Consider the following 72,089-nt stretch of genomic DNA (forward strand, 5'->3'; position numbering starts at 1 on the left):
TTTGATACGGTCGACCATGACATATTACTAGTCCGATTGGAAAACTGGGTTGGCATTTCTGGCTCAGTACTAAAGTGGTTTGAGTCTTATTTAAAGAATATGGACTATAGGGAATTATACATCTGAGCATACAAATATGACATGCGGAGTTCCCCAAGGCTCCGTTCTGGGGCATCTCCTGTTTAACTGGCTCAAATTATGGAAAACAATAAAATAAGTTACCATAGTTATGCGGATGACACACAAATTTATATAACCTTATCGCCAGGGGACTATAGTCCAATACAACAACTGACTAAGTGCATTGAACAAATTAACAACTGGATGTGCCAGAACTTTCTTAAATTAAATGATGAAAAAACTGAGGTGGTTGTTTTTGGAGCAAAGGAGGAACGATTAAAAGTCAGCACTCAGCTTCAAACGATAATGTTAAAAACAACAAAGCCAGAAATCTTGGTGTAGTCATGGACTCAGACCTGAATTTTAACAGCCACATTAAGACAATTACAAAGTCAGCCTATTACCACCTTAAAAATATATCAAGGGTCAAAGGACTTATGTCTCAGCAGGATTTGGAAAAACTTGTCCATGCTTTTTTTTCAGTAGACTTGACTACTGTAACGGTATCTTTACAGGTCTCCCTAAAAAAATCAATCAGACAGCTGCAGCTGATTTAGAACGCTGCTGCTCGAGTCCTCACTAAGACCAAGAGAGTGGATCACATCACTCCAGTTCTGAAGTCTCTACACTGGCTTCCAGTGCCTCAAAGAATTGATTTCAAAATACTTTTGCTGGTTTATAAATCACTAAACGGTTTAGGGCCAAAATACATTTCTGATCTGCTACTACGCTATGAACCACCCAGACCTCTCAGGTCGTCTGGGACAGGCCTGCTTGTTGTCCCCAGAGTCAGAACTAAACAGGGGGAAGCAGCGTTTAGTTTTTATGCTCCACATATCTGGAACAAACTACCAGAAAACTGCAGGTCTGCTGCTACTCTCAGTTCTTTTAAGGCTGAAGACCTATCTTTTTGATGTTGCCTTTCTTTAAATAACTGTTCATTTCTTATACTGAAGCTGCATTGTTGACACTGTATAACAATCTATACAAGCATATAAAGAGAAATTCCTAAAAGAAATAATAGAATTGAATTTATGATTATTCCGGTGACATTCTTTTGCAGAAACGGACATATCTCTGATTATTTCTCTGATGCAGGCATGGCAATAGAGTGACAGAAGAGACAGACGTTGGGCTGGTCAAAAAGTTAGTCGAAGTAACTAACTAATTTAGGCAGAAGGCCTAAAAAGAAAAAAAATAGTCTATCAACACTCTGAGCGAGTTCTTGACTATTTAGAGACAGACTGCAGAAGAAATAAAATAGTTTAAGAATACGTTCTTGGCTATTAAAAGATTTTTGTCTGCAGGGCTGTACCGGGTTTTACAAGGTTTGCCCAAGAAAAGAACTAAGCTTTGCGGTGACGACCACATCGAAAAAGAGTATACTCAAGAAAAGCTTCTGTAAATATGGGGAATGAAACCTCAAAGCCGTGCGACGCATCTGAACCCATAGTGGGTGAGATGGTTGAAAATATGGACCGGACTGCTTGAGATATCTGTCATATTGGTCAAAAAGCTTTGGCTTTCCAAAAAATGGAAAAATGGAGTCCAGGAAAGTTATTTTATCTGCTTTTATATATTTAACTGTTTTAACTGCTCTTCAATGTTTAATTTCTTATACTGCACTGTAACTTTTTTTTTTTTCTCGTATTTTATCTGTTTTTAGTTTTTAAATCTGTTTTCATGTGAAACTGTTTTTAATTTTTGTATCTGTTTTCATGTAAAGCACTTTGAATTGCCGTGTTGCTGAAATGTGCTATACAAATAAAGCTGCCTTGCCTAAGTTAAGTGAGTCTACGATAAACGCACTGCAGGGGCTCAATTTTTAAAGTTTTGCAGGGGGCGCTAGCGAGTCATTTTTGTGCGCCTATTCCTGAAACCCTTAAAATACGTAAATTTTCACCAGACTTGATGCGGCCGCCAATTTTGGTATGTTTTTGAATATGTTAAGCCCCTCAAAAAGCCAATTCATTTGCAGAAAATAATAATAATAACAACAACTAGAACTGTAAGCAGTTATGACGGGGCCCAAGCCACCCACGCCAGTCGGCCCCGGCGCCCCGGGGAACGCGCAAAAGCAGAACCCGAAGACCGGCGGCGGGGAGGCAAACGGCGGTAAATATCGAGAGGCGTGAGCCGCAACGTCTGTGGTACGTCGCCATTGCAAACGTAGCGGTCAACAGTTCACCTCCACGCATCTACAGACTACCTTTAACAATTCTCTACAATAAACAAACTGTGAGAGTGACTGAGAGGGTGGAGGGGGGGGAGGCAGGTGTGGTGGTTGATGGAGCAGGGGAGGTGGTCAAGTTGTTGCAAATGGCGTCATAGGCGCCGATTTATGTTTTCCTCTGTGGGTGCTTCGTGGGAAATTAAGAATCAATGACACAGACATAACCATTCACACTATGACGCTCCACTTAGCACCAACTGCAATGTTTAATTGCACGGTATCGGCGCCTATGAATGGTGTTGATTTTGGATTGAAAAAGTGAGAGAAAAGAGTTGCATTTGTCCACTGTGAAGGTTGTAGAAACTTTGTCAGGTGGCTTAAGAAGTTTGTTTATTGTAAAAAACCAAAGGAGCACGCAAAAGTTTAAACCAAACCTAACGGTAGGAGGCAAACATCAGTAAATATTGAGAAGTGTGAGCTGCAAGGTCTGTGGTACATTCCCATTGCAAATATGTCATTAACATTGAGTAAAAGGGCCAAAACACATCTACGTTGATTATAGCGCCCCCTAATGGCCGATCTTTGCCAAATTTAGTAGAGAGGCTCAGAGCGGCATGCTGAACTAGCATCACAAGTTTCGTGTTGATTGCATTTACTGTGGCAGAGATAATGCAATTGCAAATTTCCCATTTAAATGCATTGCGTTATTGGCCAAAACAAATAAACATTGCTTATAGTGCCCCCTAAAGGCCGATCTTTGCCAAATTTGGTACAGAGCATCGTAGTGGGATGTTGAACAACGATCTCAAGTTCCTTGCTGATAACATTTAATTTGGGCGAGATATGATATGATACGTGTGTGGTAGCTAGCTAGGAAAATTTGTTTGGTCGTCAAACGCGCATACTTTAATGTAGCAAAATTCCATGGGTAACTTTTGGTCACGTCCATCTGGAGATGCCACGTACCAGGTTTCGTGCTGATCCGTCGCGTAATGTGCGATGTGTAATGTGGGAGTTAAATTCTTTTTATTAACTTTTTGTCCGGCCCATCTGGAGATGCTATCTGCCAAATTTCATGCCGATCGGTCGCACGGTCTAGGAGGAGTTCCAAAAAGTAGGTTTTTCATAAATCGCAATTTTTCACGCATAAAAGTTTAGGCAGAAATGGGCGTGGCCTATATCACGTGATTCAGTTGGATCCAGGGAACACGTGGATGTATGGTTTTTGAATGTATGGTGTACAGTGTGGGAGTTATAGGGCCAAACGCATTATAGCGCCACCTAGTGGTGGAAGTGGGTCAATTGTTGCGCCTGAGGTCCTTGCGGAGTTCTGGACCATTCCTGAAAATGCCAAACCCCCACCATGTACGGTTTAGGCTGTAGTCTGAGTTTTAGGCGGAGAAGAATAATAAAAATCAGTAGAAAAACAATAGGGTTCTACAGCCCTGCCGTAAGAACGGCATAGCTTTGCTATTGCCCGTTCAAAGCTGCAAGCAGCGTTGGACGGGCCCCCGCGCGTCGGGGTTACTGACGGATGCCGCTCCTTGCGACCGTGCATTTGCGCGGCACTCAGACACTGCAAATCGTCAGCAATGAAAAGGGAACTCCCTGCATTGCCCTTCAATGATACCTCACACAAGACTCTACGTCTATAAGTGTCCTCAGGCCTGGACCCTTGTCAATCGCTTTTGCTTTTAATAACCTTTCATCGTTAAGGTCTTACGATGACACAGACTGAATTTGAAGTTGATCTGATGAAATCTCTAGGAGGAGTTCGCTAAAGTATAGCACCTTGACTTTTAGGCCTACTTCCTGTTGCCACTAGGGGGCGCTATGACTTTGAGTAAATATCGGCCTTTGCTTGTCCTCAGGGTTGGACTCTTAGAAACTCTTAAAAGTTTTGAGCCAACTGGACAATGCACACTGAAGTTACACCCACTTCCTGTTTCGATGGCGAGACGCACAAAATGGCCGCCCCGCCACGGCCATGCCCTATAACGAAAAGTTTTTCTTTTAATAACTTTTCATCTCTAAGGTTTTAAGATGGCACAGACCAAATTTGAAGTTGATCGGATGAAATCTCTAGGAGGAGTTCGTTAAAGTACGACGTGGAAATGGCAAAAATCGCACTAATTTCGAACTTTCAATTAAAAATGGCGGACTTCCTGTTGGGTTTAGGGTTTGGCTCCAACGAGCTTTTTTTGTACATCTTGACATAATACATATGTGTACCACGTTTCGTTAGTCTACATTAAAGGTACTGCAGGGGCTGACATTTTTTAACGTTGTAGGAGGCGCTAGAGAGCCATGTTTGTGCGCCTATTCCCGAAACCCTTAAAATATGAAAATCTTCACCAGGCGTGATGTGACCGCAAATTTTTGAGTATGTTAAGCCCCTCAAAAAGGCGATTCATTTGCTGGAAGAAAGAAAGGAGGAATTAAAGCTGCAAGCAGCGTTGGACGGGCCCTCGCTCCTCTGTGCGCGTCGGGGTTACTGGCGGACACCAGTTTCATGTAAATCGGATGATGTTTGTCATATAAGGCTGATTTCCTGTTGCCAGCGGGGGGTGCTATGACCAAAAGTCAATATTGGCCTGTATATGTCCTCAGGCCTGGACTCTTGTTGATTGTGGGAAATTTCAAGCAGATATGACAATGTACACTGTAGTTACAGCCACTTTCTTGTTCATCGCTAAACAGTCAAAATGGCCGCCACACACACACACACAGTTTGACGAAAAGTTTTTCTTTTAATAACTTTTCATCTTTAAGGTGTTGAGATGGTACAGACCAAATTTGAAGTCCATCGGATTGAAATCTCTAGGAGTTCGTTTAAGTATAGCACATTGACTTTTAGGTCTACTAGGCGCTACGACTTTGAGCCAAAATCGGCGTGTATACGTCATTAGGGTTGGACTCTTATTAATCCTTTAAAGTTTCGAGCCAACTGGACAATGTACACTCAAGTTATACCCACTTCCTGTTTCGATGGCGAAACACAATTGGCCGAATGAAGTCGATCGGATGTAAACTCTAGGAGGAGTTCGTTAAAGTATGACACGTGGAAATGGCCAAAATCACACTAATTTCAAATTTTGGTGAGTTTTTGAGTATGTTAAGCCCCTTAAAAAGTTGATTAATTTGCCGTAATAATTCCTTCAGCTTCAATAGGGCCTTCACCGCTGTCGGCGCTCGGGCCCTAAAAAATAAAGTATCACCAAATACTAAAGCAAGATGAGATCATGGCTGTTGTTCACAATGTTGGTCCACTGGTCAGGGAAACAGACTGCAGCCTGTAGGGACCCTGTATTCAATGAATACACAAACAGTATGAATAGGCCACTGGTGTTTGATATTAGTCTGTGAGCACCCTCCGTTTGTATAGGGTTTGGTATTGTTTTTGTTTTTTTTTTCCTTTCTGATACCAGTGCTAAAACGATACTTTTAAAACGGTGCCTAAACAATACTTGAAAAAAAAGAAGAGCACAAAACAACAGTTAGTGACAAAGAACGGCTTGCTTATTGCTAAAGCCATGTGGTAAAATTGAAATGATTTATTTGAAATGCAACAATGACTTATTTCACCAGTCAATTGCTGTTAAACAACAAAAAGAACCACTAGATAGCAGAAAGGGTACTTTACAACAACATTGAATGCAGCATAAGCTTACGAGTTGCAATTGGAAGCGGCATAGCGTCCCATCGGTGGTGTTTCTCCGGCAGTGTCCATGGTGTCTCAAAGGTCTCTAGTCTCCTCCGTGTCTTTAGCTGCAAATACGTTGGACGTCCCGGTTAAAAGCTGTCCGCATTTTAACCGGGTTTAAGCTAGCTACTAGCTAACGGTAAGCTAACGTTACCTGCTGCCAAGAGTAATGTTAATAAGCGTTATGCGCAGTGATGCTTCCGTTGCCTGTAATGTTTCGGAACACCAGAGGGCAGCACAGGCATTTAAGTGGCACCGAAATGAGGCACCGAAATCTGTGTTGTCATTTGGTCCGGTAAAAAAAATGGTCGTTTAGGAACTGGTGCCAGGTTTCGGATCCCAACCCTAGGTCTCTATAGGTCCACACAGAATTAATGTAATGTTGCCTGCAGCCTGAGTCAGTTCTTCATATGCCACACTAACCAACCTCTGCTTCTACAACTAGTCTGACCAATAAAAGGGGAAAAGGCTGATTTGTGCAAAACATTTGGCACCAGTTTATTCATCATTTAACTGAACACAAACTAGATCACATTTTGCCAAGAATTTCAGTGCAGATATATTAAAAAAAAAAAAAATCATGCATACTAAATACACTGTAACAAAAGTCTCTCCTCTGTGGATGGTGGGTCTGATTCTCCACATAAAAGAGCAGAACAGCATCATGTGAATGCGGTGGTCAGTCGATAGGCTTAAAGTAAAAACAGATTTTTTACACTGACGATAAATGTTACCTCCTCATAACATCACTCAAATGGAAACTCCCAAAGATGAAGCCTTAGCTAGCCTAATTACTAATATCTAACAACATGTGATCACTAAAAGTGTTTCTAATTCAGGACACACACACACACACACACACACACACACACACACACACACACACACACACAAGCTGCTTACACACAAAAAACACAACACCACCAGAGGACAGGGGCACTGGGAGGACTGCTCCACAACACAGGAGATGCAAACTAAGGGAAAGGTCAGACTTGTGTCAAACTGATTTCGCAAAAATCCACTGGTTATGTAAGTCAGTTCTAGAAAAATAGATTCTGTAACGTGTAATGTAACTTTCCAACATGTTCAGGGGCAGTCTTTCTAGTGCCCCTGTTGCAGCACAGAGGACGTATGGGAAACAACAAAACAAAACCTCTCGGTAATCAATGCGAAACATAAGGTCAATGGTGAAATTGGAAGCATCAGAGAAGCGCAGAAGACAAGGACTGGACGATGAACTGTGATGCCACATCAACATGCTAGGGCAAACAGGAAGAGATCTAGAAAACAAAACAAAAAGAAAAACACAACAGGGAGACAAACCTAGGTTAAACTGCAATGGAACACGCACAGGAGAGAGTAGAGAAACCAAGAATGATCATCTGTGTGTTACTGTCTAAACAGTCAGGGACAGAGTGAGGACGAGCCACATGCTACCAGGAACTGAGCTGGATGACAACAAAAGCAACACACATATAGCAGCCTGAACAAAATGGCAGCAGCACAGTCAGTGACAACATGCAGGACACACAGAGGTCTGGAACAGCAGCTCTACACACATCATGGAGTTGTGACTTTGTTGTACTGATCTGTTCTTATCAATTATCAAGTGTTAATTGGCACTTGAATTATGCAATTAAAAAACTAAGTATAAAAGTAAAATGTTCCATACTGTCAATGGATTTGGAAAATTCTTTTCAAAAAGGTATTTAAAGTACCATACCAGTATAGTTTTGTATTGAATGGATAAGTCTGCATTGCTTAACTGCACAACGGAAATGCAACTTTGACAACAAAGAGGAATGCACACCTGATGTACAAACTGAGGGATTAGAGCATTTGAGCAGGTTTCAAGAAATAAATGAAAACCAATGGCTGCCTAGAACAGAAGGGTAACATCCCTGAAACTACACATCATGCATTTGAAAATGGTCAGTAAAATCTAAAGTATATATGATTTTAAGTTAAGAATTACTTTGTTTTGTCTCTTGTTTTCCCTACAAATGAAAGGATGAGTCTGGTGATATTCTCTATACTTTATAGTCAACAAATCCCATGTGCAGATTCAAACCAACAATGACCAGATCCTCCTAACAAGTATTGTGTGTATCATAGCCTGGTACAGCATATCATAAAACACATCAATGAGCCCCACTGTTGCTGGGTGACATGTTCCTTCATCACCATGACACACAGTACTTTATTATTTACACAAACCATCTTGCTGCAACAAATACTCACTACTGTAGAGCACCAAATGTGGATTAATCCGCCACTGAAAATAGTCCCTGACAAATGCACATTTCCTCCTGTTTTTTTTTAAATAAAAAACTACAGTGGTCAGTTGTTTAAGGAAATGGTAGACCTATTTTAAATAAAACTGAATGTTTGGGGTGCCATTTTTTTCATGACGTACATCTTCAGTAGGAACCGTTGGGCTGAGAGCCACAATCAGACAGAGTAGGGAAGTCAAGAGTATTAAGAGACAGACTAACACATTGTTGGTTTTGGTCTTTTCATAGATTTTTTTTTAATTTCTTGACTTGGGCCTTTAAAACATGTCGTTTATTTTCAAGACATGCAGCCAGTGTGCCACAGTAAAAATGAAACAAGGTCCAGCCCACAGAGAAGAAACAGGAACTGTCCCTGGCCAACTGGTAACCTATGGAGTGAGTGAAAGGACATGTCCTATGAAGAGGTAGGTTCCTAGGTAAAACTACAAAAACTGCAGTTTAGGTGATCTTCATTAACTTTTAAAAGGTACCAACAGGAAGGTGGCCTCAAATGGCTGCTGTTTGATGTATTACGTCAACACATAACAAACTTCAAATGTTACATTAACAAATGTAATGATGCATTTGTCAATGTAACAGCCATTATAACACTGTGTGTGGTGATTAACAGCAGAACCTGTTCAGGCCAGTATGGAAAGCCACTTTAACATTTAATCAAAACACACTCCTATCTGTAATTACATTTTAGATATCCATAATAGCATTTGTCTCAGTTCAAATTATATTTTCACCAGTCAGAACAGTAATGAAAGATATCCACAATAACATTCTTACTAGTAGCACTTTTAGTAGAAATTGTGTATTAAGATATCTACAACTTTGATTGATCCAATCTAGATAATAAACGTTAAAATGGCTTGCCATAGCCAGGAATGATTTACAAGCAACTCATTATAACCTTACCACTAGTAATTCAATTCAATTTTATTTATAGTGTCAAATCACAACAAAGGTTATCTCAGGACTCTTTACAGATAGATTAGGTCTAGACCGCACTCTATAATTTAAGATAAGAGCAACAACACTTGTTTCATTTTTACTTCAGGCATTACTTATATCTGTCCCCACACACACACACACACACACACACACACACACTCTCACTCTCTCACACACACACACACACACACACACACACACACACACACACACACACACACTCTCACTCTCTCACACACACACACAGTCCCTGATACATAATTTTCATTTTTGTGCAATAGCAAACATGCTTTGGTATACAACATACCAAGACCCTTCCAGTGCTGACATAAAAGTGAGTGAATGGGACAATACTACACACAACAGGGTGATTTTGGTGTAAATGCCCCTGGAGTAACAATACTACACACAACCGGGTGATTTTTGTGTAAATGCCCCTCGAGCGACAATACTACACACAACAGGGTTATTTTGGTGTAAATGCCCCTGGAGCAGTGATAGATTCATACCTGCATCACACATGGTTGTACTCTGACTCAATCTTTGGACTTGGACCTGGGATCAGTTTTAAAACTAGTTGTACTACTAGAAATATGCCCAGGACAACACATAAGGTCACTATTTATTCACATAGAAAGACAGGACAAACGGACACATTTTGAAATTGACTTCTAGAATAAACTATGCTCCCTGTGTTTTTGGAAAATGAGTGATTTATTCAGATGAAGGCATGTATGACAGGGAGGGGTTCTATGATGGATCCTACACACACAGCCATGCCACACAGACACGTAGTACACATCACCAAAACAGGCAAGGAGAGGACACACATCAGGAGATCAAATGGAGTTGTTGGACTTTACATTTGTCTTTCAAAATAATTTCAATTCAGATAAATAATTTAGGCAATAAATAGTTCCCCAACACACAGGGGAAGTATAAAACCTATATAAAAATAGAAAAGGCATAATAGTTTAAATATACATCTAGTTCTATAAAAAAAAAAAAACATGATTTCTTGCAAGTCTAAGCAACTGACAGGTTTGCCTTGAGCAATTGACACGTATATGAATTGTCCAATCACAGAAGAGATTCAGTGAGAGACACAGTGGTGTAGCCCTCAAGAGATCAGCTAGCCGCTAGCTAGCAGGACAGTAGCTGAGGGATGTTGATGAATTTTTACCAAACACCTGGATTCAAGGTAGAAACCAGCTAAAACCATAACATGTATTATACAAAGCATTCTATCTGCATCAGGCAGATGAGTGAAACGAGCCTGTGGTGTTTGGTTTGTATTGATGCTTCTTACAGCTGAAACATGCTGTGTTTAGTTCTCTAAAAATGCCTATACTTAATGCAATTTGAACTGCATTAGAAACATGTCGTACTAATCTCCACATAGAGAAAAATACAATAAATGACAGACGTATTATATTCATGTCATACAGAAATCAATTCCAGACAATGTTTGTATACAACACAATTCATACCCAAATGTGCAGCCATCCACCTGAGGCCACTTGATAAGTGTAAGCCATGCAACAGCTGCAGCAGACAGACAAGTCCCATTTAAACAAGCATTAATGTGTCATCTTTAGATGTAGCTCAGAAACAGGTGGCAGACTCCTTTCTCCCTCTAGCAACAGGGAGGTTAAACCTGACTTCAGTGACTTTAGCTCAGAGTGGAAACACCAAGATGTTCACACAGTCGCTGATCTAGACTCTGCCCTCACAACACGCATTCACGCTCGCACAAACACACACACACTTTACAAATGCAGAATGAGGACAAATAGTCTAGATGCAATGTGCATGTTTTAAGTGGAGCTCCTCCTGGTGGACAATAGAAGCATCTGTACCTACAACTCATTTAGGTGTATATCACATGCATTGACTCCATTTCAAGAGTTAATACAGATATTTAATACGAAAGTAGGGACAACCACCTATTTGATTTGTGAAAATGTAAAATAAAACCTGGTAATAATTTCTGCTGCCTAATCATATGTGGCTCTGTCTTTTCCAGCTGCTGCCTGATGGATGTGAGTGGTGGAGGGGAAAGGGGAACAAGAAGGATTTGGCACCTATGTGATCTGACTGTCAACATATCCTAACAATTAACTCATATGTGTATTATGTACCACAGCAAACATTTCAACTTAAATTAAAAGACACCTGTTTTCTTGTTTGTTCAAAGGAAAACAAAGTGCATAAACCACAACATAACATAGGAAGAACCCAGTCTAGCCTGGAAAATCTGGCATGTAGCTTTAAGCTCATGTGTTAAAATGAGCAGAAGAGGCAGAGCAGCAGACATCACCCTGTAATGCATAAACTAGTTTCTGAGTGGACCAGTCTTGGTTAATCATACTCCACTTACCATAACACCACCCTGCCTAACTAAGTCTGCAGTGCCTCAGCACCTTCAGTAAGGCTTGCTGTCATTCTTTGAGCGCTTCAGCTGCACCTTCAGCCTCTTCATCCCGATCTGGAAACCATTCATTGACTGGATGGCTGCCTGTGATGACACAGGGTTGTCATAGCTCACAAAGCCTGAAGGAGAAAAACAAACACTTTGAATGGCAATAGAAGACAGGTTTAATCGGAATCGTGATGATATCGTATAGTGAGACCCCTGGTGATTCCCACCCCTAGCTGCTTTTCCTTCATCCTCCACCGCATTAATCCCTCCTTTTGTCAACTTGTTTATGAACGGCATCACAATTATTCTTTTTCTAATCTATGCTTTTTAAAGAAACTTCCAGACACTGCCATGACATTTTGCAAAGGTATGTAGGCGCACCACTGCTGCAGAATTATGAGCTTGATTCACACAATCATAAATATCCTCTGCTCTCGTGTTTCACCATAAAACATATAAATAGAAGACTGTTTGTAGAGCGGACCTCCGTGGTGTATACGCACCAGTAAGGCGCTGCTCTCACACCTGGTGTGGCCAGTTTCATTGATTCACAACTTACACTGACCTCAGTTAGTCAGTGAGACAGAGAAGACAGACATAGAGGCAGACATGCAGCGAGAGTGCACAACAGTTTCAGGCAGTAAGGCGCCTGAATATAAATTAATTCATATAAATTTTGATTCCGATAACATCATTACAGTAACTCTTTCCAAACGTAGTGTGGCTGCAGTAAAAGGCGCTTTGGTTGCGCTGGGTATGATGCTCCAAAATCGAAACAAGGTCGTAGTAGGCTACGTGGCTCATAACACTTTTGGTACGTGTTCAGCCATTTAAAACAATAGGTGTACTTCAAAACGCACGCATCAGACACTTCTAGTGCGTTTGGTACTTTAGTTCAAAGTTACAGTTAGATGTGTAGAGTTGGTTTGGACACGGGTGTAAATAAACACAGAGACACCCTTATTGAATTTCTGAAGGATTGTAAAAGCTGAGTTAAACCCAGAAAATTCTATTCTATAATCTATTTCTAAACAGGGAAAAGCTGCTGTGTCATACCACATGTTGATCTAAAAGCATGTCTTGAATTGAACATTTACACACCCTCTGATCCTGTCGACATTGTCAGATATGAAGGTATTAAGTTGTTGACAATCGTGGAAGACAATCCTGATGTGGAAAGATTGTGGAGCTCTACTTCTGTAATTTGAACATTTTGCAATTAGGTAAGAGAAAACTAGCTAGCAAGCAAGAAGTTAGTTAACAGATAGCTAAATAGTTCAAATGATAAGTCATAAGTAATGTACTGGATACAGGTTAGTTAGCTAAAAGAAACGTTAGTAGATAAATGGTTGAAATATTCAACTTCACTCTAAGTAGTAGTAGCCTAGTAGGCTAGTAGTAGTATTGCTGACCAAACCAACCTTATTATTGACAGTTACATTTTATGAAAACTTGTTTTATATAATGAATAGTGTTATACATTTGGAATACACATTGGGAGTCGATGAAGGAGTACGTGAGTTCATCTGAAAGGGCTGTGGGGGTACCTCGGACCAAAAAGGGTGAGAAGCACTGGTGTAGACTATTGGCAGCCCACCAAGAGCCTGGTTCTATCTGAGGTTTCTGCCTGTTTAAAGGAAGTTTTTTCTTGCCACTATCACACCATATGCTTGCTCTTGGAGGAATTGTTGGGTCTTTGTAAATTATAGAGCGTGGTCTAAACCTACTTTATCTGTAAAGTGTAATAACTTATGTTATGATATGACACTATAAATAAAATTAAAATTTAATTGAATAAAATTACATTTACAGACATGGCAACAATCCCAGTTTGTTCAGTTGAGAACTGGCACCTTGCCACTGAGGTAGGCAGATTCAAAGGAATTCCCGAAGAGCAGCGTTTATGTGCTTTCTGTGATCTTGGTGTTGTTGAGGATGCATTTCATTTTGTGTGTACATGTACACTGACTGGAGAAATTATTTACTTGAACAAAATGCAGTCGAGACACCCTGATTAGTTTTAGTTGTCTGAAGGTAATATGTTTAGTTGGCTCCTTTAATTAAAGGTTTTTGCATGAAAGCAATACTGTATGCAACATAATAAGGCCTTCTTGTTATGTAAACTAAACGTTTTGACATGTTTCTCCTTTTGAATTTGTAGAACTGTATGTTATGATCGGTCATGTGGCCATCCTGGTTGTTGTTGCTGTCCAGTGACTCATCACACATATGGGCTGGGCACCACATGGTGCAGGACACTCAAATAAAAAGATCAATTGTACAGCCTTTTAGTTCCAAATTCCCTCTTTGTGGTTCTGTCCCTCCACCACAGCTCAGCACAGAAACATTGTCAGAAAAAAAAAAAGATTTGTCTTGGACTGCTGATGCCTCATATTAGCTTCAGATATACTTTGGAATATACTTGTACGTATTGAACCAGGACAGAAAGAATGACATTTTCACATATACTATACACAGTCCATATACTGTGAGCACCTGACTATTGTTGAAAGATAGACATTGTGAACCTTTAATAATAAAACTATGAATATCAAACCATCTTCCTTAAAAAAACATTGGCACTTGAAGTGAACCTTGAAGTCATTTTCTCAGTTTTTACTCCCAGGCTTAATGATACATATGTCAATGTAACACCGACGTGTCAAATGTGAGCAAACCTTCCTCAGCAACATGTCTAACTTTAACTAAACATTAGATGTATGCTTGTTGGGAGCAAATAACTTTACTAGCTTACTAAAAGGTAATAACTTCTTTTGTCCGGATTAACATAACTTAAAGCGTGCACCCTTCTACCAGTCACACAGACACAGAGGAGCCACAGCAGGGGAGAAAACTTTTAACACAATGTTAAAGACCCATTTTCCACCAAGATGCCAACAACTGGCTTTGCGCTGCCTAATCTGAATGAACCTCCCACCTGTTTGCATCTCTGTCGTGTGCTGCCACACAGACAAGCAAAGATAATTTCAAGGACAGGAAAACTAGGGCTGCTTGTGCTGGTTGTTCAGTCTTTAAACGTTTTGAAGCTGTAGCAGAGTCAACTAAAATAGTTTCAACACAGCACTGGAAGGTTATGGGGACTGATTAAAATATTTTCTTGATCATAAGAAGGCCTATATGAACTCACCAAAACACTTGCTGAGGTTTGTCTGTTTGTCAATGAAGACTTTAGCAGAGATGACATTTCCAAAGGGCATAAACATCTGAAGCAGGTCCTGGTCTCCAAACTCCTGGGGCAGGTGGTAAATGAACAAGTTGGCACCTTCTGGACCTGCCAATCAGTTAGTCCGTTTTACTGATCATACAAACATGAAACACACAAATCAATAAATTCAACTAACCCTCCTAGGGCTCGTGTGAAAAACTGTGACAACAGATCAAACTGAAGGTCTGTAGTATCTTATAAGACATCAACTATCACAAATATTTAAATGAAAATAAGTCAGAGTATTAAAATGAACACACAAACAAGGACAAGCCTCCTGTTACGGAGGACGACATGATTATCTGAGGCCGTGTTAGAGAGAAGGTGGTGACATCTTACCGGAGCTGCGACTGTCGCTGGCTGACGCAGCAGATTTAAAACAAGACAGAATCCTTAGCAGAAGGTGAGATCAACACACAGCAAACACACCTCTACCAACCCGCCCACTACAGCACTTCAAATCAAGTTAGGAGGCAAGCATAGAGTATGCTTGCACACAGTTAGCTTTCTTTCTTTTATCTGCAAAGGGAGCCTATGGCAGCCTATTGAACAGGTCACTTTATATGAAAATAGGCATATTAGGAAAAGTACTCTAAACTCCAACTCAGATTTTAGCCTGGAGGTATTGACGTTTTTGTTTCCCTGAGTGTTTGGTCAATTTGATGAAACATGCTCATACAGAAGTTATATAGTAAAAAGCCCCCAGCTCCAGTCATTTCATCTGTACTGCCCCACGTCATCTCTTTTTTTTTTTTTACTCTCAGCCCAGAGAACCCACCTTCCTTTTGGCTGCCTGCAGCTGAGACATTCTGCTGGGAGAGCAGGCTCTGGTTGTACAGGCTGGGGAGGGTGGCAGCAGCATACTGCTGGATGCCTGAGTAGGCCTGGCTCAGTGCCTCCATGGTGTTTCCTGAGCCATTAGACAGGCCTCCAGAGCCAAGGCTGCCATTCAGTGCCGCCATGCCTGCATCACAGTTGGGGTGAAAAGGTAAAATCTTATCGTTCAACTTAACATAAAAATAGTCAGAGGAAAATCCAGTAAGTACCAAGAGCCATTGCCAGGGTCACTGTTCATTCATATACAGACAAGGTGAACCAAGCCTTTGTCTGGAAGAAGTTAAATAACAATAATAAACTTGCTTTATTAAGCACTGTTCAAGATACTCAAAGATGCTTTACATGACAATTTTTTTTTTTATAAAATAACCTAATATACTGTAATACATAATAACTGGGATTTAATTTCAGTACATCAGTATTGAAATCAGTTCTCACAGCGTATAAATTAATAAACAGTCCGTGCCACTAAGCAGCAGACAGTGTAAAGAACAGTCAAATCAAATTCAGTAGGAGCAGTGGTGTTCCCCCGAAATCTAAGTATCTGAGCCAAAATAACATCTCTTACAACTATCATGTTACTTTTACTTTTATAATTATAAACAGCTATAGACGTTTGAGTGAGGCAATATTTCGGCTCTGTATGATTTCTTGCTGTTGAACTGGCAGCATAAAACTAAGTGTGCCTCAACATCAACACACATTAGATTACATTCACAAGACAACCTTGTCTGCTCTAAAAATCTTTAAGACAATGATTTACATCTACATACTCAGTGGAAATGTACAGGTCCAGCTTTAAGTAAGTACCTGCCAGGGAGCCCATGTTGAGGCCTGCTCCAGCACCAGCAGCCAGAGACTGCAGGGCCCCGAGAGAAGCCATGGGGTTCACTGATGAGCTGCTGCTGGAGGTGGGAGATGAGCCTGCTCGGGAAACATTTACTGTTAATGTTAATGTAAACACAACTGGGAAAATATTAGACAAAGCTGTGTTACAGTGCTACAGTCTGTGTTAGAGCTCAGCAATGTCAACATTTTCACTTCATTTTGACCTCACAATTTGCAATTTATGATAGTGTGTCTATGTCTATCTAAAGAAATCATAAAATAGGCAATCTGAAGAAAGTAAAGTTTGGAGAATTAATGTGTAAGTAATTGTTGTGGAATCTTGGCAGCTTTTTAAATAGTTTATTTATATATTATATAATAATAATAAATCTTATTTAAAGGCGCCTTTCTTGGCACTCAAGGACACCGTACTATATATATATATATATATATAAATATATATATATATAGTTATATAGTGGTAAATAACTGTACAGATAACAGTGAGAGTAGGATCTGTTAGAGGTGGACTCACATGGATGTCATAAGGGGTGTCACATTTCTCAAAATGTACGGTTCGATTTGACTTTCGGTTTTAAGGTCACAATTCGATTAGATTTAAACTTTTCTTTTTAAGCAGTGACAGCAATGCCACAATAAGAGTCACTAGATGGCAGTAGTGTACTTTACAACAACAGTTTGCGTTTTTCAAAATTACTGAAGCGCAATTGGAAGCACCTGTTGGAGCCCACATGCTTTACCATTATTGTTTATTTCCATAACTCACTCAGTGTAAAAGGCAAAATGTTGCCACACGATGACTTCAGGGAAACAGGAAGATTTTCCAGTTCCGTTGTTTTTTCATTATCTCCGACTCCAGCATTGGCCATGCCTGGAAAAAAGCAGTTGCAGGCTACTGCTAAGCTAACGTTACCCTTGCTGTGTCTCAAATCGCACACTTCTGTACGTACATTTGCTTTTTTTGGGTACATTGTGCGTTCACACTGATGAAGTTTGGTCAAATGCAGTGCATTACTAGTACCCGGATGCTGCACTTAAAGCAGTCAAACTGCTGAGTGTGGACGCTGGACACTACTCGCACACAACGGTCACCTTCTTTGCTACGGAGCGGAAGCTGCAGGACCACCAACGTATTTTCAAACTTGTGAATATAGCGGGTGAAGGAGCTGCAGCGGTTACTTTGGAACGGCAAAAACTGTACTATACAAATGTAATTTATACATGTGTTTTTTCGATACAACTATTATACTGCAGTCAGATAGTGAGAAAACAAGCTGGTATATGTTTTAGTGGGCGACATTTGGTGGCGGTAATGTTCAGCCTGGCTGCAATTTGCCGTTAAACAGAAGAAGATGAAGGGTAATTTTCTGTCAGTGCATTACAGCCGTTCGCGATTTGAAACACTACCCTGTCAAAATGTAAGCACTACACAAGTGAGTACATAGTGTACACAGTTTACTACATGTAGGTATCTGAATTAAGAAACACTGCCTGTGTCTTTAGCTGTATAATACCAGCCGTTAAGCTGCGCTGTGTCTCTTGTTTTTTCCTCGGACATGTACAAGTAGAGAGGCGAGAGAAAGGAGAGAAAAAGGAAAGAAAAATACTTGGGGAAATTGCAGATCCTGCTTTGGATGTTGATAGTCGAAATCGAAAGCTCAGTTCGATCAATTCGATAATCATAATCGTGACACCCCTAGATTACCATACCACTAAGCCCTACTGCTTGTACCTTCCCTATAAAACAGTACTGTAGTTGTAATTTTTTTTACCTGAGCTTGTTAGTGCACTTAGTGGGCTACTAGATGTTGTCATGGCGCTGGAGCCTGTGGGAGTGGCCTGTGTGGCAGTTGCAGCTGCTGCTAAAGCAGCCAGGTTCTGCATGGCATTAAGACCTGACAGACACACACACGGTTAAGTTCAATACTCCACCCACCCCTTCCTCTGAGCACGATTGTAAATAGAAACACTATATAGGGACGTGTCTCTCCTGAAGCTGAACAGGTTTAAGACCGGACATTGAAAACTTCCTCAGCATCTAGAGGGATGACATGAGCCTCTTCCAAACACAGAAGCCACGAGTGAGATGACTATTTAGCCAACAATATATATTTACATCATCAAATCTAATTCTAATATGACTGCATGATATTGTACAATGTCTGTTAAGGCATGAGTGTGAGTGTGTACCTGAAACAGGGTGCAAGTTGTTGAGTGCATTACCCGTGGAGGCTGACTGCTGCAGCAACTGTAAGTATAGCTAAAGCCAGGAGATATGAGAAATAATATGATAAAGTGGAAGTGACAGGAAAGTCTGAAATGGGGAATTGCTTTGTGAACAGTTTACTCATTACATTTTGCATAAACAAACACTCACTGCTAGGTACTGTGGCCCCAGGCTGTTGAGCCCAGTGAGATTTCCCCACATGGAAGCAGCACTGAGTTGCTGCATTTGCTGCTGCAGTTGTTGGGCCATGCGTTTCTGCTCCTTGTCCTTCTGAGTGTCTGCAAACTTTACCACAATAGGCGATGAACAGCCCTAAACACGGACAAAGGAAATGTTTTTTACTGTGGCAGCTTGATGTACTGATACTGATTAAAACATCATTAAATTGCAACTGAAGAGCTGGTCAAATAATTGAGACTATCTGAAAAAGCTCTGCTGCTTTGAATGCTTTTTCTTCGTAATATTTCAATAGTGGAGAAACTATAATCCACCAGTTTTGAAATCAGGGACACAATTTTACAACATTACAAGTTGAAGTTCACCTCCATGGTCTGGGACTGGTGCATGGACTTGATGGCTGACTGGGCCATTTGTCTAGCTGTGAATGTCACAAATGCACAACCTGAAAGAGAGAAACAACGTAACATGACTCATCACAAAATTCTATTTTGTCAACATCCCAGTGCCTTTATCCAACAGTGTTATTCAACTGTGCTTGTCCCTGTATTAGCCTGATGCTATTGTATACTGTGGACTTTTACTACTCCTTTTTTATTTTTGGTCTCTTTTTTCTCAGCTGAGACACAACCCTGGCCCATACTAGTGCCTTTGGAACGAATTCCGAAAGTCGAATATAATTTGAATAGTAAAAAAATCAATTCTAGTCGAATGCTGAAATCGAGCTTTCGCTGGAAATCAGAAGGAGGATGGGAAATTGTTTTAACATGACTTTAAAATCGACATCCACCGAGCCAAAATGCTTATGTTATCATTAGTTAGCTCGTTCTTGTTTCTAACTAAGTTGCGACTTATAGGAGCTTAGCTGAGAGCTTCATGAAGCTAAAGTTTATGTTAGCTGCCCTACAGCTGTCAGAGTTAGCGTTGACTTCATATATTACCTTTTAATAGCTGTATTCTCAGTAACGTGACAATCTGCAAGAAAAAGAGTCGTCTTTTATCCCGCTCCGGTCCCACTCACACCATGAGTTACAAGCATGCCCAAGGCTGTCCTCTGTGTTACTGCAGCACAGTAGGCTTACATGCAGATTACAGGGCCTGCCCTCCCTCCATGCTGCCAGTGCCTGTCATCAGGTGGACATTTTGATCTGGGCATGAAGGGAAGGTATATCCAAATAAATACAATACAGCTTTGTTTTCTTCTTCTTTTTTGTTAAAGCTAAGGGGAGCTGCAAATTCAGCTGATAATTCTCTGAAAGTTCGTGACTATGATTGACCCCTTTAACATTGTCATATTGTTTTTTTACATTGTCATTTGATACATTGTTATTTAACAACATATCAATTACAGCCGCTCAAGTCTGGTGTACACGTGGCCGGTTAGTTCAGTTGGTAGAGCGGGCGCATGTATGCAGAGGTTTATTCCTCAACGCAGAAGGACCAGGGTTCGAGTCCAACCTGTGACGGTTTTCCTGCATGTCTTCCCCCCTCTCTATATCTATAGCTCAGCTTTCCTATCCAATAAAGGCAGAAATGCCCAGAAATAATAAAAAGAAAAAGTCTGGTGTACCCTATTAACATAGACTTGACATGACAGTGCTGCTATTACCACTATCACACCACTTTCACTTTACCTTGTAATTTTTGTCTCCAAATGCTCTTTTTTTCATTCTATGCTTTTCAAGTTTTATATACCTCATTATTTATTTCTTTTACTTTCTCTATTCATCTGTATTGCTGTCTTGTGCTGCTGCAACAACCACATAAGTTATCTCAGGACACTTGAGGATTAGAGTAGGTCTAGAACACACTATAATTTATAGAGACCCAATAATTACCCCAAGAGCTTGCATTTGTGAGTGTAAGAACAGAATATGCCTTACCACGGCTGAGTCCATCAGGGCCTCGAAGTATCCGGCACTCCTCTATCTGTCCGTATGGTGAGAACATCAGTCGGATGTCATTCTCGTTACACTTTTTGGAGATCATTCCAATAAACAGCTTCCTGTCCTCCACTGCTGTATTCAACAAACCACAACATCAAACACACCTGCTTTGTGTCAAGGTAAATTGTGAAATATAACATCAACATACACATGTTTAATTGTGGCTCTTTTGCAACTTATGCTATCCTTCAATGTTCATGTAGGCACTTCACTATTGTTTTTACTTGACTGAAATTGTGTGACGCTATACTTACACCAACAAGGCACTTAACTTGTTTTCTCAGCAGTATGAATATGTTTACAGTCATGCCCACACGATAGCGTATCATTTGGATAATGCAGCTCTTTAGAGTGGATACATTTGAAAAGGGCAGTCTTATATTGATAAGAACAAATTATATTTAAGATAAAAAGAAAATGGAACTACAGCATGTAGAAGAAAGCCCATTTGAAAGATATGTTTTCTGATGTATCCATAGTATGGACACAGCTCAAATCTACTAAAGAAGAACAAATGAAAAAACATGCAATAACTAAAAGACATTTTTAAAAGAGAAAGATTATTCCCTGTCAATTTCAGCACAAGATAACCTTGAACTGCATCATACTCAGCTACAAACTCAGCTACAAGCACAGCTGAATGCACAGAAGCCATTTGTCCTATCTAGAGACAGAAATAGTATTTAATGTTTTCCCACTTGTCCAACAACCACCCACAGCCTCTGTCCCATTCAGATTACCAAATATGCCTGCTGTAAATTACTCAATTGTGGGTTGAACAAGGAAATTATCTCAATGCAATGAAATAAAATACTGGCTGGTACAGACCAAGGTTATAATCGTTAACGAAAACGAACGAAATATCGAAAACTAGGTGGGAAAAAAACATTGTCGTTAACTGAAATAAAAATAAAAACGAGGCATTACAAAAAAAACGATAACTAAACTAAAACTGTAATGTCTGTTTGCAAAACTAACTAAAATAAAATAAAATTATCGAGTAAATGTCCTTAGTTTTCGTCTTTGTTGATGTCTTCCATAGAGCAAATACTGTTATATCTTTCCGACCATGACATTTCCCGTAGACATGTATAGTTTCCGACTGGGAACCCAGAAATTCCGACATTCCACGTCAAATTGAACACAACATAGTCCATGCCCCTCGCCTGGCATCATAGCGGTACCGAAAGTCAGAAGAAAGCGGCAGGGTCCTGTTTGATTATGACTGTGTCAGATAAAAGCAAGTGCCTTGCAGTGGAAGGTGGTAAAATATGTGGTAAAATATGTGGACAATTTATTACAGGGAAAAATCCCACAAATTTGAAAGTACATTTGAGAAGTGCACACAAGCTAGGAGGCTAACCTAGCTTACCTTAACAAGGTAAAGGAGAAAGCAAAGTCCCCTTTCCCCGAAACAGAAGCTAACCCCGGTAACGTTACGGACATGGATGTATGGGTACAGGGCATGGATGTATGGATACAGGGCCAGGCAGCATGACGGAGAAAACAGCAGGACCGAGAACACTAGAGGAGGGCTTTCACCGGCGACCCGATAGCTGCTGGTTAGTACATAAGCAGGAACACCAAAAGTGAGAGGAAGCGTGGGTTAATATTAGGGGTGGTACGGTTCATGAAAAAACATCCGAACTGCTCAGTCCGCTTGTCTCGGTTCGGAGCGTGTGTGTGCCGCACGGTTCGACGCATGCGCAATGTAGCCTTGTGCCTGTCAGGTGCCCGTATGTGACCTCAGACACTGTGTTTCCCTTTCGCGCGAAAAAAGAGGTGTGGACAAGTTACCAACAAAACGTACAGCTAAAGACCGTGCAAAACATTTCAGACCGTCCTGCCAACCTGTGAACATTTTAACATCAATGTACTGTAACGTTTTTTCACGTTAAAGTCACTGAAGCGGCTGCAGTTTAGATCCTGTCAGGTCTCTGCAGCGGGCGGGGCTGCTCCGTTCTCCCCGCGACTGACGCGCGCACACACACAAACACACACACGGTGGATGCAGGAAAAAACGGAGATGAGACGTATACAGGAGGACCTGACAGCTACGCTCGTTATTGTAAGTGCAATGATAAGTCCAATAAGTACTGACTGTGTGTCCCAGCCCAGGCCAGGATAGGAAATTAACTAACAATGTACACTGTTTTTATGTTTAACGTATTCTGACTTATTCAAAAGACGGCGCTTTAAGAGTTCCTCTCTTTTTCTTTTAAAGGATACATTTTTGTAAGAGCTACACTGAAGTTGACAGTTTGATAAATGCAAGTTATTTCAATTGATATTCTGTAATATTTCAATCCTCATGTGCTAAAAAGGCACAAGTTCCTGTAGATGGCAATACACATTCTCCTTTTTTTGCCAAATAAATGAAAATCATGTTGAATCATCAATGTCTTCCCTCTTGCTGTATCAACATCTCACCTAGCTTTCCTCAGAGATGGTCCCAATAATGTGCTTAAAGTCAAGTCAAATTCAGTTTGTGCATGATTACATGATATAACTATATAATTATTTAATACTGTATCCTACATTGTGGATAATTAAGCTATATATCATATGCTGAAGTTTTTCTGGAGTGTTAAAGATTAAAAGAAAAAATAACAAGAACCGTACAGAACCGAAAACTGTGACCCTAAAACCGTGATACGAACCGAACCGTGGGTTTTGTGAACCGTACCACCCCTAGTTAATATGTGGATTGATACTGGGATGTCTACACAACTGTGTGAAAAAAGGTTCGCCACTTTACTTGAACCAAAGTTCAAAACACCTGTTCATGTAGGCCTATATCTTCTTTAGTCTGTTGGCTATTTAGGTTTTTTCCTGGCAACGTCACTTATACATTCTGCTCTTAATACAGCGTCTTGTGTAGACTGTTTACATATTTATGACCATGGTTCAAAATTAGCAGCGCATTAAAACTAAACTGAATTTGAAAACAAAAATTCAAAACGAAATAAAAATAAAAACTAATGAAAAATGCAACCTTGGTACAGACAACCTGTGGTGTCACAAACAAAAGGGATAGTAACTTAAGCCTATAGTGCGTAGTTTCTGTCGCCCCCATGAGGAATTTTAAGTAATGACAACAATTCTGTCGATGCATCCACATGGCGCAAGCCTTCCGTGATCGCACTTCACCCCCACCCCTCCTTCACACAGTTGCTAGTAGCCAAGGACACGGAGGATTAAAAGAACATGATGAACTCTTCAGAAGAGGTAATTATCTTTACTCGAGTTTCTGCACGCGAAAGTCGGCGGACAACAGCAATTTCTAAACACAGCCATACTGAGAAATACAGAGAGTTGTGTGGAGCTGATAGTCTGAATTAACTTTGTATCAACTCATTTGGCAATGGCTTGAATGTAACAAACGTTACGCACTAAAGCTTTAAGTATGATGAGTTTTCATCTACCTGCCTACTTTGTCACAACTGTTCCCCAAACCTATAGTCATTAAAGGGATAGTTCCGATTTTTATAAGCTGTATGAGGTAATTCTCCATAGTTAGTTTATTTGCTGGAGCTGCTACCCCCGCGACCCGACCCCGGATAAGCGGATGAAGATGGATGGATGGATAGTTTATTTGCTACAGTAGATGGCTGTAGACAGGGGCAGCCGCTAAACGGATTTTAGAGACCTAAAAAAAAATATATGTTGCAGCTAAAATACGTTTAGCTACTGCCCCGTCCACAGCAGGACATTGCATAGCTTCCGTGTCGGTACTCTTGCCTGCTTCTCCAAACTGGGGGTGTGCCGACCACCATCTATTGTAGCTAACACACTAACTATGGAGAAGTAGCTCATACAATTCCAATTCAACAGATCTGGGGCATCATTTATGAAACTGTGCGGCGAATTTGCGTCAAAAGTGGCGTACAGACGAAACATAGGACGTGCATATGCATGGAAATATTCTGATTTATAAAACCGTGCGTACCCACGTCCTACCCCAGTTTCACTTTAAAAAAAAATCACAATCCACTCTAAATATGGCGCAGCTATTGTGGCTTCATATCATGCCCATAGTTGCATATAAACAGTCACGCCCCCGATTAATATTCATTCATACCGACATGAGCAGAGAGGAAAATGAAAAATACAGAATTTCACTCAAAGTTCTTGTTGGAGAGGTGGAAAAGAGGTGCATGCTGCAGACGCAGTTAATGCCACAACTTTAGAAGGTCAGACAGTGGCTGAAATTAAAAAGAAATTGTCCAATATTAAAGTTGATGTAAAAAAGTGCCTAGCGCTACATCGAGAAGATGTTGCCACGGGAAGTGGGACTTGCACAGCGGGGATTCTCCGAGTGCTCCTCTCTGTAACGCTGTGCCTAAAACAGCACGGGTCTCCAACAGGACAGCTCGAGGAAGTCAGAACCGCCTCATAAGCCACTCGTCCTCGTTTGCCAGCAAGTGTTCTTGCTGTCTGAAGATTCGGTACCTCCAAATCCTTCCATTTGCCACATCTTACAACAGTGCAAAATCAGCCATTGTGCGTCATTACGCATTGTGATGGCATACCTTTTTATACCCATCTACTTGATTGTATCTAAAAAGCTACACGTGATCGGAATTAATCTAAATGTAAATGACAAATAGTTCTGCACATGGAGCACGTAGGCCATACAGTAATTAGTAAAATTGTATTTCTGTTGCACCTTTCAAAATTGTTAAAACATGCTTACAATAAAAACAAATATTTAAAACAAAAATAAAACAATCTTAAGCCATAAAAATAAACAATGTATAAAACACTATGATACAGTATATAATGCCCATATTAAAACGATGTGCTTCACCAGACGGAGGCCTCGAACACAGCATCAGTGTAAACATTATTTGTCCCGTTTACTGTATTATTTATGGTAAGAGAAGACAGATGAAACTGCTAGAAAATCCTTACCATTGTTTTTCTCACTGTCAGCTGGCTTCATCTGGATTGGGTGGTGCATCTGAGAACGAGGCAACAAATAACATTAACACTCATAATGCTGAAATATGCACATCTGATTTTTTTTAGTAATATTGGCAGAGATTCCACGTCCGTGGTAATAGTTTCATAAGCTAGAATCATGGTTGGGGAATAGAGTCATAGCAGAAGAGGACCACTTACAATATGTTGTATGCAGCCTTGTTTGGCTTTCTTCCAATTACTAACTTAGGTATTATGAGTTTGTTTTTTTTATTATATCAGTGCTTTCAATACATGGAAGCTATAGCCAGTAGCAAATTATAGGAACAAGTTCCTGTATTTTTATAATTGGATGTTAAGACTTAACACGGTTTTGAGTTTGTCATTTAATGCATAAACTGACCTGGGCCATAAGTAGGGCTTTACAGTTTTGGTCAAAAAGAGAATGTCAACTTACTAGCCTACTATCCTTTCTTCTATTCTTTAAACCTCTTTTGAAGGTGCAATGAAATGAAATGAAAGGAGCAATGAAACTATCTAGTGTTCCGTTCTAGCTTTGGCAGAAACACCTTCTCCTATTCAAATGCTTAACCACTCAATATTGGATCAAAATATGTACCAAGCAGGAGCTAGGCCAGTAACCAAGTGGATAAAGAGCAAGTCCTCTAACCACTGTTAACCATAACCATAGTGAGAACATAGATCATCTTGACATGTGTCAATTAGCCTGATTGCGGAGGATAATCAACCTCACTGTCCCTGAGCCTCAGTACACATGACAAGTGGCTTTGAAAAAACACATATTTGTAAAACACAGACACTCCGCCAGAGGGCAGCATGAAACCACCTTTTAGATTTTTATTTGTCATTTGGAGGATTTCTAAACCAGAAGAAATTATCTATCATTACATAATTGGAAAATTGCCACTGTTTGGCTGATTTGCATCAAATTTGACATGCTGAATCTGAGCTCATTCTGGATGTGCCTATTTCATCTCAAGCAATTTAGAGCTTCTTTTGGTGAGATAACAAAATGAACAATGTGCATGGTGAGTACTGACAAGGTCTCAGAGAATATTTCGACACCTTTTGTCTCTCTGAGTCAAAAAACCACGGACAAAACAAAAAGTAGGTTTTGCATATTTTGCAAATTTGTGAAAAACAAAACATTGTATATGCCAGATAATGTAGCTCCATACAAGGAATGTGTGGAGAATGTGGTTTTAAAACCATGTCAAAACAGAGCTCATGGCTTTATATCAACCAGCATGCATTGAAAGGACAGATTAAAGAGGCTGCCACCTACCCCTGGCAGAATCTTCATGTTGTGCAGAGCATTCTGTGCTTCCAAGGCTGATTTGCGAGTATAGTACGTTATAAAACAGCAGCCTGCCGGGGAATGAAAAAGACACCTGTGTCACACACCTGACTCAGTAGATGACCACTAGATGTGGTCTGTAAAGCTCATACATCTGCTATGTGGAGGGTATGCTGGGCCAACAACAGTTTGGCAGTACCACTAGGTCATTATGAGGTCCTCATCAATCCAAAAACTTTTAATAAAAAAAGAAAGAGAATATATTTTATATTTTTCCCTTTCCTCAAAGAACCACTGAACACAAAAAACATAATCCTATTCTGAGTTGAATGCAGGGGTTCTTTATAAAAAGGCAACAAGAAGAGTTTGGAAAGTTGTTTTCCATAGCAAGTTTTTTGACACCCCGATAATGTCATATTAGCCAAGTCCACCTAGTTTCTTTGTCGCTACCAAATATTTTTTTTAATGAAGAGAAACTGCAACCGAGTTCAATTACATAATGCACTGCAAATTTACAGGTTACATATTAGACTACAGATTGAAATGAAATACTTGTGTGCGCTTAAGTCATTATACGTTATATACTACGGGCTGACCTTTGCTCTGTGGGGGATTCTGGCTGCGGTCTCGGAGAACATTTATCTCATACACTGCTCCATAAGGCTCAAACAGCTCACGAAGCTGCTCTTCAGACCAGGACCGTGGAATCTGTCCTACGAACATCTTAATGGCATCAACATCTGGTTGGTCGGGGTGGTCCAGAGAACCATTCATCTTCTTTCCACTACAAAGACAAATACCATAGCATTAGATGGAGGCTAGAAACAAATCTTTATTTCCTAATACTTATAACACACACACACACACACACACACGTATATATATGTATATATATATATATATATATATATATATTTATTAGGGCTGTCAGCGTTAACGCGTTAATCACGTTGCGATTAAGGGCCGACGCAATGCGATTCATTTATTTTACACTTCACTCGGCTTTGCGTCGTGCCTAACGGCTACTATTTTGACCCTTTGGCGCTGCCGTACTTCTTCATAAGACATCTTCTGCTGCACAATGCAGGCAGGCTGCTGGCATGGAGAAAGACAGCAGCAACACACTTCTGAATGGCGCTTTTCTTTTAAAAAAACTCCCGGACGGCTCAGTAGACAAGTCGAAAGCCATATGCACATTGTGTAAAGCCGAATTAAAATATAACCGAAGCACGTCAAGCTTGAGCTACCACATACGAGCTAAGCATATTAACGTGTCGCAGTTTGATGCTAGCGGGCTCAGGCAAAGCAGTATTTTGGAGAGTGCTACTTGCCGACCTGTGGATGAAACCAAATCCCAAAAAATTACTACAGCTCTTGCAAAATGGGTGGCAGCTAACTGCAGACCTGTCAGCATCGTAGAGGACTCGGGTCTTAAAGAAGTGCTACGGTTGGCATGTTCTGACCCGTCTTATACATTGCCATCGAGGGGGACAGTAGTTTCACCATACACAGCCTGTATGACACAGAGAAAGCAGCTAAACTGGAACTGCTGCCAAGTGCAAACGCTGTCTCATTAACCGGTGATCACTGGACATCAGTGAGTAATCACAATTATTTAGGAGTTACTAAACACTATATTGACTCTGGCTGGACTTTGCACTTGTTTGCCTTAACGGTGGTTGTTAGTGTTAATCTCAGTCAATTGTTCTCAATCCTTGTTAAAAATGTAAAGGTTAAATGTCCTGCTGTGGCATCTGGTTTTTGGACCATTTTGTTTGTACTGTATAAGCAAAGTGTTAGTGTTACATCTCAGTTAGGTTAGGTACTTGTAGGAATTGTGTAATAATGACAGATTCACACATTTGTTTACAGTAAATAAATAATAGTCAAGTTCATAAAGTCACTTTCTTTGCATTCATTTGATTCCCAATCAAGATACACTGGTAAGAATTGCTTTCCATTGTTATTATGTACTTAAAAACAGTTCTGAAATGCAAAATAATAAAATTTTAATTGGGATAAAACATGCGATTAATCGCGATTAACTATAGAACTTCAGCGATTAATCACGATTAAAATTTTTTTATCGTTTGACAGCCCTAATATATATATATATATATATATATATATATAGTAATCATGTAAGATACTTATCACAATAAGGCAAGTATTTATTTAAGACATACATACTTAAATAAGAGAAATTAAGGTCACGTTTCTTATATTGGACAAACACACACTACACATTTATTAATACATAAAAATTGTAAAATATATAAAATACCATTATAACAACAGAAGCTACGACGTTTCTAAAGCCTTTTTGAATTGCTGTGAGTAAATTTGTAAATTAGTTTTTGTAGTATATGCCAGCAAGTACTGCCTTTTACTACTGCTGTTCAGCTTTCAAACTTTCAAATTCTGTCAAAACTTTGGATTTGTTTTTTTGTTTTTTTTACAGTGTTCTACTTTCAACTTGCAAGGATACACATTGTTCACTCTTGGTACACTTTCAGTTCAGTTCAGTCACTTTATTATCCCAAATGGGAAACTTGATATGCAGTAAGTAGTGAAAGATAAAAAGAAACACATTCAAACAACATACAAATAGACAGGACAATACAAAGACATGAGTATAAAAAGGTTTCCTGTATGTAATACACACAACACCATTTATCACCACTGGAGCCTTTGCCAGCTGTCAGTTCACAGACAGTATGTTTTACATGGCCATACAGAGCTCGTTATGTTAATAGTGAAATGCTATGAACCAGGATGGTCTCGTTTTTTTACCCTATACATTGCTTGTCAATAAGGAGATAATGTACATTTTTAAACATTTTTTTTTTTTTTTAATTTAAAAAAGGGGGGGGTGAGGGGTTTAGGATTTTGATTGAACAGCTTTGTTCCTATCAAATTCTATTACACTAACCCTTGTATAGTCTTCCCGTCGACCATGCACTTGTTGTCCTCCTGGGTCAAAATAGAATTTTTTTTTAACCCTTTTTTGATGTTTTTCACACATTTTCTAACGGTTTTGTCCATTTTTTCAGCACTTTTTTTGATATTGTCACTTTCTTCAATGTTTCTTCAACACTATTTTTCACTATCATTACTAACACCAACTTATTACTACTAGTTTTACACTTACTTTTGGAATTCATGGTCAATAAATCTCATTTATTAGGAAATTATACCTAATTTTGAAGTTTAATCTAAATGTAAGTAGATTAAAATTGAAAGTTATTTTGACTAATATTAGAGGAACCTATGTGGATGGATAATCACAGACGTGTTTATGTCAAACTTTTGTCAAGAGACTGTTTTGAAAAACATTTAAATTTTTTCCAAATGCTATAAAATTAAATGATGGAGATGGAGAAAAACTGTAACCCCCCCAGAATATTTTCTGCTCAATTCAGGGTCCTAGAGACGTACAGATCCTAAGGAATGGCAGATTCCATTCAATCACCTTCTGAGCGGAGTGGATGATACGCTGCAATCTGCCCTTGGAGGTGGCAGCAGCGTACGAGTTGGTGATGGAGGACTTAATGATGGCAGTGTAGAAGTGCACCATCATTGTCTTTGGCAGGTTGAAATTCACCATCTACAACATGTTCAGCTTCCACTCCAACTGACTAAAATCTAGCCGCTATTTTATACCTAAAATAGCGATAAAATAGGCTAAAAATTTGGAGCCTTGGTAGTGGTATAAAATAGCGATTTATTTTTACTCTACCAGTGCCCCGAATACCGTTAAGCTAATCAGCAGTTCACGCTAGCTTGTTTCAAGCTACATACACATTCGATTACCATGAAAACATATCCCAGAAAAAGGGTGACTCGGTACACGTGTTATTAACCCCTATGTTCATTTTGCGCCGGAACTGTCCTTTAAGCATCAGGTATGGCAGTACTTTGGCCACATGTGGGCAGCAGAACAAGTAATAGTTTTTCCACTAAAAACCCAAGTCTTGCACTATATCTAAAAAGTCAAATTACACTGACATTGCACATACTTTGTGTATATATGTTTAAAGGTTTATGTACACATAGGCACTGACTTGGGTTTTACATTGGACAACACATGTTTTCTGGGGCGCATTAGTACAATACAGAAGGCCTTTCCTTTACATGTGACTCTTTACAGCTATCTGAAGGCAGCAAGTATCTGTTCCATCTGCAGTCTGCATAACTGGAGTGATGTCACTGCCAAGCCACAATAACGCACGGCAGATCCAGTGGTTACATTTTGTGCAACCAGCCTAAGATTGTTGTAAAGTAACCACCCGTGTTTATGTAGTTTACACATTAAACGTTATGTATTGATTAATTATCCTACACAGTTTCTTCTTCACATAAACAGGTGTTTTGGAGACATTCGGAACAGTGCACACTCCATGGTCAATCTTAAAATGTCTCGCTCTGCTTATAACTCTTTTATTCCTGCCAGTCTCTTTACCCGGCGCCGGAATCCTAAACACCTGCGCGTGTCATCTTTTTTTAATGGGTCTAGCCAAAATCCAGCTCGGAGCTGTGATGAGCAACATGTAATAGAAATTTTTCAGGTTCAAAACTAAAGTTTAAAAATAATTTTCTTCCAAAGTCCCATTCAACAATACGTACAATACTCTGTTTACAGGATTTCCAAACTATCAGTACGTCGGAGGAGAGCTCTGTGACTAAAGGGGTTGGAAGTAGTGAATGTGATTGAATGCACACACCTATAATAATGCATTCTTTCTGATGCAAGTGCGTCATAGGTGCCATCATCTAACTATAAATCAGGGAATCTCTTTATGTGTGTGTGTGTGTGTGTGTGTGTGTGTGTGTGTGTGTGTTGTCTTGCAAATATCTCATGAACCGGTCATCCGATCTACTTCACACTTGGTTTCCTGGGTACCCAATGAACTTGGCTTTTTAAATATTGGACAGCAGTTTGGACAATGTTGGATATTGATAAACTGTAAATAAAACTAAAGGATGTACAATAATGAGAAAAAAAGATTTGAGAAATAAAAGTGCTGCCATAACGCTGGCTCTTCCGTGTCTACTCTTCACAATAAGAGCCCACCTTAAATTCACTCAGAGCATTTTGCTAAGAGGAAACTCTATAAAAAGGCATTTTTGCTGACATCAGACATAAAAAAAAAAGCCACTATAAAGACACTATATTGTATTAAGTTGCTGTGAACTGTAAATTCACAACTTCTAAGCAGACGGCAGAACATAACGTCATCTAGGAGCCTGACTGAGCAAAGAGAGCGGTCTTCCTCCGTCTCACTCACTTGTTTGAGTGTGCTGCTAACTTGTTACCCTAATAACATTACCGTCGGCAAAATACCCCCGCAAATCACAACCATACTTCAACGTTAACCATAAGGCTAAGCCTGCTTTCTGATTGACTCTCATAACGGGCCAGATTGGGTGGCGGATGGCGCACCACCATGAGTCCATGATGCAAATGTCTGTGATTACTCCACACACATTCCATGTGCTCGGTCCGGTTCTGGGGGTTGATTAACACAAATTTTTCTGATTGACTCTCATAACGGGCCGGACTGGGTGGCAGATGGCGCACCACCATGAGTCCATGAGGCAAATGTCTGTGATTACTCCACATTTTAATTGTGATATTTTGTGGGTAAAATCTTAATCTGCATTGTTCTCTGTCAGGTAATTGCAGGCTATACAGTGGGGTTTAATATAATGGTTCTAGAGAAAGCTACAAGCAGCAATACCACAGACCAAGAATCCAGCTTGTTACAAACAGGCACATTTTGAACAGGCACTGTACTAGTCATGTAAATTTAACATTAAGAATAAGGCCTGCTTTGCATCAGGAATAGGGGGGAAATGGAGAGGGGAAAACATATAAAGAAGAAGTGCAGAAAATTATAGGCTGCTCAGCCAAAATGATTTCAAATGCCTTGAAATGGCATCCAAAGCCTGAACGACATGGGAAAAAAGGGTCAACTACCATTTGAATGGATCGAAGAATAGCCAAAATGGCAAAGGCTCAACCAATGACCAGCTCCAGGAAAATCAAAGAAGACTTAAAGTTACCTCTGAGTACTGTTACGATCAGAAGGCTATGTGAAGCAAAGCTATCAGCTAGAAGCCGCCGCAAAGTCCCATTGCTGAAAAAAGACATGTACTGAATAGGGTTGGGCATCGTTTAGATTTTAACGATTCAGATTCCAGTTCCGATTCTTCCCTTTCGATTCCGGTTCTTGACGATTCTTTATTCCAATTCTTTGAGGGGTGGAGTTGAAACAGGTCACATGCCTATTTTCACAAATAAGAGGAAGGTTTATTTTGAGTCAATGGTGGTTTGCAGTTTCACTGCTTTTTCAATGTAAAATAAAGCCACACTAGAGCGCTGCTTACTGTGTTCCAAGGATGCAACACAACAAGCGCCTGGCCGCTTCAGAAACCAAAACTTGCACACTTGGGAAGCGATGATCAGATTTGAAACCAAATCCTCTAAACCAGTGTTTCTCAAATGGGGGTACGCGTACACCTGGGGGTACTTTGGAGTACTGCAGGGGGCATATGAACTTTTTGCAAAATGCTTAAAAACACGTCATGCATAATTCCTAAAATAATTATACTATAATAATGAATGAATTACTGATGGATTCGTGATGGATGTAGCATTTAAATGTTTTCAGTTCCGAGGTTGTTGTTTAGTAGATCTCACTGCCGACACTGTATTGTTCCACTTTATATAGATGTCAACATGTTTTTGTACTGGTCAGGGGGTACTTGGCTTAAAAACACAATTCAAAGGGGGTACATTATTGAAAAAAGTTTGAGAACCCCTGCTCTAAACGATTCCAATAAAGACATTTTTGAAACGATTCCAAGTAGGAATCGGTTCTCGATGCCCAACCCTAGTACTGAATAGGTTGAATGGCTCATGGGCTGGGTCATGGGCTGGAATACCTGTTTACAGGTGCCAGAAGTTGGTCGACTCCATGCAACACAGATGTGAAGCAGTTCTCAGAAATAATGGTTATGCAACTAAATATTAGTGCAGTGATTCAAAGTAAAGCAAACCCTTGAGACATTTTTCAGTTTATACAGTAAATGTTGTAAAGAACTAAAACAGCCTAATATTCATTTCACTTTCTGTAAAGATATAACACAAACTTGATCAATTTTGGTCATGTTTTGATTTGGAATTGAATGTGCAGTGTTCCCAATGCATTGATATTATGGAATTAAAAGCTATTCTAAGGATTTTAAGCATTATTCAGCTTTTTAAACACACTGCTGAACACAACTGTATATACATTGTTTAATTTTGTTTGTAGAAATGCTCTCTGTGTGTGTAGCGTAAAGGGACAACAATTTTGGTAAACACATTTCATTGTGCAGCACTGTTTTTTTATACAGATTTAATTGCATCTACTGGTTGGAAGCTGTTTAATTAAAATTACTTACATTTAAAGCATTGCTCCGTCATTGCTGGAAGTAAATATATTTAACTCTTGTTTACAAAGTCACCAAGAAGCAGCAGAGTGATGTTACGCCAGAAATAGACATGCAATGTCTATTCTCAGCACAAGACCCATTTTCTAACAAATTACAAACAACTCGCTTTGCAGCCGACACCAATGTGATAACCAATAATATCAATGTTACAATGCAAAAACTCCGTCTACATTTTAATAAACTACAAAGACCGGTTGATAGAGGAGGTTTGGGTCTACCAAAGATGTTGTATTACTACTATGCTTTTAACTTAAGGCATTTGGCCCACTGGTCACTTTCTCCTGAGAGAGCTCCACCCTGGTATTGTATTGAGCAATCTGTTCTTGCCCCATTATCACCCTCACAAAGCCTGTCAAACTGTATGGCGAGGCAAAAACACATCCGATAATCTGTTTGAACTGGATCCATATCTAAATACTTCATCAAGTGTTTGGCAGAATCCACAGTCATGTATGTCCCTTTTTTGGAGGGATTGACTGAAAAAGGTAATTGTTGCACTGGGGAATTTGTATCTTAGTGGCATTTTAAAATCCTTTGAGGATGTTGGACAGCAATTTGGAATCCCTAGGTCTCAATTTTCTGATATTTGCAACTTTGCCATCTGTTAATGTGGACTTTTGGATCCAGTTCTTTAGCCCTGAAAACACCAGAATGTTTAACTACGTGCTAATGAACTATGGGAAAGGTCACGAGGCTTCTGGGTATTATTCTATACTGATTTAGAACCTGGGGGATGGAGCTTGGTCAGCCCTTTAAGAAGACATGGGAAAGGGATCTGAACATTACACTGGATAATGAGGAGAAGTACAGAATTTGGAAGAATATTAAAACTATGTCACACAATTTGAGGGTGCCACTTATTCAGTTCAAGATTATGCATCGCTTCTATTGGACTCCCTCCAGATTGTTTAGACTTGGATTAAGAGACACACCAAATTGTTGGAAATGTAAAACACGGCCAATTATTTCATGTCCTATGGTCCTGTGATAAGGTCCAGGAACTTTTCAGGAAGGGAGGGGATGTGTTCACGTTGTAAACTGTATGTTTTGTATGTTGTTTAAAGCAATAAAAGATGTTGTTCCAAAAAGTATTACAATAAGATATACTTTTCTTGTTATTTATTTATTGTTAATTATTTGCTGCATTTTTCCTCTTCATTTCCCAAATTGGGATGGAATTGTAAATAGACTGTTTTTATATTTTTTATAGAGTACTCAAAGCGCTTTTGCACAGTACTGTACCATTCACCACTCACACACATTCATACACTGGTAGCGCAGCACCAGGACCAATTCGGGGTTCAGTGTCTTGCCCAAAGACACTTCGACATGGGACTGCAGGGCCAGGAATCAAACCACAGACCTTCCGATTGGTAGACAACCGTTCTACCACCAGAGCCACAGCCGCTCCCACCATTTCTTGTTTATATTTTGGCATTAATAAGTGGCACGAGGAGGGTGTACACGGCAATGTGTCTTGGTCAAACTACCATATTTTCTCAAATAAAGGCCGGGTCTCAAATAGTGACTGGGGGTGTGGCTGTGACATACAAATAAAAGCCAGCATCAAATACAGACCAGTCGAAAAAAACAAGTATGGATACACTCCTGGGGCCTCGGTTGTGTACGCCACTTTCTAGGCATGAATTGGGATTTATAGAAAAAAAAAAACTGTGACAGTCATTAAACTCTGTATCCTGATATCATAAGTTCACCATAACAACTTAAATAAATAAGTTATGTTCCAAATGTGTTATCCTCACCTCAGGAACATTGTCAAACTCTGTCCCACACACACTGTCACATGCTGAAAAACTTCCACGTCTTTGTTTTCTCAAGGCTGGACAACTGCAATGCTCTCCTCATCAGGACTCAAAAACTACAATATATCCAAAACAGAGCTGCTAGGATCCTAATAAAGATATACGAAAATATGTCCATACCACCTCATCCTTCACTCACTCCACTGGCTTCCTGTCTCATACAGGATCGAGTACAAAATCTCCTTACTCACCCATCAGTGCATCCACGGAAATGCCCCTCCCTACCTCAAAAAGCTACTTGCACCACAATCAAGAAGGGCCTAAAACCTTTCCTCTCTTGTAAATCTTAAATCTTGTTTTACTTTATAGCACTTCGGGATTGATTTCTCAATGAAAAGTCCTCGACAAATAAAATGTATCCATGCATTTATAATGTATTTTCTTCTTACAAAATGTACTGATGATATACCAGTATAAACTTAAGCAACAGAGACATATCTCACTCACACACACACACACACACACACACGCGCGCGCACGCACACACACACACACACGCGCACGCACACACACACACACACACACACACACATTGATCTGTCTTTATATTCTTTATGATTTCATCAGTCAACTTACGAAACTCCTGTCCCTGTGTCACCTCATTATCTAAGTTTTCCATGTCTAGGAATGTGAAACCAAGGCAACCAACGTACAGGCCTAAAAGTCAGCTCTACCAGTGGACAAGTCAGTATGGGGATGCACAATACTGACAAAATAATCAGTATTGGTTACTGATGCAGTGCAACATTCTTCAGGGATGACAATAGAGGAAATTTGCTCAAAAGACTATTTTAGGAAAGAAAAATACTGATAACGTGGTTAGTATGACTTAAATGGGAGAGGCATTCGTTGTTAATATTAGTTTGTTTGAGCAGCCTACTCAGAACAGGACTTTGTGTCACTTTGATGTTTCTTGAACAGATAATATGCCAATAATCCGAGACAGGTCTCCTAAGAAGAATACCATTTGATAACAATACCCAACCTTAAATAAAGCATATAGAAAGGTACCACACCACCTCTTAGTACACTGGAGTGCTATGTGGATACAAATTGCCTATTATCACCCTGACACACACACACAACACAGCTGCTCATGATTATTACTAATTATATACAAAATCACAATAAAGACCTTAAAACAGACCAATCCATTCAAGTTGATTCTCAGAGACACAAGACAACTTTAGGAAACATATAATACTTACAAAGCTCGCCAGAGCAAGTTACTTACACAGGACTAGAATTCAAAGAGCAATGGTCCACCATCATTTCGGGGAGAAAATCCAACTTAAAAGAAGCCATGATGGAGAAAAGTTTTTCTTTGTTCTTCTTTGACCAGAACACAACAATGAAGCTAAATTGACACAGTGATCAGAGGCCGGTGGTAAAATCCAGATGGTACACTTGTTGGTAAGTCCCTGGCAAAGAGTAAATAAGGCAGGCGACAGTGCACGAAAGGAAGAGAAAAACAGTGTGCCGCAACAAACCAATGCACATGGAGAACCCGTGACTGAAACACAAATACAACAAACAAAATCTAACTGAGGAACTGCCTTCGTTTGAGATGGAAGAGCACAAATGACAGACACAAAGTGACAGGCCTTCAGGTTGGCTTTCCAGGTTCTGGGACTGGGAGTAACCACAGCATGGAGATCATGGAGAGCTGCTGGGATCACTGGGGCCAGAGAAAGTAATGGCCATTTGGGGTCCCACAATCAAAGTGCTGATGATCCATGGCCTTTGTGAACATTTCTCCTAGGCCAGCAGATCTGGCTGCAGCGTCAGATAAACATGGTGTCAGATTGATGGTGATAAGGCCCAGTGGGCAGAGGGAATGAAAGAGAGAGTGAATAGTACTCCGCAGCCAGTAGCTAATCCCTGGACTAGCCACACCAGTGGGCTAACAATTAGGTTCCGGCCTGAGGGGGGCTGTGTTTACCCTGTTGTCCTACAGGCTGCACTGGTTTGTGTGTGATTAATGTGTGTAAAAACCAAAGGGAGCCTTGGACAAATGACCCTGGCTTTGGTCTTTGTGCATCCTACAGTGCACACACACCTATGAAATGAGATAAACTCCAGTATCTTGGAGTTTTAGACTACAGTATCTGCCAAACTGCCTTCAGGTAGTTGTTGGTTGGACTCAACATAACCCTTAACTGCTGCACAATGTTTTTGATATGACAGTTTTAGTATATCAATTTTATTTTTGTTCCACAGACTGGTGCTTTTTAGTTTGCCTCATGACAGCACTCAATCATCTCAGCAAAGCATATTTCTAATAACACACAAGTTTATGATATGACAAAAACATCTTTCTAGAGGTGTTGTACCAAATCTCTTCAAAGAAATGTGGCTTTCTGGATAGCTTTAAAGCAAATAACTACATTTACCCTGAATCCAACAATTTATGGGTAGACCTGGTGTGCTAACCACAGCTTAACCAGCTTACATTACCATTTTAGCACACATTATGTGATGGAACTTGGAGATGACATTTTTTTGCAAACTTGTCCTGTGTTTGAATCGCATACTTGAGCTAGTGTTGCACAATTCCTAAAACTGGCAGCAGTGGAATGGGAGCTGAAGAGGCCATAGGACAACACTGCTGTGATAACAGACAATATGAGAGATACCGACACTGCAATTACCGAAAGCCTACTTTGCCCAATCTATGCACTCTGAATCTAGCTACCCAGTAGGTGTTAGTTACCCGGAGTCGACCGTCTGTTAGGTGTACAAAGACTGACCTCCTTCTTTCACAAGTGCTCTACAGCTGTCACACTTTCAGTATCTAAACTGAAAAATGGGTCTAAACTAAGCTTAAACTAAATCTTTGTGAGTGTAAATGGTTTGGATAGATATCAATAATGGATATAGAACAGAGGGTTTTTTAATGGTAAAAAAAAGTACCCATTGTATTTCCCCTTTATTCATTCTGCAGTGAGTCCATGAACAAGGTAACTGTCTGTGGTTAGTTCACGTCTGCAACAGCAGGACTCAAGTGTCTGTTATCAAAACGGCTAAAGTCAGTTGAAGTGAAGATAGAATTGTCAGTAGCCTAATGGTTACAAACAGGCTCAGCAGTGAACAACATGCCAACGTGCTGACGGATTTGGTGTGTTATATATTAATATTTAAAAAATATTAAAAAATGTATATTAAAATTAATATTGTGTTCAAACAGATGTATGTAAGCAGTGATGCTGTTTTTACCCTATAGTTCTCCGTCAAGTTTGCCTGAAGGGAGTGAGCACTTCAGCAGACTGGGTGTAAAAAATTGTGACAGGTAACTGTAATCAGATTACATTTTTCTGATAACTTCAGTAATCACATTACAGTTACTAATCAAAAAATGACCGTGTTACTTGTGTTATGGTTTTTGCATAACGGGAGGAGAGAAAACAAATCAAACGTCCCTTTTTGTGCATGTTTGCGTAACACAAAACAAAAATGGCAGAGCCACCACTAAAGATGTCTTGTGGGGGGTGGAGGTGTGCCCATTATTTATGTCATCATGTGACATGTTATTAGGAATGTAACGATTACCGGTCTACCGGTAAACCATGGTAAAAATGTTGAAGATAACAATTACCTTTTTCATTTAAAATATCATTATTATCTCGGTGGATTACCACGGTGTGGAAACCGCATGTTCCCAGCTTAATCCGAGGCTCCTGAAGTTGCCATGCGGGCGCACTGCGTAGCCTACAGTGCGTTTCTTGAAGTTGGAATCATGGCCTGAGGAGGAGATGACAGCGCTAAGGACATTTATCAGCCTTGTAAAAAAGGCCATAGTAACGCTCTCTCTCTCCTGAGATGATTGACCAATCCTTGACGAGAGTCATCGCTTTGATCTCTTGCCAATCACCAGCGCTCAGACAGGAGAAATGGGACAGAACAGCTGTAAACGTCTTTTTTCTTTATCATTCTTTTCCCATTTTCGGACTTGTTGAAGTGATGTGTGTAGCCCAGAATGTAAGTTTAAACTATTCTGTAGCTTGCTAAACTGTCATGGGTTTTACTGCCTCGTTATCTGTGTAAACGTTAAAGCTACTTTCATATTTCAATAAGTGTTCTGCTACGATGTGGATTAAGTTTTGCCTGTGTTACGACATGACATTTATTTGGAGAGAGAAAGATATAAGATTGTCTTGATAATATTGCTGTTGCTGTGTTTCTTATTGCATAGTTGATAGATGTGCAGATTGTTTAATATTACTTGTGCAGCCACTTGTTAATATTCAGGTAGTGTTTGCTAGCAAGGTGCAATCGCCAGTAAACAGACTAGCCTGTGGAGCCACGTGCTTAGCTATTAAAGGTGTATTACACTGTTTGCTCCATTATGAATGTGTGTGCTGTAATAGATGTGGCTTATTCTCAGTTTGTGTTACTGAGCAATGTGTTACATTTATGTTAATTATTACAGATAAATTAATGTAGTTCTTAGTATTGTTTCTTGTTATATGCTTGTGGCTATAACATTTAATTTTTAGTAAATAATGTTCATAGTAAGTCAGATTACTGTGCATTATTATTTGCTTATATTTCAGAACCACATCCAACTTCACATGTAACGTCAAATACAACTTCATAGTTAACTTTGTTGTAAATAAATAAATAAATCTTCCTGGATCTCAAAGTCAGACATCTCTGGTTCAAGTTCTTACTGGACACCCTACAGCCGGCCAGTGTTTCAGTAGCCAGTTTTCAATAGTTAGTATTAGTAATAATAAGCCTATTGCCTATATTTTTGTAATAAAATAAACACTGTTACACTTTTTGAAACTATTTCAGCTTGTGTAGGCCTATCAGTGCTTTCTGAACATATTGAACACACTTTAAAAAATACCGTGATAATACCGAAAACTAGAGATGCACCGATTACAACTTTCTAGGCCAATTCCGATTTCTCATTGAGGTTGAACTGCCGATAACGATTTTAGCCAATTCCGATTTCATATTTTCTAACCACTTTACAGCTCACACAAATATTTATTTTCTATCTTTTCTTTAATAGAACATTTTACATTTTGCATAGAACATTTTTTGAACAGATAATCAATCGCTATAAAATAGAACTATATAAGAGAAATTCACACACATCTAAAGTGCAAAATGTTATGGAAGAACCATTTCCTTCTTTTCACATCCAATATCCAACAAAAATTTGGTATATTTAGCAAACTAAGCTTCTGTATGAAAACAGGGAAAACAGGTAATGGCAATACAATAATATATAAATAACTAATACAAATAAAAAAAAATAGCCTTGCAGTATAAAGATATTTCTCAAAACATACACACACACAGGCCTGCTTGAACGTCAACAGTAACGTTACCTGAAAACAGCGTGTAGTTTATTTTTTAGCAAGTTTGCTTTATGTGTCATTGTGCATAAATATGAACACTACTGTTGCTGTCAACAGGCTTATCTGCTAACGTTAGCTACTGACGGTTACCTCGGAACAATTCAGCAAATAGACGGTACCCTAGGGTGCTGTTACCTGAAACAGATGATTTAACGTCACCGCTCATTTTACACACAGTTTAGCAACAAAACTAAACGCTGAGGGAGGATTACTACGTTTTAATGTTGGTTTTGAGCGGTATGCATCCCCACTAATCTGGAAAGCGTTTTAAACAGTAACGTTAATACAGCGTGTCGGAGGAATACACACAGCGGGACAGACAGAGGGACCGTCACCGCAGCGTTCGCTAACGTTAGCTTTTTGTCTCATCTGGGGTCTGATAAACAGTAAATTCATCAAAGTCAGTGTGCCCAACGCTATTTTCCGATAAACTGTAGCTGTGAGTGCAGTTTTCTTGTTCCAGTTGTTCAGCCTCAGTGGGGAGAGAGAGCGGCTGACTGTTTGCCGGTCAATTCCGGTCACCGGCCGGTCAATCGTTGCATCTCTACCGAAAACCGTGATAATTTCAAAAGCAGTTAAAACTGTGGTCTGTCGTGTTTGTATCCTACTGCGTTTAGTTTGGCAGATCATTAAGTATTGCTGTACAAGACGCCTCTTTTTCGTACCGTCTTTACCCTTTTATCATCACTCATAATATGCGGTTGATTAGCAGTCTTATAATACTAATAATGTTTATAATTATCTATTTGTGAGCTCTTTGTGACACCAGAGCGCATAAATATACATGAGAATTAAAAGTGCTTCAAAACTGCATAACTGACTGACAGCAGCAGTCACCAGAATTTGACTTCCACATGTGAGTCCTGATGATGAGGATGTCACTGAAACTGTCCAATCAGTGTCAGTCTGTATAACTTTGTTTACTTCTCTTGGTTCGTCAGTGTGAACATGAAACGGACCAAAACTAAAACAAACCTAATGTATAATTTTTAACCTTGGTCCAGACCAAATTAATTAAACAGGTGTAAAAGCACCCTAAGCTCAAAACTATTGATATAAAAACAAATAGCAAAGAATTAAGGTTGTGCATGCAATGGGAGGAGTTCCAGAAAAGGTGTCAATGATGTAAGTATATATACACAAATCTGGACACTTTCAAATACTTCAACTGGTAACACTATTCAAAGTATCACGCTTAAATATGGCACCATGAGGTTTAAAAATAGAAAAGAAAAACACCTTTGTAGCATCAACCTTTATCTTGCACTGCCCAACAAATTAGGTGAAAACTTGTGAAGTTATTAAGGATTCACAATGAAGAATGTCTAAATCAGTGATTCCCAACGTTTTTGGTCTGAGGTTTCCCCACAGCTTTGTCAGATAAACTCACGTACCACTTCAACACTTCCGAATGTGTTCAAAATGTAAAACACCATTCTTTATATAAGTGAATATTGTTCATTTTTGTTATACAACTGAACTGTCAATATTTAGGTTGGTTTAGTCAGAAATAATACTACTATTACTACTTGGAGTGAAGCTGAATGTTTCAGCCGCTATTTCTACCATGTATTCATTACTTTTAGCTACCTGTTTACACCTGATATATTATTTTAATCAAATAATTTTTTTTTATGAATTGAGTTGCTCTACAATCTTTCCAAATACCTCCTGGCAACAGCAGAAGTACAAGTACCCCTGGTTGGGAATCACTGGTGTAAATATCAAACACTAGAAAGAACACGGGTAAAAGTATGTTCTGCTGATCTGACAGAGCTATGATCGAGAATATTCTCTCCTATTGTATTGTATGCTGGTATGGACATTCAAAAATCACCCATAGGAACAAATTGGGGAAGATTGTTAAAACCTGTGGAAAAATCATTGGTAAGCAACAGATAGACTTATACCAACTATATCTGACCAGATTGGCACAGAAGGCAGACAAGGTTTGCCTGGATACAACCCATCCCTTCTGGTCGTGGAACGTCAGAACCAACCGAGCAAAAAACTCATTCATTCCCACGGCAATAACCCAATTAAATAAGAAGTGGGCAGGGGAATGACTGGAGGAATATATGTGAAGTAATATGCAGTAGTTTTATTTATTTATGACATTGTGCAATATACTCCTTTTTACTGTATTCTATTTAATGATGTGTGTATGTTATGTGTTAGATAAACAGTGCTGTAGATGTCTGGTTCAATGTTTGTGTTGTGGATTATGTGTCAATATGCCTGTACTGTACAACAAATTGCCTCTCGGGGACATTAAAGTTAAAGTCTAAGACTCTGACAAAACGTGTCAACACTTTAGGCAAACCGTTTCAATACGACTACGAGCCTGTGTATGCTATACGTGTGTCCTATACCTGAGCATTCACAGATACACACATCTGCAGGTAAGCCAGGCATAGAGGAGGTTCAGTTATTGTGGTTTTCAAGCAATCACTACAACCAATTTCTAATATAGCAGATGAGTTGTATTTAGAGTCTAGGTCGTCATGACATGTTTTGAAACCATGGAGCCATGCTAACAACAGGTAGTAACTACGACAGATTGATTGACTGTGTGAGAAAGAAATATGGCTGCATGGTATTGACAGATATTCTATAACCCCCTGTTGTCCCCCAAACTGCTATTAAAGCTTCTTACCCCCCGAGTGCCAAGTTGGAGACTTCTGAGGGAGGAAGGGGAAGCGTGGGCTGTCCAGTCTGCTCTGGAGACACATACAGGGTTTCAGGGTCCAGGTTATCCATCAGGGCCTTGTAATACAACTAGTAACACAAAAAACAGGACACACAACACACCAGAACCAGACACACAAAAACAATTACAAATAAATACACACAACAAATATTTACACATGTAACACTCAACACATGAATCAAGCTAAAGTGGAACACAGACAGGTGGAAAAAAACAGGAACTATCTAACTACTACAAGACTGATGAAGAACTACCGCTAAGATCATGGGCCCATATCACAACAGAGTTCAACTTATAGGGTCTTTCCATGCCAAGCAAAGCCAAGATGACATGCGTTTTCAGTAGTGGTCCAGCCTCCATAGGCTGTGTTATGCTTGTGCTGGGGATTACAGAGCTCTGTTTTAAGTAAACGGACTGCATTTATATAGCGTTTTTCTAGTCTTAACGACTACTCAAAGTGCTTTACACATTGGTGGCTGAGGCTGCCATACAAGGTGCCACCTGTTTATCAGATAAACATTCACACCTGATAGCACAAAATCTCTGTGGTTTTGGATTTTAGTTTAACTACTATGTTCTTGTTCGCACTTTCAGATATAAGCATTGTTTTATTTTTGTTTACTGATTGCTTTCAGATGTGTCAGAAGTTCAGAACTGTATAGTAAATGCTGTATATAAAATGCTGATATAAACAACGTTTTCTGCTGCCTCACATTAAAAGCTTTCCACTGGCAAACCAGTGGGAGGTTTTAATTGTGAAGTTGGAAATGTAATGTAATGTGTTTATCATATACCCCTTGTGGCTTTGTCTTAGAGGTAAAGTGAGTCGCCCCTCAACAACAAAATTGGCAGTTCGATCCTATCCTCCGGCTACATGTCAAAGTGTCCTTGAGCAAGATACTAAACCCCGAGTTGTTCACCGGACACTAAATGTAGCTGTTCACTGCTCCTAATACTTAGAATGGGTTCAATGTAGTAATTGCATTTCACTACATAGTACTGTACGATTGTATGTGACGAATAATAAAGAGTTTCTTTTAAGTTACTTCACACAGAGGGTTCAACCAGGGTTGACTGTGTATTTGAAAGGGTTAACCCTTGTCGATCAACTCGGCTTCACGACTCAGGTCGAGGGGTGAGTTGGACCAGGGTCAGACAAGGGTCGATTTCAATGTGAATTGCACACGACTAGGGTCTCTAACAACCGGGACGGAGCAAATTATGTGATTGGTTGGAAATGCAAGGTGGGAGAGGGGGCAGAGTTGTCACAGGTCGCCACACACTTTGAAAAAAAAACATAGATTTTGCTTTACGCTAGGTATTCACAGGCGTCTCAACAACGGCGGGAAGCTGACAGCAAAGCCTAACTTTACATTTAATTAAATCAAACAAAGGGAAATGTTCTTCCCTCATCTTAAAATGGTCATAAATCGGTACTACAGTAGCCCTACTTCCTTGTTTACTGCTGCAATGAATGAAATGAAGAGGAGAAAAGAGCATCTGTCTCCACTAAATCATCTGTTAAGTGATGGTTATTTATTTGTGCTTTAAAACGTAATCACTGCACTTTGATTATTGAGAGAGTACTACTTTGATTATGGATTACGCTTAAAAAAATAAGACTAAAAAAACTTAGTCACAGTAAAAATAACAAATACTTTTCAATGTCAATATGGCCGAATACATAGCAGAGTTATTAGCCTGAATGATGTTGATTTTGACATTGACATGAATTATAAAATAAAGATGTTATCACCACAACATAGCCACTTGGTAAAGCCTGCTGATTAACAAGTTGTAGTTAGGGCCGTGATTAAATAACTATTTATTAACTCGTTCATATCCTGGATATGACACAGATCGATCGCGCCAATTCACGCGAATTCAACCAATCACCGCGACTTTGGTGCGACTTGCAATTTTGACCAAGCACCGCAACTTTTCCGCAAATTTAACCAATAACCGGAGTTTCCCGCGACTTCAACCAATTCCAGCAGTCCCACGTGCCAGACTTTACATCAATATAATGTGACTGAGTGCCACTGACCAAGCGGGAGTGAGAGAGAGCTTGTTTCCAATATGAAGACAAGACTCGAACATCTCACATTTATTAACAAAACGTACAGCAAAACATTTCAGACGTCCTGCCAACCTGTATACATTTTAACATCAATGTACGTTGTAATGTTTTTTCACTATAAAGTCGCTGAAGCGGCTGCTGTTTCAATCCTGTTGGCTGTCTGCAGCGGGCGGGGCTGCTCATACAGTTCCCCCCGCTACTGACTCGCACACACACAAACACACACATGGTGGATGCATAAGAGCCATAAGATCCAGAATGGCTCCCTTCAAAGAGTGGTAATTCCCATCACTTGATGCAGTTTTTTGTTTGCCAACTGAAAGGGCTGAATGGGCTGTTTTTATGTTTTTCAGGTGGTCAGTGTGGACACAGGGCTCTACATGACCTAGAAATAAAATTGTGGATGCAAAACTTTTTAAACAGTGTTTTAAAATGAATAGTAAGCCCCCTTTTCACACTGTTCAAGGATGGAATGTTGAGCTGCTATTCCACCCTAACACGACAGTGTTGGCGTCTAGTGTGTGTGTGTATGTGCATATATTCCTGCCCTGCCGGCTGTCCTTTTTACACGGATGTTGATTTGGCTCTGTTACTACCTCCGCTACCGTCCGTCTCTGTACCTTTTCAGAACGACAAGGCCCAATAGTTGTGCAACTAGTATCGCTTTGCCAGATCTATCTCCACAGCACTGTGCAGTAAGGTCTGGCTACACCACACATGCATTCTGGGATGGAAGAAAATAAATGCCATGGATTGTTTGCATTTCTTTAAACCAATCACAATTGTCTTGGGCAGCGCTTAGCTCCGGACACAGCAACGCTGGCTCCACTAAATAGTCTCGGGAAGGAACTTGTTTTGATGGAACATTTGCACCCCGCAAAAGAAAACGCCACAAACGATATTAAATGAAGTTTTAACTGTTCATGTATGGTGATGTACTAGAGTGAAGACGTACGGCTGCACTTCTCTCCTCGGCCCAACACAAATCAAGAGAGACTTCACTAACGAGTTGGTGCAAGTTATGTTATATGTATACTGCTTATGTATGATAAGTAAATATAGCGCTGTGGAGACCTGAGGCCTGTACTACGAAGCAAGATTTGGCGTTAACGAGGTAACTTCAGGTTCAACCCAGGGTTTTGTGTATCACGACGGTGGATCACTTGTTACCGGGATAAATCGCTGTGGTAACTTATGCTGAACACCTAACCTGCTCGGGAGCAGGTTTTGTTCGAAATTAGAGATTAACCGGTGTAAAAGCACCGCCTACTGACCAATCAATACTCGTTTTAATAAGCGTCACCGTTCTTAGAAGATCCGGTAGAGCTCGGGGCACGGGAAGAGAGGTGCGCTCATAAAAGTTAAAACATTTAAAGACCGACAACCCAGTTAACATTCCCTGATGGGTACTGTTATGAAAGATTTTCAGCGGAGGGAATTACGTATAGGCAATTTGTTGGCTTCTTGAGCCATGCGTTGCCAATGCGCACATCGGTTTGAATTATGTTTTATATTTTTAATTTTCTCTCACGATCGCTTACCACTGCCAGGGTTGCAACTGAAATAATAGGCTAAAGCAACGACAGTTTATGGAAAGCACAAGTGTAATTATGGTCAGATCTTGTGGCTGACTGATGGGGAAGTGCTATTGATAAGCATTGTGATTTATGCATTTACAGCGTTGTCTATTTTTTGCCAGCTTTCCTTCCTGTTTTAGGAAGCAGCGACTGTATTGCGTTTTGCCTGTAAAACCGTGTCTGTGTTCTTGATATTTATGTACAATTATAGTTTGCTCTTCTTATGTAAAATATGCGGCTCTGGTAGATGTTTGCGATTGGTCATGCTGTGCAAACACCGCCTCTTTTATGTGATCACGCGCGTCGCTGGATTGGGAAACCCGCGATTGTTAGGTTAGGTGAAGCTGGGTAACTGAAATAAATCCAGGGCATGTTGATCTTGATTCGTAGTACAGGCCTCTGGCATTGTATGGTCGATGTTGTAAAGTATCAGTGTAGAAAGTTGTCTGACGACACTTGAGCTACCCGGCTAACTGCTAGCTCTAGCTACACCATTCACGTTACACCTGCACAATCCAAATTTTCTTCAAAACTTGCCATTTTCAGCGTGTAGCTCGAAGTTTGTTGTTGTTTCCCAAAGTGCTGGGGTTTTGAGAAGGACAACATACAAAGAGCGGAAGGGAAGGGGCAAAGCTTGACATAATGCGCCAGATGTCAGGCTTTAGCTTGGAAACGTACTTGCGTTGACCTAAACTAGGAACTGTGGAAAAAAAAGCAACGCCGGCTTATAGACCCTTTGCACGTGACGTCACGCTCTACTCGCACAAATTATGAACGCCATGACGGACGGCGGAAGAGCTATGCTATAGACGGATGGCAAGTCAAACGCGTACATGTTCGTGTTCGCTCATATAATAAAATGGTTATTTCTTGTTGTGCGGTGGGCTTCTGTAGGCTTTGTGTTATGTCTGGTTTGTGTCATTGTGTTAACAAGGGCAACGCACTTCTAAGGTTCCTTCGATATTTAACGTATCACAAACTGGCCCATATTAAATCACTCTTAACGTAGAGCTAGCTAACGATTAGCCACGTAATGCTAGTGCGTTAGCCTGCCTAAACCGCTTCTTTTTAGTTAGGTTAGTTAAGTTGAATTATCTTAAAATGATAACAACAACAGACCACACCAACTCTGTCTTCGTATTTGAATGGTGCACATCTTCTCTTCAGTTTCACTTTATGTGGATCTTTTGGGAGTTTGTCTTTGCGGCTGGCTGCAGACTTTGCATGGAGCTCAACAGGTGATTGCTAGCTAACGTTAGCTTCCAAGATAACTTGTGTTATTTATACCCGAAGTCAGCTGTTGAAATACACTAGCCTGCTCAGAGGTTGCTTTTAATACAAAGGGAAATTCAAATGTTAGTACAAGTTATTCACATTTACAGTTTGATCATGATCTGTTGTGTGAGTCAAAGCTGTGTTATACAGTAGTTGGCTTGGCTCAGAGGGCAGCTAACTGTCTCGGTGTTATAAAAAGCCATAATCCTAGATGTGTTTAAAAGCTTTGAGATCAGCACCAGTGTATGGGGATACCCCGTTTACCACATAGTGGTACAGATCGTGTGGACTGAAGTTGGACAGACTCGGCGATTGAATGAGGTCCGTGAAAACGGAGGGAAGGTAACTATCAGTATCCAATCCAGCGATCTGCAACTTCTCCAAATACCGCTCTTTGTGAGCACCTACCAGATGCCCTACCTCGACCGATAACGGCACGACAACTTGTTGTTCAATAGAAGAAGCCATAAAGAAGAAGATATATTTAGATATTATTATTACTATATTATTTAGTGTTATTTTAAATTGATTGAAACTAATGAAACTTTCCGCCCGTCTACTACACTGTTTAGCTTGTGCTTCCGGTGAGTCTCGTCGTTCATCATGGCGTCGTCACGTGGTCGTGGTCACATGTTTGCAAAGGGTCTATAGGCGGATCTTCTGTACAGCAGTATTGCAGAATCTCTGTGTAAAAGGCTGTAGTTTTACTGGTGAGTCCTTTACTCCTTACTGCGGCTGTGCTGTCGGGCACATTATGGTCCTATTTCAAAGTGGATTTGTCCACCTCTAAAAAAACTGATTTGTTCTAATACTTCTTTTGTTTACATGTTAATTAGATAATTATGTGCTTGCTTAACATTAAATGCACATACACTTTAAAGCACCACTTCTCTTTAGACTTTGGCACCAATAACTTTTGCCAGAAGTCTTTTGATTCAACTTTTACCAGCAAGGCTTTTTTATGCGAGTGATGACAGATCCTCCTATATGTGGGAGGAGTGACAGTGACATAATATTCTCTTTTTGGGCATGATATACAGGGTAAACAGCAAACCTTTCAAAAGCACAGCTCGTACCGTTGATTGTTAACGGTGGCACCAGAAACATGCATAGCTTAACGTTACTTAACCAGAGAAACTATCATGACGTAATTTCATAAACACATCACTGTCAGTAGGCTATCTAAACTGTCATATTATTAAACTGCCGTTCAGCCCACATTGAGACTGGACAAGCACTAGTGCTAGCTAAATGATCGACCACACAAGCACCGTGAGTATGTTATGGTATGGTAACGTTAGCTAGCTAGAATAGCGTTTGATAACTTCAAATGACCAACTTACCCGTGTTTTTACGCCACTGTTAATTTGACTTGTGCTTAAAACAAAATGACGTTTTGGATGTTTGCTTAGGATATAACGTTAATCATGCTGTACTTTTGGAGACAAGCCGACTACATAGGTGAGTAACTTGTGGTCTGTGGTCACTTCAGACATTTAGCTAGCTGTGTAAAATGGCAGTCTCTCTCTCCTGCTGAACCAAAGCTGGGGCCAGGGGGTGGAGGGGCCAGGGGGCTGGAAAAGCGACAACATTGTATGTGCTATTTGCTTCAAGATAGATTGTAATAGCTGTATGATGATTATTTATCAATAGAAAAACATGAGCGATCATTGGTGTTTAGTGTTCTTTGAGTCGTCGTGTTCTAGTGCACGTCACAATTCCCTGGGTTAAAGTGTAACGTGGTACAGTCCATACCTTCCTTAGACTGTAAAAAAAAAAAGAAAAAAAAGACCATAATGCACAATCATTTCCTAATTTCCAACAAGCTCTTGATGTGGTTTATGTGTTATTGCTAAAAGCCTTTATTAATGCTTAGAGGGAAAATTCGTATATTGCAGCAGAACAAGGACAGAAATAAGTACACATACATAATAAAAGATAACTTAAATGCTGCCATGTCATTTATTATTAAATAAATGCATACATAATTAAATAAATATGCCTTTCAAATAAATAAATATGGAATAAATCCCTAAATGAATAAACGAGGCAATGAACGTGGAAATGAGTCGACATCGTTCAATAAATAGGTTTTTATTTTAAAAAATTATGTTTTTCAAAGGATTATTTATTATTTCAGGGGACCTTGATTCCTTAGACCATTTTATTTCAGGGGACTTTATTTCTTAATTCCACAATTATTTCAGGGGAATTCTATATTATTAGGTCATTTTTATTTATTTCAGAGGATTTTTTTTCTTAATTCCACATTTATTTCAGGTGAATCCCATATTATTAGGTCATTTTTATTTTTTTCAGGGGAGTTTTATTTCATAATGCCACATTTATTTCACTCTTTTTATTTCCATTTCTTATGTAAGGGTTAATGCCCTTTGAGGTGTCTATTGTCAGGTATTAATGGAAGACGGTGAGGCGTGAACCGTCCGACACCGAAGTCCATTAATACCTGACAATGGACACCTCAAAGGGCATTAACCCGCTTATACCATGGTCACTTGCCAAATAACATATTTTTAAAACATTAGTTTATATTTTAATTTGTTTTACAATCGAAATCTAAAGTTTTTACAAACAATAACTCTGTTTCCCTGGTTATGCCTGATGGTTTCACTAATCCTGGAACAATCATTCCCATCCTATAAGGTTCTTATGCAATGCAAACGTTGTTCACTCCTCCAGGAAATAGGAAGGACCTTAGATACGACTTGCCTCCCTTAGCAACGGGAGATATTTATAGTCCGCTCAGCTACGAGCCAGAAAGCTAACGCTATGCTAGCAAGATCCAAAGTCAATAACATTGTGTACAGTTGGCAATCAGTAAACATAATTTGACAGTACGTTGAACAACAAGACAAGCTAGCTATCCAGCCATGTCATTGTCCCCAAAACAATATAATGACTTTTACAACAATTTTATCCGCGATGTGTCGGCTGCAGCCTGAAGTAGCGACCTGAACAGTGAACGGAATGTGAGATAACGTTATTCGCTGTGAAACAAAGTCAGTTCAGGGGGCAGTATAACTTACTGCTTGCAGCTTGTGTGTTGTGGGCTGTTCAGATGACAAGTTGGAAATAACAGATTCACATTTACTTTTTGTTTTAATGTAGCACATTCATTTAGAACAGTAAACAGTCAGTTTCACCAAAACTCCTTTAGTAGGTATCCTACACCACTTTTTTATGGACACCCTGCAGCCAATCAGAATCGAGTATTCCATGTATACCATGGTCTGGGTCAATTCAGTTATATATATATATCTTCATTCAAGAGTATATATCTTCATTCAAGAGTGCATTCTTTCAATTTGAGAGCATTTTTCACTGATATTACGCTCTGCTTGTGCTCAAACTTTCTGCTTGGAGTCAGATATGTTGTTGCTTTGACAGATTTCCTCCTCTCAGCTTTGGCCCTTCTCCTTGCACTGATTCTGCGTGCTTGCAAATCTTCTCCTCTCGGATTGTTTGTGTTAAAACCCTATCAAAATTCCCCAACCAATAGAATGTCAGGTGTAGTGTTGACCAATGAAATTATCCCTGCCCCGTTGAGGGTGCCTTCGTTTTACTTTAGAACATCCCCTGCGGGTGGGTACTCTGTAACCGATTTACCCCCGCCGTCCATTGCTTTATCATTAGTATATGTCAACAATGTGCACAAAATGGTCGACGCACTTTCACCTGCACCCATCAGGAAAACAGGAGAAAGGTCCACAACTACGAGGGTGAGTAACATAAATTAAGCACATAGCATATGGCGTAGCATATAGCCTAGCTTGATGTCTGTAAACAGATTTTCTTTATAGTTTAGCTAGATTGAACGACATATGGTTTGGTTTATTTATGGATATAGAAAGACAACAAGGGGGGAGGGGGAGGGGGGGGTACCCAAGGGATAACATGTAAAAGCGAGAAACACTTTTTTCCAACATGGTCCCTGAAATGACGGACAGTATGTGTGTATTTAATGACCCCACTTTGTATTTGTTCCTCGTTTGGTTAACAATGTTCCTGGGGATTTGGCTAATTTAAGACATGTTAGAGTCAATAGTAAAACCTAAACCGTAATATAACTGAAAAACAAACTGTATTGTTTATATCCGTTTTTACATCACTGTTGTATGTTTTTCAGATATTGTTCTAAATTCTTATAACATTAGTATAAAAATAATAAAATTCATATCAGTCTATATAGAAAGTTGCAAACTGAACAAAAAAGAACTAGTATTTTGTTTCAGTTTCTCTTCTTCCAGGTGTGACTGATGAGCTGCATCACTGTGTGCATGGACCAGTGTTGTAATAACCACACAACAGTGTTGTTCCAGTCAGCACATTACTCCCAACTCAAAATCCCATTGGTTCCTCCTGTACCTGTGTGCAGAGGCCAGGCAACAGTGGCATAAACCAAGAACGTTGGCAAGTCTGAAAATAATGTAATTCAAATACTACAACTACACACACATCGTGTTACATACACTTATAATTTCTTTATCTTGCTTAAATTCACAGGGTGAACAACAAGGCCAGGGAGAGAAAATTACTGTGATGTCCACAAAACCAAATCAGAGAAGGAAAAGTAAGAGATTAGTAATTATATTAAAGAAAGCTATGTACACCTAATATGTGTTGATGTCTATGAACTTGTCTTAAATAGGAGCACACTATACAAAGACAACAGTGGAGAGTTGCTGGATCTGTCTGTCCTCAAAGTGCCAGAGATCTATAAGGACTTCACCCCTGTTTCTCCACCATGGGTAGCACCTGCATAATCCAAGTGATAAAAGAGAGAACAAACTATTGTTTTCTCTGCTTACATGAATTCAATCAATCAATTAAATAAATGTTGATAAGTATCACTGATATTTCTTAAATCATTGTAGTTTTTCAGAGCAATACAATAGATTATTAAAGCCAAGTTCATATTTGCAACAAATTAAAACCCTGTTCAAGGCAAAAAATGAGTGCTCAAAAACTGATTTTGAGCACCTGATCTGTCACCACTATGCTCCAGGGCAGACAGCGGAGATCTAAGTTGTGGCTGTCACTAAAGGACTTCATGATCAGATCTACAATGGATCTTAACTTCGATTTAATAACAGATTGTGTTAAAAACGGATGTGGATCTGGTGGCTCAGCAGCATTTCGCTAGCCACCAGCCGTCGAAAGCCAGCAATAGGCTAATCGCTGAAGCTCAGGAGTGATCCATGGTTACAGCAAGCTACAAACGGGATCTGAGCAGCATGGAGGTACTGATATGAGCTGGGTAAAAGTATATTTTAAAAATGAAATCAAGGGGTGACCTCTAGCTCTACCAGTTGTGTGTGTCCTATGTAGGCTGAGTCTTTGGCAGTCCTTGCTGCATGTTGTCCCCCCTCTCTCCCCCTTTTTCTGTCTTCAAAGCTATCCTGTCAATTAAAGGCTGTAAAAGCCCAAAAAATAATCTTTAAAAAATAAAATCATAAAGGGTTAAATAGCAATAACCTAGACTTGTGGATTCTGTTCTTCCAGTGTTTACAGTGGATGATATTGTATTTTTTTATTACCAGTATTGACTTGTGCTTGCAGCTTCATTTATTTTTCTGACAGTTGTGGTAAGTATATATGTGACATTACTGTGCATTCAACACAAAGGTCTGTGTACACTTCTACAGATCAAAAAAGACATAATGTCACAGCATGTAGATATTTTATTCATTAGGTTAGAAGTGTTAGTTATTTTTAGAGATGGTCCGATACCATTTTTTGCTTCCTGATACCGATTCTGATACCTGAACTTGCATATCAGCCGATACAGAGTACTGATCAGATACCAGTGTGTCATATACAGTGGTGTGAAAAAGTGTTTGCCCCCTTCCTCATTTCCTGTTCCTTTGCATGTTTGTCACACTTAAGTGTTTCGGAACATCAAACCAATTTAAACAATAGTCAAGGACAACACAAGTAAACACAAAATGCAATTTGTAAATGAAGGTGTTAATTATTAAAGGTGAAAAAAAATCCAAACCATCATGGCCCTGTGTGAAAAAAGTGATTGCCCCCTAAACCTAATAACTGGTTGGGCCACCCTTAGCAGCAACAACTGCAACCAAGCGCTTTGCGATAACGTGCAATGAGGCTTTTACAGCGTCCCTGGAGGAATTTTGGCCCACTCATCTTTGCAGAATTGTCCTAATTCAGTTACATTAGAGGGTTTTCGAGCATGAACGGCCTTTTTAAGGTCATACCACAACATCTCAATAGGATTCAGGTCAGGACTTTGGCTAGGCCACTCCAAAGTCTTCATTTAGTTTTTTCTTCAGCCATTCGGTGGTGGACTTGCTGGTGTGTTTAGGATCATTGTCCTGCTGCAGAACCCAAGTTCGTTTCAGCTTGAGTACACGAACAGATGGTCGGACATTCTCCTTCAGGATCTCTTGGTAGACAGCAGAATTCATAGTTCCTTTTATCACGGCAAGTCTTCCAGGTCCTGAAGCAGCAAAACAGCCCCAGACCATCACACTACCACCACCATATTTTACAGTTGGTATAATGTTCTTTTTATGAAATGCAGTGTTCCTTCTACGCCAGATATACTTGGACACACACCTTCCAAAGAGTTCCACTTTTTGTCTCATCGGTCCACAGAATGTTGTCCCAAAAGTCTTGGGGATCATCAAGATGTGTTCTGGAGAAATTGAGACAAGCTTTGATGTTCTTTTGCTCAGCAGTGGTTTTCTCCTTGGAACTCTGCCATGCAGGCCATTTTTTGCCCAGTCTTTTCCTGATGGTGGAGGCATGAACGCTGACCTTAACTGAGGCAAGTGAGGCCTGCAGTTCTTTGGACGTTGTTGTGGGGGTCTTTTGTGACCTCTTGGATGAGTCGTCGCTGCGCTCTTGGGGGTAATTTTGGGCGGCCGGCCACTCCTGGGAAGGTTCACCACTGTTCCATGTCTTCGCCATTTGTGGATAATGGCTCTCACTGTGGTTCGCTGGATTCCCAAAGCTTTGGAAATGGCTTTATAACCCTTTCCAGACTGATAGATCTCAATTACTTTCTTTCTCAATTGTTCCTGAATTTCTTTGGGTCTCGGCATGATGTGTAGCTTTTAAGGATCTTCTGGTGGACCTTACTGTGTCAAGCAGCTCCTATTTAAGTGATGCCTTGATTGTGAACAGGTGTGGCAATAATCAGGCCTGGGTGTGGCTAGAGAAATTGAACTCAGGTGTGGACAACCACAGTTATAGTATGTTTTAACAAGGGGGGCAATCACTTTTTTCACACAGGGCCATGATGGTTTGGATTTTTTTTTCTCCTTTAATAATAAACACCTTCATTTACAAATTGCATTTTGTGTTTACTTGTGTTGTCCTTGACTTTGTTTAAATTGGTTTGATGTTCCAAACACTTAAGTGTGACAAACATGCAAAGGAACAGGAAATGAGGAAGGGGGCAAACACTTTTTCACACCACTGTATTTTATTAGGGCCCTAGCGAAGGCCCCATTGAAACTGAAGGAATTCTTCCTTTCCTTTCCTTTTCTTTCTTCCGGCAAATTAATTGCCTTTTTTAGGGGCTTAACATACTCAGAAACTCACCAAACTTGGCGGTCCCATCAAGCCTGGTGAAAATTTACGTATTTTAAGGGTTTCAGGAATAGGTGCACAAAAGTGGCCCGCTAGCGCCCCCTACAAAATTAAAAAAGTTTAGCCCCTGCAGTATGTTTAACGTAGACTAACAAAACTTAGTACACATATGAAGCATGTCAAGTCGTACAAAAAACGTCATTGGAGCCATACCCTAAACCCAACAGGAAGTCCGCCATTTTGAATTGAATGTTCGAAATTATTGCGATTTTGGCCATTTCCACGTCGTACTTTAACAAACTCCTCCTAGAGATTTCATCTGCTCGACTTCAAAGTTGGTCTGTGCCATCTTAAAACATTAAAGATGAAAAGTTATTAAAAGAAAAACTTTTCATCACAGGGCATGGCCTTGGCGGGGCGGCCATTTTGAGCATTTATCGATGAACGAAGAAGTTGTTGTAACTTTAGTGTACATTGTCCAATTTGGCCAAAATTTCTCACGATTGACAAGGGTCCAGGCCTGAGGACATGTACAGGCCAAAATTGACTTTTGGTCATAGTGCCCCCCGCTGGCAACAGGAAATCAGCCTTATATGACAAACATCATCCGATTTACATGAAACTTATAATGTGTGGTCTACATGTGAGACTGCACCGCCTCCTATACTTTAACCACGCTCACGTACTCAGGCCATGCCCCCTTTCATAACATTTGAACCGTTTAAGGTAGAGTCTTGTGTGAGGTGTCATTGAACTCAGCAGAGTTCCTTCTTCAATGTTGATGGTTTGGCCCACCCCCTATGCTTAAACTATGCCCTTTCATTCCTGGTGACCCATTTAAGGAAGAGTCTTGTGTGAGGTATCATTGAACTCATTTTTTGGGATTTGGTTTCATCCACAGGTCGGCGAGTAGCACTCGAGAAAATAGTGCTTTGCCTGAGGCTGTTAGCATCAACCTGAGTCACGTTAATATGCTTAGGTCGTAGGTGGTAGCTCAAGCTTGACGTGCTTCGGTGATATTTGAATTCGGCTTTACACAATGTGCACATGGCTTTCGACTTGTCTAATGAGCCATCCGGTAGTTTTGGAAAAAAAAAAAGCGTCATTCAGAAGTGTGTTGCTGCTGTCTTTCTCCATGCCTGCAGCCTGCCTGCAGTCTTTTATTGTCTATGTCTGCTGCAGCAGCAGGATGTGTTATGAGGAAGTACGGCAGCTTGATGATAAGTAAAGGCATGATGCGAAGCTGAGTGAAGTGTAAAATAAATTAATAAAAAATATATATATATATATATATGTGTGTGTTCAAAAAATCCTATGAAAAATCGAGGAAGGGATGAAGTGACCCTGCCCGGAGGAAGCCCGGGGCCCCCCGTCTGGAGCCAGGCCCAGATGGAGGGCTCGTCAGCGAGCGTCTGGTGGCCGGGTTTGCCACGGAGCCCGGTCGGGCACAGCCCGAAAAAGCTACGTGGCGGACATCCCTCCATCCCATGGGCCCACCACCTGTGGGAGGAACCGCTGGGGTCGGGTGCGCTGCCACATGGGTGGCAGTGAAGGTCAGGGGCCTCGACGGACCAGACCCGGGCAGCAGAGGCTGGCTCTGGGGGACGTGGAATGTCACCTCTCTGTGGGGGAAGGAGCCGGAACTTGTGCGGGAGGTGGAGCGCCACCGGTTAGATCTGGTGGGGCTTACCTCTACGCACAGTCTTGGTTCTGGAACCATACTCCTGGATAGGGGTTGGACTCTTTTCTTCTCCGGAGTTGCCCAGGGTGTGAGGCGCCGGGCGGGTGTGGGGATACTCACAAGCCCCCGGCTGAGCGCCGCTACGTTGGAGTTTAACCCGGTGGACGAGAGGGTCGCCTCCCTACGCCTGCGGGTTGTGGGGGGGGAAAACTCTGACTGTTGTTTGTGCATATGCACCAAACAAGAGTTCAGAGTATTCGGCCTTCTTGGAGACCTTGAGTGGAGTCCTGCATGGGGCTCCAGTTGGGGACTCCATAGTTCTGCTGGGGGACTTCAACGCGCACGTGGGTAATGATGGAGACACATGGAGAGGCGTGATTGGGAGGAACGGCCTCCCTGATCTAAACCAGAGTGGTTGTTTGTTGTTGGACTTCTGTGCTAGTCATGGATTGTCTATAACGAACACCATGTTCGAACATAGGGATGCTCATAAGTGTACTTGGTACCAGAGCACCCTAGGCCAAAGGTCAATGATCGATTTTATAATCGCTTTCATCTGATCTGAGGCCATATGTTTTGGACACTCGGGTGAAGAGAGGGGCGGAGCTGTCAACCGATCACCATCTGGTGGTGAGTTGGGTCAGGGGTGGGGGAAGACTCTGACAGACCTGGTAAGCCCAAACGGGTAGTGCGGGTAAATTGGGAACGTCTGGAGGAGGCCCCTGTCCGACAGACTTTCAACTCACACCTCCGGGCGGAGCTTTTCGTGCATCCCTGTGGAGGCTGGGGGCATTGAACCCGAGTGGACAATGTTCAAAGTTTCCATTGCTGAAGCTGCGGTGAGGAGCTGTGGTCTTAGGGTCTTAGGTGCCTCAAGGGGCGGTAACCCACGAACACCGTGGTGGACACCGGTGGTCAGGGAAGCCGTCCGACTGAAGAAGGAGTCTTTCCGGGATATGTTATCCCAGATGACTCCGGAGGCAGTTGCAAGGCACCGAAGGGGCTCGAAGGGCTGCAGCCTCTGCCGTGAAAGAGGCAAAGCAGCGTGTGTGGGAGAAGTTCGGAGAAGACATGGAGAAGGACTTTCGGTCGGCACCAAGGTGCTTCTGGAAAACCGCTCGCCACCTCAGGAGGGGGGAAGCGGGGAACCATCCAAGCTGTGTACAGTAAGGATGGGACGCTGTTGACCTCAACTGAGGAGGTAATAGGGCGGTGGAAGGAGCACTTTGAGGAACTCCTAAATCCGACTAATACGCCCTCTATGGTAGAGGCAGAGCTGGAGGATGAGGGGGGGGATTGGCATCAATTTCCCTGGTGGAGGTTGCTGAGGTAGTTAAACAACTCCACAGTGGCAAAGCCCCAGGAATTGATGAGATCCGTCCAGAAATGCTTAAAGCTCTGGGTGTGGAGGGGTTGTCTTGGTTGACACGCCTCTTCAACATTGCGTGGAAGTCTGGGACGGTGCCTAAGGAGTGGCAGACCCGGGGTGGTGGTTCCCCTTTTTAAAAAAGGGGGGACCAGAGGGTGTGTGCCAATTACAGGGGTATCACACTTCTCAGCCTCCCCGGTAAAGTCTACTCCAAGGTGCTGGAAAGGAGGGTTCGGTCGATAGTCGAATCTCAGGTTGAAGAGGAACAATGCGGATTCCGTCCCTGGTCGTGGAACAACGGACCAGATCTTTACTCTTGCAAGGATCCTGGAGGGAGCCTGGGAGTATGCCCAACCAGTCTACATGTGTTTTGTGGATCTGGAGAAGGCGTATGACCGGGTGCCCCGGGAGATACTGTGGGAGGTGCTGCGGGAGTACAGGGGTGAGGGGGTCCCTTCTCAGGGCCATCCAATCCCTGTACGACCAAAGCGAGAGCTGTGTCCGGGTTCTCGGCAGTAAGTCGGACTCGCTTTCAGGTGAGAGTTGGCCTCCGCCAGGGCTGCGCTTTGTCACCAATCCTGTTTGTAGTATTTATGGACAGGATATCGAGGCGTAGTCGGGGTGGAGAGGGGTTGCAGTTCGGTGGGCTGGGGATCTCATCGCTGCTTTTTTGCAGATGATGTGGTCCTGATGGCATCATCGGCCTGTGACCTTCAGCACTCACTGGATCGGTTCGCAGCCGAGTGTGAAGCGGCTGGGATGAGGATCAGCACCTCTAAATCGGAGGCCATGGTTCTCAGCAGGAAACCGATGGAGTGCCTTCTCCAGGTAGGGAATGAGTCCTTACCCCAAGTGAAGGAGTTCAAGTACCTTGGGGTCTTGTTCGCGAGTGAGGGGACAATGGAGCGGGAGATTGGTCGGAGAATCGGCACAGCAGGTGCGGTATTACATTCAATTTATCGCACCGTTAGACGAAAAGAGAGCTGAGCCAGAAGGCAAAGCTCTCGATCTACCGGTCAGTTTTTGTTCCTACCCTCACCTATGGTCATGAAGGCTGGGTCATGACCGAAAGAACAAGATCCAGGGTACAAGCGGCCGAAATGGGTTTCCTCAGGAGGGTAGCTGGCGTCTCCCTTAGAGATAGGGTGAGAAGCTCAGTTATCCGTGAGGAGCTCGGAGTAGAGCCGCTGCTCCTTTGCGCCGAAAGGAGCCAGTTGAGGTGGTTCGGGCATCTGGTAAGGATGCCCCCTGGGCGCCTCCCTAGGGAGGTGTTCCAGGCACGTCCCAGCTGGGAGGAGGCCTCGGGGGAGACCCAGGACTAGGTGGAGGGATTATATCTCTAACCTGGCCTGGGAACGCCTCGGGATCCCCCAGTCGGAGCTGGTTAATGTGGCCCGGGAAAGGGAAGTTTGGGGTCCCCTGCTGGAGCTGCTACCCCCGCGACCCGACCCCGGATAAGCGGATGAAGATGGATGGATGGATGGATGGATATATATGTGTGAAAAATAAAAGAAACGTGAAATATGTGAAAAATAAAAGAAAGTGATTAAAATGTAAAACTGATAGTTAAGTTACAGTATATATACGTTGAATTTGTCTGAATTAATACTAAACTTTATAGCTGTGGTTTTCTTATCTCTCAGGAGAGTTTGAGAGAGAATGGGGGTGGGACCCAAACCTTCTCCGTGGCTGTTAAAAAAAACGAAAAAATTAACATTTCATACAAATCATTTCACTTAACTCTTCTTTTCATTACAAGCCATAATCAATTAAATGTATGTATAATAGTTCACAACACTGTTACTGTTGTTTCAATCCTGAAAAGGAAACATGACTTCAGTACTTGTGGATGGTTAGTTTAACAGAGCGAATTAATTTAACGGCAAAATAAGTTTTGTCCTGCTCATCTCAATAACTTCTCTCTGAGACTTTTAAAGGGCCGGATATCAGGGCTCTTGGCTGTAGTCGTAAATTTGTCCTCCAGGTCCTGCAGCCAATGGGCCAGATGGTTATCCTGTGCATTCTGACACAATGTTATATGTTAGTCTGACAATGCACATATGATTACAGTACATAAGGTAATCCGATCCTGTTCTAAGGAAACTACACAAAGCTTTCTCTGTTGCTCCGGTCAAGTAACACTCTTTTTCAACCCACGACTGCAATCACTCTTACAGTATGTGTGCAGAGTGTCCACAGACAATTAGTTGATTATTTGGTATTTCCTTCATCATCGCTACACCCTCCAGAGTTAATAAATGATCTAAGACTAAATAACAACAGTGGTTCTCATTTGGGATTGTTGCGATTAATTAAGGACAGTTAGTCCTTACATCTTAATGTAAATGTACTGTATTTATAAACCGCTGTTCTAGTCTTAACGACTACTCAAAGCGCTTTAACATAGTAGAAGAACCATTCATACACTGGTGGCCAAGGCTGCCATACAAGATATCACCTGCTCATCAGATAAACATTCACACACCGATGGTGCAGCATCAGGAGCAATTCAGGGTTCAGTGTCTTGCCCAAGGACACTTCGACATGGGATTGCAGGGCCAGGGATTGAACCTACAACCTTCCGATTGGTAGGAGACCACTGTACCACCTGAGCCACAGCTGCCCCATTAATGAAAAGGCTTGAGGCATGGGCCTGGCTGATTTGCATAATCCAAAAGAGCAGCATCTATTATCTCTGTGTCTGAGGGGCCATCCACACAGAGACGCTTTTTGATGCAAACGCACGTTTTGCATCGTTTGGGCCGATTGTCCAAATGAATTCTGTAAACGCACCGCCTGAAAACGCACTTATTTTAAACCTGGTCCCAGGGTGAAAAAATTCGAAAACGGCTCCCTTTTGGCTTCGTTTGGACAGCGAAACCGCATACGTGCGTATCGATGATGTCATCACCCCTCGACCTCTAACGTTATGTAGCTAACGTTAAACATCGCTAAAGTAACTGACGCTCCAGCAGGAACATAACGTTAACGTTAGCTGCTATGGTTAGCTGTTTATAAAGTGGAAGTAGACAATTGATCAACTAGCTAGCTAATCTGTCTGCTTATCAACTCCTTGAACGGATTATAGTAACTTTTAGCACGGTTTATTGTAGAAAGGCTACCGCAAGAAAAACGTGTAGTTTATCAAAAAGACATTGGATCATTGATGTTTGTTTGACTGCCGATGTTAGCTAGCAGCGTTAGCGTGCTAACGTTAGCTCTGCTAGCTAGCGCGCTGCAATCATGTCCGATGGCAGACAGAATTTAAAAATAAAAAGCAATCCAACAGCACATTATACAATGTAAACAAAGACACGTTTTCTTGTGGCGGCCTTTATAAAATGAGCAGTGGTGAAAGTTATTATAGTCTAGCATGTTACAATGGGTGACCAGACGTCCCAGGTTTCCGGGGACAGTACCCGGAAATGTCCCCGGTTTTCACTGTGACTGACAGACCCGAAATTGGAATGGAATAGTCGTGCACCCTACACGCACAGGCTCAAGACAGCCAGCTAGAATGCCCATTTTACGATGCTAAAATTACTGTTTATTTACATGGAGTCTGGTGGGTTTAGCGAACGCAATTTCGCGGACTTTTTATGTTTTAAAAAAAGGATCTTACTCTTTAACAGAAAGGTCGACCTCCTTAGAAATACTTTCCATAATGTTGTCAGACACTTAGAATAATAATCTGAGTCTGTCAGTGGCAAAACGAGCACTTTTATGAACGTAAAAACAAGCTGTACAATTGACGTCCTATTAACTTACATTGTAGCTTGTTTCGCTGTTTCCGACTGCAGTGATCTCGTTTAATACTGGACCAATGTCTATAGTAGTAGGAATAATAGTTTTAATTGTATCCGATAGTCAATGAGCTGTTGCAGAAACAAGCCCAGCGTGAAGCAATAAAGCAAAAGCTGTCAGATAAATGTAGTGCAGTAAACATTACAATATTTCCCTCTGAGGTGTAGTGGAACAAGTATGAAGTAGCAGCAGGGGCGATTCTAGGATCAGACCTTTAGGGGGGCTCAGCCCCTAATAAGAATGTGACATGGATATGGCGCATGAAAAAGTGTAAACCCCATTGCTGTGACAAACTGCAAGAAAATTAACATTGAACTTACATGAAATGTTATCATATTTGCATTCTGCATAAATCTCTGCACACCCATTACTCTGTGAAATATCTCACAAACTCTTCACTCAACACATGCATCAGTACAACAAGCGGTTCCTGAGTAATCCGGTTTTGAAATTGCAACACAATTTCTACATGGTCTACAACTTTATAATGTATTCTCATGTAAACTATTTATGTCAGTACAGATATTTTTTGTAAATTGCTTAGCCAGTGTATTCCACCATAATGGTTATTATATTGCCAGATTCCAGACAATCCCACTTACTTATATATATATATATATATATATATATATATCCCACTTACAAATATAAATATATATTTCTACTGGTATGCTTCCTAGTGACATTAAAGCAAAAATATGAAGAAATAAACTATTCCACCTGTGTGTGCATGGTTAAAATTCTGAAGTGCAAAATACCTCAGGTTACAGCACAAATATTCCCATCCATAGATATATGAATAATCAAGTCTAACCTCTGAATTTCTTTTCAAAGTGCACCAGATTGATGCATTTAAACATTAAAATACACAAAAATTTCTTACAGGGGAGCATGCCCATGGACCCCCCCTAGGGGAGCTTGCGCCCCAGTGCAGCTCTAGGTCTAGTGACGCCCCTGGGGCAGTGTCCCAGTTTTAAGTTTACAAAGATAAAAAATTACCTGTTTTGGAGGTATTTACGCTTCTGAGCTGAAAATGTCCCCGGATTTTGTCTCAGAAATCTGGTCACCTTATGTTATGATCGGGAGTGACTGAAGACTATGCTCTTCTTCTCTGTTTTTGGTGAATTTCTGTAGCAAAAACAGCGCCACCTATAGGCCTGGAATATGAAGTAGCGACTTGAGTCTTTTACAAATGTATCTGTTTGGACGCACATTTTTTTTAAGTGCGAATCGATGATGTCATCGCCACACCCCTCGACCTCATAGCCCGCACTAGCTAGTGCACGGCCACTGACACAACTGCAACGTTATGTAGCTAGCTAACGTTAAATATCGCTAAAGTAGCTGACCACTCCAGCAGGGACAAAGTTAGCTGCTATGGTTATCCGTTTATAAAGTGGAAGTAGACAACTTATCAACTAGCTAGCTAATTTGTCTGCTTATCAACTCCTTGGACGGATTATAGTAACTTTTAGCACAGTTTATTGTAGAAAGGCTACCGCAAAAAAAACGTGTAGCTAGATTATCAAAAAGACATTGGATCATTGTTTGACTGCTGATGTTAGCTAGCGTGCTAACATTAGCTCTGCTATTGCTGCAATCATCATTGCGCTGCAATCATGTCCGATGGCAGACAGAACTGCAAAATAAAAAGCAATCCAACAGCACATTAGCTACACAATGTAAACAAAGACACGTTTTCTTGCGGTGGCCTTTATAAAATGAGCAGTGGTGAAAGTTATTAAAGTCTACTCATGTTATGAACGGAAGTGGAAATGAAGAATATGCTCTTCTTCTCTTGGTGAATTTCTGTAGCAGAAACGCCACCTATAGGCCTAGAATGTGAAGTAGCATGTTGACTCTTTTACAAATGGATCCGTTTGGACACATTTTTTTTTTACATGGTTCCAGGGAAGACAGGGAAAAAAGAGATTGTTTTGGTACGTGTGGACGTGGCCAGAGGCTATGTTCACACCGCAAATCTTAATGCTTAATTCAGATTTTTTTGCTCAGATCCGATTTTTTGTTTGGCCACTCATATTACCTTTTAAAATATGGCCTATATCAGATTCCAGTGTGAACTGTTTGCGGTTTCGAACTGACCCGCATGCGCAAAAGAACAAGAACAATGACATTAGACGCAGCACGCTGACGGGCCGGTGGTGCGGCCGACCCCGAGCGACCGGGATCCCACCTCAGCGGGCGTGCGCCGGCCCTCACTTTCATTGCCCCACGGGGTGACCCTCTGACTTGTGTGCGCGCTAGACTTCTTGGTCCGTGTTTCAAGACAGGCCAGGTGGATTGCAGACATCGCAACAGACCCCTGCCGCCTTTTATGTGAGCCAATCCCCGCCCTGGCGGCGCTAGCGCGGTTGGGGGCGCACTGGGGACAGTCTGCCCCCAGTTGACAGCCGAACCGGGATCAGGGGGCCCCGTCCCTCCCCGCGAGAAGAGAGGGCGCAGCGAGGGTTACTGACGTAAAAGTTGCATCAAATCCGCTTGGGTGTTCACACTGCGGCTGCAATGAAAAAAAACCTGACCTGGGTCTGATTCAGGACCACATATGGAAGTGGCCTGAATCGGACTTGAATAAATCAGATCTGGGCTAGATTTGAGTGTTCCCACTACTTCTGAAGAAGTCTGACCTGGTCATTTGGCCCCAAAAAAATTTGGGCCACTTTTGCCTGCAGTCTGAACGTAGCCTAAGGAACTTGTATTAACGTGTAGAGTCCCCAAGTGGTCCATTGCTGTTCAAGCATATACATGTTGGCTGTACATAATCCAGTGATGTTACCAGAATTTGCGGGAGCAAATTTGTGCACATCATACCACTCTGTTCTCAGCACTGCCTGCAAGTTAGCTTTACAATATATATATAAAAATGTGTATAAATTGTATTTCCCATCTATAAAGCCTTGCTCCTCAGTACCTCGTTGCTTATCAAATGTGAACCTCAGAACTGTGGCACAGGCCTTCTGCTTGTTTCAAGGGTGATATCAAAAGTTGGTAAAGCTGCCATTGGTTTTTACTTTCCTAGCTGCACGATTGCAAACATGATCTGCCTGCTATAACAAAAAAAAAAAGTTTCATCAATTGTATTTATTGCAAATAAATGATTAATATAGTTGTAGCAGTACAGTACAAAAATATATATATACACATACATATATACACACACATACATATATACATATATATATATATATATATATATACACACACACACACATATATATATATATATATATATATATATATATATATATATATATATATATATATACATATATATATATATATATATTTTGTACATGCAGATGTCTTAAAACAGACAAGAGTAACACATTCACTTCAGTAAATTCCAATAGGTAAAATCATGTCTGCAGTGTTCACATTAAGGAAAAAACTAATTATTGTTGCATCACAACTTTGATGTTGACATCTGATGCTCCTCAGTTGCTCGTTTTCTGCTGACAAACAGAGCTTCGGTTGTCTGATAGGGTGTCTTCTTCTGCACTGTCTGATGCAGGTAGCCATTAAAGAAGTCGGCCGCTGTCAGCCTTTTTTTCAGGAGCACTGCCTTGAATCCCACCCAGCCATCCTGGAACATGGAACACACACAAGAAACAATCAGCAGGAATTCTCATTTCATGTAGGACCTTCAAAACATAAGTGGTGTACTGGATGTATGAAGGGAGGGATGAAGGATGTTGAGTCAGGGGCTTGATATGAAAGTCTACAAATTCAGAGGCAGGCTCTGTAAGGGATGAAATAATAGGCCTCCCTAGAGGAGAACTGAGATTCTTGTGAACCTTGGGGAGCATGTAAAAAGTGGGTATCCTGGTATGTTCACACTATAAAAAAAAAAAAAATCATGCTCGTTTGGTAATCCACTCCTCTTCCTTAACTGTAGATAGCATTCCTCTCAATGTCTCCTGTGTGTTACTTAATGGATTAGAGGACAGTTTGTGATACCCTGAATATGGGTACTCCAATTGGTGTGAGGCCTATTCAACATATGTGTCCTTATTCATTACCACCACTGCTCCTCCTTTATCAGCTGGTTTTATGATAATTGACTCATTCCTGGCTAACCAGTCCAAGGCCTGTTTACAATTACAATTATCAGGTGTTTGTAATCATGGTGTCTACTAAAGGGGAAATTGTGTCTTGAGGACTAACCCTGAAGAAGGCAGTTTTTTGCCACTACGCGTGGGTTGCTGCCCATCTAAGATTTCAGTATGAAATAGCCATTTAAATAAAGGCTTTTTAAATGTTTTTGCAAGAAGAGTGCCTTGGGCCCGTTTCCTCTTTTGAACAAATGAAAAACTTCTTTTAAAAATGTACGTTATCATTTCCAAAATGCAATTAATAGATAAACACAATGCAACAAAATATATTGTGCTACATTCAAAACATTACAGGGTTAGAACCAGGCCTTAAAAATTACACTTCCTTCATGTTCACCTGTTGTGTGGATAAATTCAGCATAATGTACATTTCCACAGCTCTAAACCCCATACTTTCTTTGTTAAGATTATTAGTTTTTATTTTGATTCATAATAAAACAGTACATGCAGCTCATAACATGAACACAACCCTGCCCCCACTCATCATCACCACAAAAAGATGTAATAACAACAAGATGAAATAATAACCATAATATTGAAAACATAAAAAAAAAAAAGACAGATATATATAGTTATACTCCTCAGTGTTATCATAAACAGTTTGTCCACCACTTGTTTTTGGCTCAGGTTTATCAAGGGGCAAAGTCTTTTAAGGGGAGTTCTGCTTTCTGCAGGTTCTACCCTTACTCCCTCATCTCTGTCCCTCTCCTCCTGAATCTCCTCCTCACTGTGCATGCCACTGCCGCCGACACAGACACCGACACCACCACCACTATCATCAGCCACGGGAGCTGATGAAGGTCCTGCTACTGCCGAAAACATGTCTGTCAATTTGACACATTTGGCAGCGTCTGCCTGAAGGGCCTGTTTCTTTTTCTCACGCAGCTTCTCTGCACCTCCTTTGCGTTTCTTCTCTATGATCTCTATCACTATATATATTTTTGACTAAAGTGTAAATTGGGCCAGCAGCCCAGTGTCAATTGAAAAAACAATGGGCCGCCGATCTTGGCCTACCACTTTTATGGGCCGGTTCATGTGCCGGACAATTTAAAAAAAAATTAATAATAAAAAAATAAGTGTCGGCGGTCGGCCCAAAAAGCACGTCGGCCCACAGACGGCACCCCTTCATTCAGTCTGGCTATCATTAAACTAGATTGGACCCAGCTTCTTATGTGCGAGTAGCCTATGACATGACTTTGTTACTGTACTAATAATAAATGCTTTGGAAATGTACATTATGATGATTTTGTTTCATTATTAGCAAACAGTAGAGTGATGACAGGAAATGATGGGGAGAGAAATAGGAAATGACGTGCAACAAAGGTCCCTAGCTGGACTGGAACAGGCTTCAGCTGTGGAACAATTTACCCAGCATAATATAATTAATTACGCAGCATGATTAAGTGGAATAATAAATAAACCAGAGAAAAGCCCAGCTCAGACCAAAGATTTGTGATAAGTCCGACCTGGACAACTGGCAGCTAGCATGGCGGCTCAGCAATGGCAATTTTTTCAGATCAACTGCACTCAGTAAAAATGTATGCACACATGAAACAATTTGTTGTAAAGCTTCGACTTTTCGTAAGACAAATGAGTAATGATAATACTGCACACTTACTATCTACAGTTTACCAAACGTCAACATTTCTGTGAAATTGTGTTTTTCTCCATGTGGCCCCTGGCATTAAAACTTTGGACACCCTGCTTTAATATGACATTAAAGTATGTAACATGCTTGTCAAAAAGGCTTTACTGTGAAATTATTTTGAGCGATATCAGGGACATTTGCACAAGTTATCACATCTGAATTCTAATGTTCAGGCCATTTACACATCATGTAAAAAAAAAACTAAAATTCAAATTAATTTATATAATTTCATGCTTCACGTGGGTTTGCAGCTTTAAGTCATTATCAGTAGTAAACTAAATACAGCTAACGAAGTTTAACATACCTTGCAGCAGACAGCCAGAGTGTTGGACTCCTTCTGATAGCTCAATGAGCCAGGGACCAGTTTCCGTCTTTGATCTGCAAACATGTGATGACAGCTCAGGGTCAAAGCACATTACTGGGGTAGCATAGGTCAACAGCACACGCACACACATCAAATCTCAATGCCATCCGGCCTATCGCTCAGAGGATGCAGCCTCTGGTTCTGAAAATATCCCTATTCAAAAGTTTACTAGAGTACTTTTAACGACACACAGCAGTCTCCTGAGGGTGTACCACGAAGCGGGATATGTGGGTTGGCGAGGTATGTTGAGCCTAAAGTCAGAGTTTTCAATGTCACTAATGTGGCTCTCTTCTAACCTGGCTAGGTCGCCATGGTAACTCATTATTTATTTAGTTAGTTTCAGACCCTCTTTGGAGGGAAAGTGTTTAGAGACAGAATATATCCGTTAGCCTTTTCCTGGCGATATTCTCTAAGAGCAGTACAGATTCTCAGCAGAGGAAATACATTATAAAGGCAAACTTTTTTTTTTTTTTTGTGATGTGCACCAACAACACCAAAACAAATTCCTTGTATGTGTTAAAAAACGTACTTGGCAATAACACCCTTTCTGATTCTGATTTGTTGAGGTGAAATGTTACATTAGTTATGGCAGCGAACACAGCCGTGCAGGTTTTTTGCAACGAGAACCTTTGCAGCTATGCAGAAAATCTGAGTTAGTCAATTCGTAAATATCACAGATAATATACAATCAATAGAATACATTTTATTTGGTTAAAAAGTGATTTCCATTATGGGACAGTGTCAGACCTTCAGACCTTGAATCTATCAGATAGCAGACTCTACAGTCAGAGCTGTAGAATGAGCAGCTGTCACGTTAGAAATAAACATTCAGCATACAGAGTGCATCGAGTAGTGAAATAAATACAATCAAGTGTATATTAATGTTTCTTATACCATGGTCTGGGTGAATACTTAATTCTGATTGGCTGAAAAAAAAAGTGATATAGGACACCTACTAAATGATTTCCAGTCAAACTGACTGTTTACCATTCTAAATTTATGTGCTAAATTAAAAGAAAAAGAAAATGTGAATCTGTTCTTTCCAACACTGAGTGGAGTCCTTTAGTGTCTCGTCCTCTGAACACTACAGGATGGCACTGACACGCAGGCTGCAAGAAGTAAGTTGCACCGCCCCTCTGAACCATAGTAAAAATAAACTGACTTTGTTTCACAGCGATCATCTCTCATCCCGGTCGCTGTTCAGTTCGCTACTTCAGGCTGCGGCCAACAGTACACACGGACGATAATTTGTTCCTGAAAATCTTTATATTGATTTGGGGACAATGACATGGCTGATAGCTAGCTTGTCTTGTTGTGAAACATACTGTCAAATTATATTACCGTTTGTCAACCATACACAATGTCATTGACTCTGAATCTTGCTAGCATAATGTTAGCTTTCTGGCTCATAGCTGTCTGAGCTGAAGGGTTCTATGAGCTGAGTGGACTATAAATACAGTGGGGCAAAAAAGTATTTAGTCAGCCACCAATTGTGCAAGTTCTCCCACTTAAAAAGATGAGAGAGGCCTGTCATTTTCATCATAGGTACACTTCAACTATGAGAGACAAAATGAGAAAAAAAAAAATCCAGAAAATCACATTGTAGGATTTTTAATGAATTTATTTGCAAATTATGGTGGAAAATAAGTATTTGGTCAATAACAAAAGTTCATCTCAATACTTTGTTATATACCCTTTGTTGGCAATGAAAGAGGTCAAACGTTTTCTGTAAGTCTTCACAAGGTTTTCACACACTGTTGCTGGTATTTTGGCCCATTCCTCCATGCAGATCTACTCTAGAGCAGTGATGTTTTGGGGCTGTTGCTGGGCAACACGGACTTTCAACTCCCTCCAAAGATTTTCTATGGGGTTGAGATCTGGAGACTGGCTAGGCCACTCCAGGACCTTGAAATGCTTCTTACGAAGCCACTCCTTCGTTGCCCGGGTGGTGTGTTTGGGACCATTGTCATGCTGAAAGACCCAGCCACGTTTCATCTTTAATGCCCTTGCTGATGGAAGGAGGT

General features: G+C 40.7%; 2 protein-coding genes across 8 annotated transcripts in view; both read right to left on the minus strand.

Annotated features, from left to right (window-relative positions):
• Positions 1 to 6,469: 6,469 nt before the first annotated feature.
• Positions 6,470 to 51,021, minus strand: celf1 (cugbp, Elav-like family member 1). 6 transcript variants are annotated; one of them, XM_078261374.1, is made up of 15 exons: positions 50,835 to 51,020; positions 44,506 to 44,627; positions 27,751 to 27,938; positions 27,143 to 27,225; positions 25,828 to 25,876; positions 20,851 to 20,985; positions 19,333 to 19,412; positions 18,941 to 19,102; positions 18,754 to 18,823; positions 18,336 to 18,458; positions 16,525 to 16,638; positions 15,656 to 15,841; positions 14,800 to 14,943; positions 11,610 to 11,782; positions 6,470 to 7,276 (listed from the first exon to the last, which is right to left on the minus strand). In XM_078261374.1, exons 2-14 carry the CDS (start codon positions 44,607 to 44,609, stop codon positions 11,655 to 11,657), a joined length of 1,566 nt encoding a protein of 521 aa, XP_078117500.1. In that variant the 5' UTR covers positions 44,610 to 44,627; positions 50,835 to 51,020; the 3' UTR covers positions 6,470 to 7,276; positions 11,610 to 11,654. The 6 variants fall into 6 exon arrangements, with proteins under 6 accessions (XP_078117500.1, XP_078117562.1, XP_078117423.1 ...); XM_078261436.1 differs by lacking the exon at positions 6,470 to 7,276 and having other exon boundaries at positions 8,829 to 11,782; positions 20,851 to 20,982; positions 50,835 to 51,021; XM_078261297.1 differs by lacking the exon at positions 6,470 to 7,276 and having other exon boundaries at positions 8,829 to 11,782.
• Positions 51,022 to 67,203: 16,182 nt separating this feature from the next.
• The window catches only part of mtfmt (mitochondrial methionyl-tRNA formyltransferase), a 16,099-nt gene continuing 11,213 nt past the window's right edge, over positions 67,204 to 72,089 (minus strand). For both annotated transcript variants that reach the window (XM_078261851.1, XM_078261765.1), the window contains exons 8-9: positions 70,006 to 70,079; positions 67,204 to 67,524 (exon numbers count right to left, since the gene is read on the minus strand). In XM_078261851.1, coding sequence (XP_078117977.1) covers positions 67,345 to 67,524; positions 70,006 to 70,079 — 254 coding nt within the window. In that variant the 3' untranslated portion in view covers positions 67,204 to 67,344. The remainder of the gene's footprint in view (positions 67,525 to 70,005; positions 70,080 to 72,089) is intronic.

This window comes from Sander vitreus, chromosome 1 (genome assembly GCF_031162955.1).
Source record: "Sander vitreus isolate 19-12246 chromosome 1, sanVit1, whole genome shotgun sequence".
Classification (NCBI taxonomy): Eukaryota; Metazoa; Chordata; class Actinopteri; order Perciformes; family Percidae; genus Sander; species Sander vitreus.

Bases quoted from the DNA above. Each gene is read 5' to 3' on its own strand.
- celf1 (XM_078261374.1), bottom strand. From the start codon at position 44,609: ATGGATAACCTGGACCCTGAAACCCTGTATGTGTCTCCAGAGCAGACT. The intron at 27,226-27,750 runs GTCAGCCCGTAG...ATTCCCCGGCAG, and splicing joins GAATCCCCCACAGAGCAAAG to GCTGCTGTTTTATAACGTAC. The intron at 11,783-14,799 runs GTGAGTTCATAT...TTTCTCCTTCAG, and splicing joins AAACCTCAGCAAGTGTTTTG to GCTTTGTGAGCTATGACAAC.